The 72,089-nt window shown below is 32.4% G+C and overlaps 1 protein-coding gene across 1 annotated transcript; it reads right to left on the minus strand.

Moving 5' to 3' along the window:
- Window positions 1–29,886: 29,886 nt before the first annotated feature.
- On the minus strand, window positions 29,887–53,052 carry LOC143068266 (uncharacterized). Its single transcript, XM_076242188.1, has 3 exons — window positions 52,645–53,052; window positions 42,359–42,652; window positions 29,887–32,243 (listed from the first exon to the last, which is right to left on the minus strand). The coding sequence occupies exons 1-3, from the start codon at window positions 53,042–53,044 to the stop codon at window positions 29,902–29,904; spliced, it is 3,036 nt and encodes a 1,011-aa protein (XP_076098303.1). The 5' UTR covers window positions 53,045–53,052; the 3' UTR covers window positions 29,887–29,901.
- Window positions 53,053–72,089: the final 19,037 nt, after the last annotated feature.

Raw genomic sequence — 72,089 nt, forward strand, 5'->3', positions numbered from 1 at the left:
TTACCATAGTATATAGTTGGTTAACCGTTATGGAATAACCGATTCACAGATGATATCGGATATGTTTCTTACGTCGTAACTACAATCCCCTTCCCCTTTTATGAATGTGACTTACCGAATAAAGCTAGTTACCGGGTTTGAAAAAACATGAGCAACCCGACGGTGCCACTGTTGGACATGTGGAGCAGTATCTGCTTACCCTTCTGGAGCACCTGAGATCATCCCCAGTTTTTGGTTAGGGTTCGTGTTGCTCAGACTTTCTTTGTTTTCTATGCTGTTTCTTGTGTACTATAATTTATATATTTCATACCATGGTGTTTATTTTCGATTTATGAGTTTGACTGTTCCTCTGGTGTCTTTCGCCCCTCTTGAAGTCTATAACTTAGAGAATGATGAAAAATGATAGTTTTGCAATTTAAAATATGAATACAATATAAGGCTGGTTAGAATGCGAACCATTCAGCTTGCTAAATATCTAATAAGTGCCACCAAATATGCAGACATTTAAGACTGGAGGCAAACCATACACAATTACACAAGCTTACTGAACACCAGCTTGGTTTGACAATACTAGAATGTATGTAAAACTGCAATTCAATAAAACATAGATTGGTATACAAGCAATTAAAGCTTGTATGTATCCATGTAAGGAAAATAAGTTTTCACCGTACACCAGTGTTGTATGCAAGAATACCGTGAACTGAAAATGTCAAATGTGCAAACGTTTATGTTCCAATGTTGTATAGGATTATATGTTGGTATGCCGACAATCAAACCCATGAATTCCATTGTTTTACAAGGGTTTATTCCAAGCGCGTTGGTATACAGGAATACACCCCTGAGTGTTGCAGTTAAGAATGAAGAGCTTTCTTTCAAATTCAAATGAAGTTGAAGGCTATACATAAGTAATTCCTTACATTCATGTAATTCAACCTTTGATAGAGATGCATTTCTTTCACAATCATACACATCTCCTTATTTTTTAAGGGAGGTATGCAAACATAAGTAAATAAGAAATGTTACTATTCAGTGAATGTTTAGCATTCAGGCATACAGACTTGCCAATACAAACATAAATCCAGAGTAAAATTTTAGAATCCATGCAGGCATACAAGTACCTAGCAGAAAAAAAGCCAAAATAAATAACAATTTCGGTCTACATATCCCAGGTTCGTATACAGGCATACATACCTTAACTATGCCAAAATAATTATATTGAAGGTTCTAAATACACCAGATGTGTATGCAGGAATACAGACTGACAAATACTTATATACGCAGAAAGTGAGAGTTTAACATACACCAGTTCGGTATGCTAGCATACAGACCTGACAAATACTAGTATATGCATCGAGTAAGAGTTAAACATACACCAGGTCTGTATGCTAGGATACAGACCTGACAAATAATAGGATGTACATAGAGTGAGAGTTTAGCATTAACCAGGTCGGTATGCTAGCATACCGACCTGGCAAATACTAGTATATGCATAGAGTGAGACTTTAGCATTAACCAGGTCGGTATGCTAGCATACAGACCTGACAAATACTAGTATATGCTTAGAGTGAGAGTTTAGCATTAACCAGGTCGGTATGCTAGCATACAGACCTGACAAATTCTAGTATACACATAAAGTGAGGTTTTAGCATACACCAGGTTGGTATGCAGGCATACAGACCTGACAAATACAAGTAAGAGAAAAAAGACTTAGTTTAGCATACTTTTTATTGAAACATCTGAAATAAAGATGGGTAAATGCTATGTTATGTATATATTTAAAAAATGACATAAAAGTATAACAAAAATGCAGAATGAGTATCTTTTTAAGGTTTATTTACTTGAACTATTTCCTTGGTGTTAAAATAGTTCATTCTAGCATCCTATGAAAAAGGTTTATGATAAAATAATGAAATTTTGGATTCGCATTTACAAAGAAGGACCACAAATCTTGCCAAAAGATGACAAACAAATATTATTTATGCTATACAGTGACTTTTTAACGCGAAATATATCAATCATCCCAAATGGTGTAGCCTTTTCACACAAAAATGAGTTAAGTGGCATATGAGAATTTCTAATTTTAGATAAGAACGTGTTTACTCAAACATTTCTTTAAATATGTGAGCGTTCCTGGTGAAGAATAATTTAAAAAACGTTTCGATCGCATACATTTTATAAAGTGTTATTTTCCTTTTAATAGCACAGCGTGATACTTTTTCTGATGGAGTATTTAGTCTCCGATGGCATCAAAAGCTCAGTAGATGAAGATGTTCTGAAATGATTAAAAACATACCTTGTCTAAATTGTCCGCGTAGAAATTGGTAAATTATTAAGAAACCAAGGTTCCAATTCACTTTGACATCGTTGTCATTAGGATGATTTAGCAATCTATTCCTGGCTAATTTGGTCAAATAGCCCTTAACGCGATTCGTTACTTATGCATGTTTGGCACACCCTTAGCTATCATTTATCTGTTTTTGAGTGTCCCTGGCGTAGGTAGATATAGAAAAGAGTTGTGGTTCTGACTAATACAATTTATGAAGTGTTATTCGTAAAAAATCTTAATGAACGCAAAATATGTTATTTGTACCCAAATCTTCACTACCGACTTTAATGTTGAAACAATTCAACTGTTATACTTGTTTTATAGATTAAATGCAATCCATTTAAAAAAATACAAACTAAGTCTTAATTAGAAAAAGAAAATTTAATGAATCGAATGAACACCAAAATAAGCAAGACCTGGTGTATCGAGAGGGACTTCTGCTATGTATTCTCCTCTATACCTGTTATATTCATGACTTGATACAGGCATGTCCTGAACATGCAGAAACTTAGTTAACAAATGCGTACTGCTAATGACTATACACAAACATATTGTTTCAGTCAACAAATTCGTCACGATGACAAAAAATAATCAACGTTCTTCATGATAAGTTGGACAAGTATGATTGTGCATGGAGCTTAGAGCCGTAAGTCCTTCAAAGCTATTAACAGGAGTATAATTAGAATTTAATTTGGCTTTAAGTACTGTAATAAGAAGAATTGAACAATAAAAAGAACAAACAAAAACTTGAATAACTAAACAAAAAATAAAGTAAATTTAAACAAGTGAAACTGCGAGCTACTGCTCACTGATGATACCCCCGCCGCAAGTGGATAATATTAATAGTGTAAAAATATGCAAGTGTTCGGTAAACAGGAAGTTGTCGAGTGATGAATCTGAAAACGCATCACACGGTATAGCTGACTTATAAAAATCCTGAAACCAAATTTCAGAAATCCTTGTATTGTAGTTCCTGAGAAAAATGTGACGAAAATTTTCAACTTGGCTATCATGTGTAAAATCATACAAGTGTTCGGTAAACAGGAAGTTGTCGAGTGATGAATCTGAAAACGCATCACACGGTATAGCTGACTTATATAAATCCTGAAACCAAATTTCAGAAATCCTTGTATTGTAGTTCCTGAGAAAAATGTGACGAAAATTTTCAACTTGGCTATCATGTGTAAAATCAGACAAGTGTTCGGTAAACAGGAAGTTGTCGAGTGATGAATCTGAAAACACATCACACGGTATGGCTGACATATATAAATGTTGATACCAAATTACAGAAAGGGTGGATGTGTAGTTCCTGAGAAAAATGTGACGAAAGTTTCATGGGACGGACTGACTGACGGACGGACTGATGGACGGACTGATGGACGGACGGACTGACAGACAGAGGTAAAACAGTATACCCCCCTTTTTTTAAAGCGGGGGTATAACAATCAATAATGTTGATATATAGAAAGGCATCACTAATGACGTTCTTTGATTAAACATAAAGTTTGGATTTGAATTTCAATGATTTTTAAGGACAATATAAGAAACAGAATTAACATACCCAGTGGGTGTGTTGCATCGTCTGCCTTCGTTGACTTGGTACAAAAATCCAACGTTAATAAAAATCCAAACTGTCAAATAGAAACCATGCTCTCTTTTACTCATTGTTATTGTCTATGCAAAATATGGAACATTTAAGGAAATATTTCACCAATACTCATTGATACAAGTATTCCCGATTTGTCTATCATTATGTCCTTATTGTCAAGAGTAGATTTCCTCTAACTAATATATACTTTCTATTTTAATATTTGTTTGGCAATGACCATCAATTATATATTATTAATCGAAAAAAGCATCTGGTGTAATAAACTCGTCACCGTGTTATGTTACTCTATTATAAGGTCACACACGGTCCGTAAATCAAAGTTATCAAATAACTCACTTGTTTTTTTTTTCTAAATGAGATGCGTTACTCCATTTTCTACATAAGGAAATGTCTGTACCAAGCCAGACTTATGACAGTTGGGTATTTTTTTGCTTTGAATTTACTCACCAAAAACTTGAAAATGACAAAGAATAATCCCACCTTATCCGCTTCTCTTCCTCCATAATAAGGCAAAATAAAAAAAAATAAACAATCAAAGAACAATTTCAACAATGAATATATATATTGGCAGAACCTTTTGGAATTTTAGACTGACAGCTACATTGATTTTTTCTTCTTCACTTAAACAAAAGAAAAAAGTAAAACATAAAAAAAAATCAAAACGAAGGTCCTCAAATCAAGCAAAAATCAAAAGCTCAAAGACATAAAAAAAAATGGACAACTGTCATATTCCTGACTTGGTAAAGGCATTTTCGAATGTAGAAAATGATGGATTAAGTCGTGTTCTAAAGGTAGCTAAACCTCTCACTTGTATGCAAGTCGTATGAAATTCCATCATATTGACAATGATGTGTGAACAAAACAATAATAGGTAAAAATGTCAAAAATAGGGGTACAGCAGTCAACGTTTTGTTATTGTGATAAAGGAGAAGTAGCTGTCAAATATATGTTCACCGATTTTTATCAAATTCTCATATTAGATTTATAACAAAGTAAAACATTTACCCAATCTATTAAAAGTTTAAATAAACAGTTAAGCGATGTCAACATAAATATAATATATAAATAAATTAAGCAAACTTGTGCTGTTGGATTATTCTAGGTCTATTGAATTTCATATTATAGACGAAAAACAGTTGTTTATCATCGTGTTTGCCGGTATACGACTGATTTTTTGTGGATCGAATCGGTCAATCAAATGGTTTACCTTTGCTTCTCTTTCAATGTTGACATTATTTTCCTTTGAATAACTTTACAAATGCAATTCATATGTTATCCATCTCAAGCTAAGGGGTTCAATTGAGGTTGAGATGAATACGGATTCAATGAAGTCTAATTATTCACTTGCAGGTGAAACATTCTTAATCAATGTTTTTATTAACAGATATAGGAAGATGTGGTGTTAGTGCCAATGAGACAACTCTCCATCCAAATAACAATTTAAAAAGTAAACCATTATAGGTCAATGTACGGCCTTCAACACGGAGCCTTGGCTCAACCGAACAACAATGGGTTTTTTTTTAACTTATTTTGACAAAATTGAACCATACTGGTTGCTAAAAGCGAATTATTATTTCAATATTAGCATTTCATTAATCATGTTAATGATTGAGCAAAGAAAATAATATATCAGATGTTTTATATATCTCGTAGATAGTGTCCCTTTAATCACTATAAAAACAAAAACAAACAGATATGTAAACAAATCAAATCAAATCCAATCAAATCATTTTATTGTATTGGTGCATAATCCATATATTGGATTGTTACCAAGACAAACATGACAATCATAACAAACATACACATTAACAATATTGAAATTTAAACAGCATTCATATTCTATATAAGACATATAGCTATATATATATTTAGATGTTTTGGAGGAGGTGATACTTTTGCAAATTTGAATATACAAGTACATAAATTTATAATGCAATTGTTATAAAAAAAATTCTAATTTGTATTCTTTTTTCAATTTTCTGTATGTTCTTAGTTTGTTTCCATCACGGGGGGGGGGGGGGGGGTAACTTCGATATTTTTTTTGGTAGGGGTGTGCCATTTTTGCCTCAAAAAACGTACCCATTTTAATATAACATTCACTGAAATTCAGTACATATAGTTATATAAATATTTAAGAAAGAATGACCTATGCTTATATACAATATTTAAAATATGACCCATGCTTATATAAGCACTAACTCATCATCACTCATAATTCATAAATATACCAGCTACCCTTAAGTTTTTATATACGAATTGACATCGTTTGGTGCATATCAATAGCATATTTATATATGATATGTAGATCATACCCCAAATCAATATACAGTTATCAAACATAAATGCATTTTAATATAGGATGTCATTAAAAAGGAGGGTCATTTTTATATAAAATCTCGCAAAATTATGACCCATATTTTTGGCACATCCCCGTATACCCAATAATGGGGGGGGGGGGGCAAGGGGGGTCCCCATAACAGCAAAACAGTGAATTGATTTGGTGAAAAACAGATAACAAGGAATTGAAAAGGGATAATAACAGATAACAGTAAATGAAATATGAAAATAAATCTGTCCAGGACCAATCCAGTAGATGACTCGTAGATCTTAGTATATAACTTGTGGTATGGACCTAGAAAATTGTAATTTATGTAAACAAAACGTTTCGGCCGTTGAGGCAGTTCCGCCTTGGTTGATTTTTTTCCGTAACTTGTATAATAAGTTATAGTATGGATGTTGAATTTTTCTGAACGAAATTACTAGTTTCTGTTTTTGATATAGGAATATTTTTAATCTAGGGCATTTGAGGGATCAATTTTTAATGATTTAGGTTTTTTTATTTAATTTTTAAAAATAGTGCAGCCAGTGACACTTTATTATCAGTTTGATTTTTCGATTTTTTTTCTTCTGAAAAGCAATATATATACTTTACAAGTAATAAAAAAAAAACATTGATGCACAATATATTTTTTTTTATTTAATGACCTCATGATAAAACTTACTTATAAAATACACAAATACCCAGATCAGTGGAGACAGGACATGTAACTGAAACATGCATGCCAGTTATGGATATTCTGATAATAGAAATTGACTCAAGTGACAATTCTGATAGTATAATAGAAATTGGACCTAGTGAAAATTTGGATGACACCAAGTGAAACACCAATCATATATCTTATGTGAAATTATAGAATATGTAAAAATTTGGGTACAGCATTGGAGAAGCTGTAGGATTTTAAAAAGGGTATTTACCGAAAAATTAAACTGACGACACATCTGTGTTTGCATCAATGGTATCTGAGCTTCAATTTTCGCCATGTGAAGCAGTTAAAAAGCTTTTAAAAATATGGTGGTCAGGGTTCTCTTTCATGTAAATGAACAGAGATGGAGTAGCACTTATAATATAAATACTAAAAGAAAAAGATGTTGTATAATTCCCAAAGCCATAATTCAAACCCACACCACTTAGTAATGTAAAACAATTCAAAGGAGAAAACTAACTGCCTAATTTATCCACAAAATAGTGAACGAGAAACTTAGCAACACAGTAACAAACTACAACCACTGAATCCAGGCTCTTGACTTGGAAATAGGCACATACAGAATGTGACTGCGTCAACTTTAGCATGCTAGTTGGTGTCTAATCCTCCCCTAATCAGGGACAGTGGTGTAATAGTAAAGATTATTATGTGGTCATTGAATAAAAACATTTATAGGGTGTACCAATGCTTTTTTTATAACAAAATCCATACTATGATTTATTGTACAAGTAATAAGTGAATTATAATTTGTACAAAATGCTACATGTTCCAGACAATGAAATTTATTACAAAGGATAATAATAATATATACTGGAATGGTCATGGGTTCAATTGATTTTATATGTTTATGTGATGTATGTTACTGAAATTCTTCTGCAAATACAGGGCCACCCGATAATACCGGTAGAAAGACCCCAATAGATATACATTGTAAGAAGATGTGGTAAGCGTGTCAATGAGACTATTATCCATTCAAATCACAATTTTCAATTATCTTCAATTTCTACGGAAGATTGGCTGTCAAAGTGCTAACATTCCAATTTTCAATAACAGTTAACAGCAAATAGATTCTCACAATAACAGATAACAAAATAGATAATAGTCATATAACAGCTAACAAAGAATAAGACAATAACAGCTAACAGTAAATATATTTTCAGAATAACAGATAACAAAGAATTAAAATGCCCCATAACAACATAACAGTTAAACCCCTTGCCCCCCCCCCCCCCCAATAATAGGAAGTAACCCCCCGTGGTTTCCATTAGGGTTATTTTGGTCGTTAAAAAGACTGCCTTTCCAGAAATCTGTATACTTTTCAGCTAATTTGTTACCTACAGCAGCATTAATAAGGCATTTTTTGGAGAAAGTATTTTGATTTTCCCATACATGATTGAACACTATTTGTGAAAGAACATTTTTTAATTGACCGCAAAACCATTATTTAAATTCAAACTACATTTATAAGCATTTGAAGCATAACTGTCTTTTTTTGCATTCATCAAATGGCACCAATAGCCAACAGAATCAATAGCAATAGGTAACATACCTACTGCAGCTTTATTTACACCAACAAGATATTTAGCAAATTGTATTTGAAATTTTGATGGTAAAAAAGACAAATATCTACATTCAAGGCTTGATTTATCTTTAACTAACATATTAAGAGCCCATATTTCACTGCAATAAAGTAGAATAGGTTTTATACAACTTTCAAATAGTTTTAAATGAGGATAAATATTAAGTTTATCTGAGAATAAGAGCTTTCTAATGCAAAACATTGCCTTTGAAGCTTTTTTGCACAGATGATTAACAGCATAAGTGAAAATTCCTGAGGGCTTAAATAAAATACCCAAATATTTATATTCATTGGTCAAATCAACTGTGCGTTCATTTAATTAAAGTTATAATTTTTTAGAACTTTACCTGATTTATTAAATATCATAATCTTAGTTTTGTTTAGATTTACAGTTAAATTCCACTTATCGCAGTAAGTGTTGAGCTTTAAATTGTTAATATTGGATAGAAAAGAGGCACTGAAGATGCAATAGTCAACAATGGACACACACATGTGGTTGTAAAAAGTTATTTCCCCTTTAGAATCTCCCAGTGTTCTCCCATTTAGAATTCTTAGCTGGGACTCTGTACATATCTCAATTAGTGGTTTACCATAATTGTTAGTACTTTGTGGAATTTCTGTATTTCTAAGTTTATGAAACAGTCAGCTTCATAGTTGACGGGGAGAAATGTGAATATATATCCAAGCGAAATTGCGAACTCGTATGCAGTATTTGATTAACCATCAAGAAACCAATCTTCTACACATTTTATTTTCTTCAGAAATTTGGACCACGACCTTCAGACATAGGAACTAATACCTGAACATTAACAGGGAGTTAATACCAATATACCACTTTTCGGGTACACATTTTTGCCACGGTATATTTACAGTTGACCTTGTCATTTGAGGTATTAACTTATAAATAATCAAGGATAATCCTCTCATTATCATTATGTGTGAAACTGGATTTGAAATCTGATAAAAATTGTTTTATAATAAACAAATCTCAGTTTATTTTTGTACCTGTAATGCATACGACCGTCACTTTGCATGGAATGAATCAGAATCAATGTGGATCTTTTATCCGTTTCAGGTGGCCATATATCGCAGTAATGTTCAAATTCAAAATGAAGTATTTGGAAATCAATATGACTAACAGAATGACGAATAAACAAACTAAAGAGTCAACAATATATACAGATACATACCGTCTAATTCATTGAAAAGAGTATAATCAAATTACGGGCATAAAAATATTGCATCTTGTAGATAAATATAATAACATTATTCTTATTGCAAATTTCTAGTTATTTAGTTACAAATTTATAGATATAGGAAGATGTGGTATGAGTGCCAATGAGACAACTCTCTATCCAAGTAACAATTTTTTTGATAGAGGGTTGCTGCTCACAAGGAAGCTATTAAACCAAATGGTGAAGTTGAAATCATCCCTTCGTAAATTTTACGGACGCCATCACGAGTTGGTTGACCGTTATGGAATAACCGTTTCACAAATGATATCGGATATGTTCCTTACGTCGTAACTACAATTCCCTTCCCTTTCATGAATGTGACCTACCGAATTAGACTATTTACCGGATTAAAATTTTGTAATAACATAAGCAACACGACGGGTGCCACATGTGGAGCAGGATCTGCTTACCCTTCCGGAGCACCTGAGATCACCCCTAGTTTTTGGTGGGGTTCGTGTTGTTCATTCTTTAGTTTTCTATGTTGTGTCATGTTTACTATTGTTTTTCTGTTTGTCTTTTTCATTTTTAGCCATGGCGTTGTCAGTTTGTTTTAGATTTATGAGTTTGACTGTCCCTTTGGTATCTTTCGTCCCTCTTTTATAAAAGTAATTCATAATAGGTCAAGGTACGGCCTTCAACACAGAGCCTCGGCTTACACCGAACAGCAAGCTATAAAAGATCCCAAAAATTACTAGTGTAAAATCAATTAAACGGGAAAAACCAACGGTCTAATCTATATTCACTGGGGTAAAGCTGATGACCGTAACTGCATTCACGGTCATCCCAAGATGTCGGATGAAAAATTAGGTCAGTTTCTGTATTGTCTGTTAAAGTGTTTCTATATCATTTTCTTTACAAATCATACATTGAAACGATGTGAATTTATAAAAGAATCACTCGGAAATCACTAATTACTTCTGAAATATGTGTATGAAACGGGAAATTCGATTTGAAAAAATCGCCAAGATGACCGTAACAGAATCAGCGATTCATAACAAGGCTGACCGAAACTGCTTTTAAGATGACCGTAATTTGTAAATGATGACCGTAACTTTTAAAGGATGACCCTCAATTCTAAGAAATATCCGTAATTATATAACTATCTTTTTGTATCAAATGATTGCCAAAAGACATGCAAATGAACAGGAAGGGAAAACATGCCACAAAAGCGCGATAAAATGACACCTTACAAGCATAATTAAAAAAAATGGGGTGCACAGCCTTCAACTGCTCGACAAAAGATTTTTGTTTGTTTCTGGGATTCCTTTTAATGACATATAATAAATACATATTTTTAAAAATGCCAAAAAATTGCATGTACACCCATTGATATTATATCGTCTTTCCTTTTGTCGTGCAAATAAAATAACAGAAATATTTTGAAAATATCATTCGAATAAACTAGTGAAGGTGAGCTCCAGCAAAGTAGATCCTTAAAATAGTATTGTACGAAAAGCGTATCACAAGGCGGAACGTTGTCAATTTGTATATATACAGAAATGTTATTCATGCAGTCAGGATTCTACTTCTTCAAAATTTTCTCCCCATTACGCCAGTTCATGCTCACAATCGTAGAAATGGAAGCCATTGTAGGGATGACGCTCTGCCAATTTTGCTCTTGAAAACTGATAAATTTATCCACATAGCACCATTACGATCGATCGTTATATGTCAGTTATATTTTAAAAGACAAATGTATCTACTAGCTAATGAGCATTAGTTAATGATCTTGTCTGCATTGATTCAACTTAAAAATATTGTCTGTTCGGATGTCAGATGGAATTTTTGAAAATTCTTAAGCATTTAAAAAAAATCTAATTAAATATTTCGTGGAAGGGCAGACTAAACATTTTCAGTGGTTGAAGATTATAAACCCTAGTTATCACACACAAGAAAATCATATTTTTTCGAAGATATCCATTTTCACCATCCAAATTAAAAGACTGTCGTCAAGTACTTTTAGAAAAAAATAGCTATTCGAACACACCTACTCTGTTTTTGTGATTCATTAGATAGGTATCTCACTTTACCCATATATTTCATCTTTTCGTACTGTCATTTTTTTACGCTATAAAGTCAACCTGCAGCTTTGATATATAATAATGATAGAATCTGAAGCGAGATGCTATATAAAATACTCTTGCTTTGTACGTTTTAAAAACAAAATATACACCCCAAACATGCCCTAACATAAAAAGGTGCACTCGATTTTTCTCTTTTCGATACAATCGTTACCTGTTTTGGGGCATTTGTTCTTGATCCACTTAATGAAAGGGCAGACATGAAAATTTCTGAACTAAAAGACTGATATGTTCTCCGTCCGTGATAAAAAAAAAAATCGGAGGTTATGCATTTTCTACATCCAACTTTAGATACTACATATAAAAAAGAAGATGTGGTATTATTGCCAATGAGACAACTATCCAGAAAAGACCAAAATGACACAAACATTAACAACTATAGGTAACCGTAAGGCCTTCAACAATGAGCAAAGCCCATACCGCATAGTCAGCTATCAAAGGCCCCGATAAGAACCATGTCGTCGACTTGATATCTTATTGTTTTGCATTACTATGTAATAGATACATTGAAAACTTATGCAAATGGTGTTTTTAAAATAAGAAAATTGTTGTTTTATTTGTTTCTATTAACTTTTTAAAATGTTGTTACTATATCAAACATTACAGTTAACATTTATCGCTTTCTCGATAAACACAGAGCTTCGATTTTTTTGTTCTATTTCAAAAGTGTTTCCGCCTGCATATATCAAGACAAATTAAGATTTTAATCTGCTTCCTCTGGAACCATACACATGGGCTCGATTACCAAATATTCGTATGTATTATTAATGTTTTTAATGCTCCATTTATTGGCATTATGTTTTTCTGGTCTGTTCGTACGTTCGTCCGTTCGTCTGTTTGTTTGTCCGTTTGTCCAGCTTCAAGTTAAATAAAATTGAAACTTAGGACACATTTTCCCTATGGTATGATCTTTTTAATTCTAAAGCCAAATTACAGTTTTATCCCATTTTCATAGTCCACTAAACATAGAAAATGATAGTGTAGATGAGGCATCCGTGTACTAGGGATACATTCATGTTTCTTCAAATTTTCGTCGTATCGCTTAAATCCTAAATATGGCCAATTATATTATAGTTCAAAACAAGAGGCTGTCACAACGACAGCAAACCGGATTTATTAATATTTATCATATATTTAGTACAAAATACAGCTATTTTGTATATCTAATAAAGGTTGTTTTTCCAGTCTGTATCACCTACCCTGTATCGCATACCCCGTATCGCATAGCTAAACCCGTATCGCATACCCCGTATCGCATACCTTTTTTTTTTTTTTTTTTTTTTTTTACATAAAGTTTTTTGTTTTATTTTTGCTGAAGAAAAAATTTCCTCAAAATAGGTCATTTTTTTAATGACGTCATTGTTTGGTATGTAACGTCACGAACGTCAAGTTTTCATATTGTATGTGACGTCACGAACATCAAGTTTGCATATTTTTTGGCACACTAAATGCAACTATAAAAAATACAAAACACTCAAATAAATACAATAATAAACAAAATATTTTTAAAACAGCAGCAGGCAAATGGTAAGGTAACCCAGGTGCTTTGTATAAGCAGTTATTTTAAGGCTTTGAACCAAGACAAAAGCAGAACTGAAGGTAACCCAGTGCTAATCTATCGGGATCAGAAAACAGTTCATATAATATAATACTCTTCTGTTGAAATATATGATAAAGCGTATAATACATGGCAAAATCCGTATCACATGCCGTATCACCCTCGACCAATATCATCCCTCGGGCCTAAAGGCCCTTGGGCTGATATTGATGTCTCGGGATGATACGACATATGATACGGATTTTGCCATGTATTATTCTCTATGTATTTGTGTCCTGGCAATATCACAAGAACCATTACTGATGAATGGTGAAAGTGAAAATCGTCAATATCAAATTTGACCTTCCTTTTGTCATCAGTATCAACATCTTAAAATTTGAAAAGCTTAGATTGAATGGTTCATGAGTAAATACAACAACGTGAATGGAAACGCCATTTCACAATCTTTCAAGAACCATATAACTCCTGAACGGTAAAAGTCAAAATCGTCATTATTGAACTTGACCTCTAATTTGCCATCAGTAACAACATATAAAAATTTCAAAAGCTTTGGTTGAATGGTTCATGAGAAAATGCACGGACACGACTGGAAACACCATTTTTTCAATCTTTCAAGAACCATAACTCCTGAACGGTAAAAGTCAAAATCATTATTGAACTTGACCTCCATTTTGTCATCAGTAACAACATATTAAAATTTGGGAAGCTTAGGTAGAACATTTCATGCGTAAATGCACGGACACGACTGGAAACTCCATTTTTCAATCTTTCAAGAACCATAACTCCTGAACGGTAAAAGTCAAAATCGCCATTATTGAACTTGACCTCCATTTTGTCATCAGTAACAACATATTAACATTTGGGAAGCTTAGGTAGAACAGTGCATGCGTAAATGCACGGACACGACTGGAAACACCATTTTTTAATCTTTCAAGAACCATAACTCCTGAACGGTAAAAGTCAAAATCGCCATTATTGAACTTGACCTTCATTTAGTTGTTAGTAACAACAATTAAAATTTTAAAAGCTTTGGTTGAACGGTTCATGAGTTAATGCACGGACAACATTTGATTGCCGCCCGCCCGCCCGCCGTACATCCCCAAATCAATAACCGACATTTTTGTCACAAAAATCCGGTTAAAAAGAAATTTATGAAACATATTTATATCAGCTAACCGAGCCCTTATTGAGATCGACAAACTCAACAAAAAAGCTTTGAATACAATACGGATATTTCTTAGAATTGATGGTCATCCTATAAAAGTTACGGTCGTCCTATATAAATTACAGTTAGTCTTTACAAATTACGGTCATCCTTAAAAAAAAAAGTTTACAAGTTACGGTCATTTTTTTACCAATCACGGTCATCCTTGTTTTATGTTACGGTCATCTTGAAAATATTTTGATTATGATTTACGGTCATCTTAAAGATTTTTTCAAATCGAATTTCCCGTTTTATGCACATTTCTCGGAAGTAATTAGTGATTTTCGAGTGATTCTTTTATAAATTTACATCGTTTCAATGTATGATTTGTAAAGAAAATGATATAGAAACACTTTAACAGACAATACAGAAACTGACCTAATTTTTCATCCGACATCTTGGGATGACCGTGAATGCAGTTACGGTCATCAGCTTTACCCCAGTGATATTCTTACCAATGAACAATTAAACATGTATAATATACGCTTAAGACACAGGTGCTCCGGAAGGGTAAGCAAATCCTGCTCCACATGTGGCATCCGTCGTGTTGCTCATGTTATAACGGATCCGGATAATAGTTTAATTTCGATTAGTCACATTCGTGAAAATGAATTGTAGTTACGATAAAAGGAAGATCGCGATTAAACGAGAATTTTGGCAGCCATTAAAAAAAAAACATCGTACGAGATTTAACGAGAGTGACGAAACTTTTCAGATGGGTCGTGTAGAGAGAGTTATCGTTCTTTGTCCCAAAACGATGCTTCTACCATAAGTGCCAGCATAGCTGGCATATAAATTTAATTTGGTTGTTTAAGATTACCATTCAGGATAAATAATTAGCATAGGGGCCCAAAGTTTTTCACGTTCAAAAACTTTGTTGTATTTTCTTGCTGTATATAACTCTAAGTTTTAAAAGTTTTTCAATCTATTTTTTAATTCAATTGCATTTGGAAGCTTTTCTTCTAGCTTGCATTTATAGATGTATTTTTTGGCAAAAATTACAAGAAAATTCAAAAATAAGCTTTCTCCTACAAAACCAAGAAAAAAGTTGTTTTTTTGTTAAATTCAATGTTAACATAGAAATTTTTCAGACAAGCACAAAACAAATATAAAAAATTTGATGTCACTTGACAATCATAAAATAAATGTCCAATAGTTTCATCTTCACATCTACAAAAAGAACATAACTTTGTATCTTTGATTTAATCTTATATATTAATGTATTTGTAGGAATAGTCCTATGTAAAAACTTATATTGGAAATTATACAGATATGTATCTCTACAACATTTTTGTGGTATACAAAAGTATTTCTTCCAGTCTTCAATGTTAGAATGCAGCTCATCCTCCCATTTTAAAAATTTTACAACTGGAGGATATGCATATATGAATTTTTACTGCTAGTAATTTTCTCCAAAAAATTATCCTGTGGAGTAAAATTTTCTAGGTCAGTATCAGTGTTTTCCCTAATACACTGTTTTACCTCAATAGGGATATTTGATATTAAACTGTAATAGTGCAAATAATTATTTGTCTGTACTTTTTGTTTAATCTGATCAAATGTGAAAAAAATCTCTCCTATGATTGTCAAAAATGTGACAGAGGTTTTGCACACCAGCAACTCCCCATCTGTTATATAATGGGAAATCTTCTATTTTCGCAAAATTCAAGATATCAAGCGAGAGGCACTCCTTGACATCAGTTTTAACATGTGGTTTAGATGAGTGTAAAGCTTGATAGACATCTTTCCAAAAAGGATTGCTGAGTTGATTTCCAATCTCCAAAAGTTTGAAGTTTTGTAAAGAAAAAGATCTTGCACCTCCAAATTTTTTCAATATCAACTTAAGAATATTTTGCCAGTCCCCATTCAAATTTGCAAAAAATCGCCTTACCCAACCGACTTTAAGATAAAAGTTGAAAGATTGTAAATGAACCATTTTCAAACCTCCCTCCTTTTTATCTGCAATCAGTGTATCACGTTTGATTTTTTCTGTTTTTCCATCCCATATAAAATTAAAGAATAATCTGTTGATTTCATTCAACATGGATTGACATATATTAGGTAAAGATGTAAGCAAAATGAATCAGTTTCGGAAGTGCAAGAGTCTGAATAACAGTAACCTTGCCAAGTAGTGTTAGCTTCCTATGCTGCCAACTTTTCAACAATTTTGAAATATCAATGGTTTTTGCTCTGAAATTCAAACTGGGCATACACTCTAGATCTAAAGAGAAATTTAATCCTAAAACCTTAAAGTTTGAACAGGACCAGCTTAGATTTGTTTCAGGGCATAGATTTTTCTAAATCCAAGTCAGAATATCTCTTACTTCCAATCCAAACAACTTTTGTTTTAGTTGTATTTATCTTTAATCCTGAGACTTTGTGAAAATTTTCAAAACAAGAAAGTGTCTTTTTTAATGAATATTCACTTCCATCCAGTGTAAGAAACGTATCATCTGCATACTGACTAATGAGTGGCAGATTCCCATTTATATTCACCCCTTTTATTTTTGGATTTCCTTTTAGCTGTATGGCAAGTAATTCCACCCCAATAATAAACAAATAGGGAGATAATGTGCCCCCCCCTGGCGACAGCTTCTCTCAAGGTTGAACAATTGGGACATATTACCATTATTAATGACACAGCTCTTAGCATCTGCATAAAGCACATCAAACCATTTACAAAATGAAGGACCAAAATTAAAACTAATCAAAGCCTGCTTTAAAAAAAATCCCATTCTATAGAATCAAAGGCTTTTTCAAAATCTACTAGTAATAACAATCATTTTTTTCTAGATAGTGCATTAAATCATATAGAAGTCTAGTGTTCTATCCTATAAATCTCCCTTTCATAAAGCCCTTTTGTGTGTCACTAATAATGGCGAACAGTACCTTTTTAGCTCTACCAGCAAGAACTGCAGATGCAATTTTCATATCAGTGTTCATCAAGCTGATCGGTCGCCAGTTACCCATGTACCTCTTTCCCTTCCTTAGGAATATACAAGTAATAATACTTGGTATTGAAAATCTGAAAAATGGCCAAATTTATATCCAAATTGCAAAGATCTAAAGACAAATGGACTAATATCTTCCCAAAAAAATTTGAAAAAAATCCACTGTAAATCCATCAGATCCAAGAGACTTGCCATTTTGCATCTGTTTTAAAGCTTCCCTACATTCCCTAAAAGATAAGTTTCCCTCACAAAGAAGTTTTTGTTCTGCACTGAGTTTTATGTCATGATTAAAAAATTGATTGTCATCATTACTGAATGACTTAGATGTATAAAGTGTCCTATAAAACTGCTCCTGTTCAAACAATATTTTAGATTGATCAGAAATTTGATTTCCTTTGTCATCAATGAGTTCAGTCATGGTTTTATTTAAGAAGGCTTTCTTTTCTAACTTACAAACATAGTTAGTGCATCTTTCTCCATTCTCATGCCAATTTACACGAGAACGGAGAATGAGGCCCTAATCTAAATAAATGTCTGTCGTCGCTTCTCTAATTCACACTGTTTTCTGATTGAGTGACGTCACATTAATTTCGCTAGGGTTTAGATTTACACTGTTTTCTAAAGACTGGATTTCTAACTCCAGTCCCTTGAAAACATCTTTTTCTTCCCTTGATTTTTTAATACAGTAGGAGAAAGTAAGACTACGCATCTTCATTTTTAGAACCTCTAAAAATAGCTGATCACTACAAGATAACTGAACATGAAGAAAATCTTCGAAATCACCCCCAGAGAAATACTCAGAAACAGTGTCTCTGATGCAGTTTATCACTAAATCTCCATATGCAGGTTCTCTTAAAAGCTGAGAATTAAATTTCGAGTATCCTCTAAGTTCAGTATTTTTTTTATTTTACTTTTTGTCCCGCTTAACTAGGGATGCTGTAAAAGTAAATATAATGGCAGAGTGATCTGTCCTGTATCCAGGGATAATTTTTGTTGATTCCGTCAATGTAACAAGGTCCTCAGATACAAGATAATAATCAAGGCGGCTCTGTTTAAAAGGAGATTTCTGACGCCATGTAAATTTTATGTCACTAGGATAACAAGTCCTCCAAGGGTCTAACAGTAAGAGTGTGTCCTTAATTTCATCAATCTTTTTCCTGGAGTTGGGGTTTCTGTCATGTATTACATTATAAGTATCTTCATTCTTATCCTGCACTACATTCCAGTCACCCAAGAAGATGAAACTTGTATTCGAAAATCTCATAATTTTCTGTAGGATATCACAGAAAATAATCTGGTTTATCTGTGTTATAACCATATATACATACCAAAGTTAACCTTATATCGTATAGAGTCAGGTCCAATATGATGTATCGTCCATGTTGGTCTATAAGAGACTCATGAACTTCGTAATCATAACCACCCCTGAACATGACACACACTCCAGCACTTCGTCCTCTATCACCATGACTGAGGTAACACTGATGACCCCATTCATCCCCCATAAAGTTTCAATATCTCTTGTACTGTGTGTCTCTTGAAAACACACAATCGAACTATTTTTTTTATTTCGCCAAGTTGAAGACATCAGATCTTTTCTCGGCACTAGAGAAAAGACCCCTAACATTCATTGACAAAAATTTTATAGGATTATCCATTATGTTATATTGACTTGAGATACAATACTTTCTCTATACACGCCATTATTCCGACAGCCCATTACACCGACAGCCCATTGGTCCGACAACCCATTACTCCGACAACCAATAGGCCGACAACGCATTACTCCGACAGCCCAATACTCCGACAATCCATAAGTCCGACGCTTATCAATTGAAGTATCAGGGTAAAATAAAATTTGTCTGTACGTTTATGTAAAAACATATTTTAAGAAATAACTCCGTATATATTACCTAAAACTAAGGTAGTTCGAATACTTTCTATATACTCAATTCGAAATCTGTTTATAGAATAGAGCAGAAAAGAATATTTCCTTTTCCGAATTACAGGGTCTATAAAGAGCATATAAATCAAGACCAACCAGTGATGGTGAGAGCTACTGATGATACCCCAACCCAAATATTTCGGTAAACAGGAAGATGTTGAGTTGTGAATCTGAAAAAGCATCACACAGTATATATAACTGACTTATATAAACCTTGAAACCAAATTTCAGAAATCATTGTATTGTAGTTTCTGAGAAAAATATGACAAACATTTTCAACTTGGCTCTCATGTGATAAGTGTTCGGTAAACAGAAAGTTGTTGAGTGTAATATGAATCTGTAAACGCATCACACGATATAGCCGACTTCAATAAACCCTGAAACCAAATTTCAGAAATGCTTGTTATGTTGTTCATGAAAAAGATGCAATGAAAATATTCATGAGCGACAGAATAATGATTGGGTCAACATTAAGACATGACAATACTAATATTATATAGATATCCTTATATCACCATAAGCCTCAGTTACAATCGGAGCCAAAACAAAATAGGAAAAAAAAAACTAACACATTGATATCAAGCAACAGTCAGTATCAAGACCTGAGTGTACTACATTTTTCAAAAGAACTAACAATAAAATCATCATTTTTTCCCATAATAGTAAAGTCTTCTTCGAAGATTAATCATGTTTATCTAACTTTTTAAAGTTCTGACAAGTGCTAGAAATATGCTGAAAGAGTTCATCCCTCAAATTATTATGAAGTGAGCATTCGATTGACAAATTACGATCATCCTCAACTTTATCAGCTGTACAATACGATTTTTTGAGCATCTGGCATTTTCAATTCCTAATGTAATGGGTGGGCACTGCTTCTTGATTAACATATGATTTACCTTTCTTAAAATCAATGATATCTATTATTTTTCTTCTTGAAACAATCTTTAAATGAAAAATAAGTGTCAAAAATGCCACAAAACACATAATGTACTAAGTTTTTACAATAAGATAATTTGACAGACACAAGTGGGACAAGAATGTCACACATTGTCTTATATTTTTTACTAGTTGTTATTGGCTTTTATACTGTACTCGTTCTATTTGAGCGGTCAAAGTGCGTTGAATGTATATTTCTATATCATATGCAGTCACTGACCCGATATCACTTTTCCTCATGAATATTTAAATAGAAGCTGTCGAAATATTCATGTCCGTCATATTTGTTTTTCGTAATAATTTTTGTTGTAAATCATCAGTCCTGCATCTCCACCAACCATTATAAAAGAGGCATAGTTTTCTAGATTTTAAAATAAGCTCGGGATATAAAATTGGTATCCCTACAAATATATTCAGTGTCATCTCTCAGACTATGTCTGATCGATCGCTATTAGAAGTGACTTGTACTGTCTGTATTTCGTGGATTCACATTCCCGAACATGCTACATGTACCGTATTCATACGGTAATTGGAATTGCTCATCTTTTCTAAGCACATACTTCGTCCTATTTGTCATCTCATATTTTAGGATCTGGGTATGTATTTGTCTCTGTTTTTCTCATTTTGACTGACGCCACAGTCCCTTATTTCTGCGACAAACCTAATATAAATATAACTCAGATGAGTGATATAAGGGGTAGAAAGTGTTGCGACCAAAGAGGGTGGGTATTGTTATCCAACTCTGATATATTTATTTATAAAGTTAATTGTGGTGAAACCTCACCCCCCTGATATGGGAAAGGGGGAACCGAAGAACTAGTGAAAGAAGGTAGATCAAGACACAAAAAAAAACCCATTGCGAACCAGAATAGCACAGACTGACATTGGACACACAAACGATGAAATATAAAGACAAATAAAACACCCAAACACTTAAAACGAAAGAGGGAAGAAGGTAAGGAGTTAGCATATGCAATTAGCATGTGTATGAACTCCAATATAATGAGACAAATATCCCGCATGGTAAGAATAATTGGAATCAAAACGGACAACCACAAATATTAAAGAGAACAGAGTTGGTCTTTTTAGAAAGAAAAAAAAACCCATACACACAAGACAGATGCATTGTCGGAATAATGGGCTGTCGGAGTAATGGGTTGTCGGAATAGTGGGTTGTCGGAGTAATGGGCTGTCGGAATAGTGGGTTGTCGGAGTAAAGGGCTGTCGGAATAATGGTTGTCGGACTAATGGGATGTCACCATTTATACAACCACATTTCATTGTTGATATTTATATAATTATATACATGTATAAACTGAAATCTTTAAATGACTACATAAATTATTGCAGAATTATTTTTTTCAAATGATTTAATGTTTGGGAGTCATTTATTTCTAATAATTAACCCGTACTTAAATAAGGAGATGTGGTTACATGATTGCCAATGAGATAATTATGGCACGCCTGAACCACTTAGACAGATAACACTCAACAATCTGATAACTATCCACCAGAGTCTAAATAATGTGGGTGTTGGCAGTTATAAGTCACTTTTTATCATTATAGACTCAGGTTTTTTTTATAAGGACCTAGTTAGACCTTTTTCTTAGGCAAGGTGTATTATATAACTCTGAAAGCAATACAATGAATCAGTCAGTGTTGTCCCCAGGATTTTTTTTATAGTGCTGTGGTATTAGCGCCCGATTTAAGATTGATTCACCGTAAGTTTCATGTTTGTGACTTGATGTTACATTTATTTATAAATACCATGTTAGTTTTATTATACTTTTGTCCAATGAAATTGTCTCCCTTAACAACTACCTTTACACATTTTGTTTTATCTCTAGGAATCGTTAAATGCCATTCTTTATCCAAGTCATCCACAGTTAACATTGATTTTAAATTAATATTTAAATAAAAGTTATTGAAAAGGGGATGGCAAGTCTCACTATTCTAAATGATTAACACAAGTTCCTATTTAGATAAGAACTTCCCAGGACTGGTGTCAGTTTGATCACAGGCTTTGGTCGTAGAGTATAGATTAGAAATATAAGCAATGACGGGAGTTTTCGCTTTAGGCAGGAACAAAATTTGTTAACACATTTTGTCTTTTGTCCGTTTAACACCTCGTTTTGGAGATGCTTTTCAACCCAAATCTTATATATTGGGACATGGGAATCATTTATAATAGGACACTATTTTTTTTATTTATTTCAAGAAATTTTCATGTCCAATGAAGTAAAAGTAATCGTAAAATACGGGATTGTAATGAACACCTGGACAACAACAGGAATGCTTTTCTTAAAAACAATACAGGTTCAATAGTTTAGTTGTTAACTTGAAAAGTAATGTTATAATCGTAATGTTTCAAAAATGGACGAGACCACGTTGTCCGAGAAAGAGAAAACTTTCCTTAAACACTTTTGGTATGATTAATTGAGCACTGCCTGCTCCTTTCATAAAGTTTCTGCGTCTTTTAATTCTTTTTAAAGTGAATAAATCCAGAAAGAAAGAAAGTCTTTTTGACAGAAAACCTTCTGCAATTATCGTTATTTTATACTTTAATAGCACTGGTCCCCCTGCGATATTTGACCTGTATTATGCCTGCAGCAGTAACTTGGTAAACAAATGCACACGCACCGCGTGGATATAATCGTTTTACTAATTTTCGATTCTTAAAAAAAAACTTCTTAAATCTTGATAAAGACCATTATCTTTCGTATGATTTTAGATGATTCCGATAAATATTTTTGATTGATTTTAAAGTTCAGCTGACAACAAAGGTAAACATTCTTTCAAGGACTTTTTTCTAGGGATACCGATATGTTATCATTGGTATGTAAAAGTCCCAAACCATAACAATACGGATGTATTTATATTCTGATTTTTTACGGATTGTAAAGCTCATATAAATATAAACAAGAGTGCACACACTGAAATGTCTAGTCGTCTTTACTAATCATCAATATTATGTTGATAGTCCTAAATATAAACTTTATTACAAGTGTCACATAAACTTAACATTAACCAAGATAACTAAACATTGACCAATGAACCATGAAAATGAGGCCAAGGTCAGATGAACCATGCAGGCATGTACAGCTAACAATGCTTCCATACAACAAATATAGTTGGCCTATTGCTTATAGTTTAGGAAAAAACAGAACAAAACAGAACCAGATGCTCCGCAGGGCGCAGCTTTATACGACCGCAGAGGTTGAACCCTGAATGGTTGGGGCAAGTATGGACACAACATTCAAGCTGGATTCAGCTCTAAATTTGGATTGTGATTAAATAGTTGACACAGCATAGGTTTCTGACACACAATGAATGTGGTCTAATGAACTTAAATTTCTTTTTGCCTTTGAGCAATTCACTATGCTGTTGAATATTAATCCTCTCAAAAAAATGTTTGAAGAAATTTTCTTTTTATTTATGAAATCTGAAATAAAAATTGAACCCCCCCCCCCCTCAATTTTTTTTTCACATCCCTCTTTCACTTATTCCAAAACTGATCTCAATTCAAATTTCGAATGGAATTGCAACAATAACTACTCATTTAAATACAAAAATGAATAAAAAAGTGCTTGTTATCACTGAATGGTAAAGATTGTTTTAATTTATCAGTTGGTAGTAAAAGTGAATATACATTGTATATTGTATAAAGCAATGATTTAAGTTGATTCAACTACTATTCTGGACAAAGAAAGATAACTCCAATTGAAAATATGAAAATTTCTTGCTATTGCACAATATTGTGCAATTAGATATTTCTTGCTATTGCGCAATACTGTGCAATTGAAAATATTTACTATTGCACAATACTATATGCAATTGAAGATTTCTTGCTATTGCGCAATACTGTGCAATTGAAAATTTCTTGCTATTGCACAACACTGTGCAATTGAAGATTTCTTGCTATTGCTGAATACTGTCCAATTCAAAATTTCTTGCTATTGCACAATACTTGATATAATAATTTTGGATCCTGATTTGGACCAACTTGAAAACTAGGCCCATAATCAAAAATCTAAAGTACATGTTTAGATTCAGCATATCAAAGAAGCCCAAGAATTCAATTTTTGTTAAAATCAAACTTAGTTTAATTTTGGACCCTTTGGACTTTAATGTAGACCAATTTGAAAACGGGACCAAAATTAAGAATCTACATACACAGTTAGATTTGGCATATCAAAGAATCCCAATTATTCAATTTTTGATGAAATCAAACAAAGTTTAATTTTGGACCCCGATTTGGACCAACTTGAAAACTGGGCCAATAATCAAAAATCTAAGTACATTTTTAGATTCAGCATATCAAAGAACCCCAAAAATTCAATTTTTGTAGTTTAATTTTGGACCCTTTGGACTTTAATGTAGACCAATTTGAAAACGGGACCAAAAATTAAGAATCTACATACACAGTTAGATTTGGCATATCAAAGAACCCCAATTATTCAATTTTTGATGAAATCAAACAAAGTTTAATTTTGGACCCCGATTTGGACCAACTTGAAAACTGTGCCAATAATCAATAATCTAAGTACATTTTTAGAGTCAGCATATCAAAGAACCCCAAAAATTCAATTTTTGTTAAAATCAAACTAATTTTAATTTTGGACCCTATGGACCTTAATGTAGACCAATTTTAAAACGGGACCAAAAATTAAGAATCTATATACACAGTTAGATTGGGCATATCAAGGAACCCCAATTATTCAATTTTTGATGAAATCAAACAAAGTTTAATTTTGGACCCTTTGGGCCCCTTCTTCGTAAACTGTTGGGACCAAAACTTCAAAAATCAATCCCAACCTTCCTTTTATGGTCTTAAACCTTGTGTTTAAATTTCATAGATTTCTATATACTTATACTAAAGTTATTGTGCGAAAACCAAGAATAATGCTTATTTGGGCCCTTTTTTGGCCCCTAATTCCTAAACTGTTGAAACCAAAACTCCCAAAATCAATCCCAACCTTCCTTTTGTGGTCATAAACCTTGTGTCAAAATGTCATAGATTTCTATTAACTTAAACTAAAGTTATAGTGCGAAAACCAAGAAAACGCTTATTTGGGCCCTTTTTGGCCCCTAATTCCTAAAATGTTCGGACCAAAACTTCTAAAATCAATCCCAATCTTCCTTTTGTGGTAAAAAAAAACCTTGTGTTAAAATTTCATAGATTTCTATTCACATTTACTAAAGTTAGAGTGCGAAAACGAACAGTATTCGGACGACGACGCCAACATCATACCAATATACGACCAAAAAAGTTTCAATTTTTGCGGTCGTATAAAAACTTAACACCGAGCAATGAACCTTGAAAATTATGTCAAGGTCAAATAAAACCTGCGCGACTGACACATAGATCATAAAATATTTCCATACACCAAATATAGTTGACCTATTAGATATAGTATTAGAAAAAAAGACCAAAACTCAAAAACTTAACTTTAACCACTGAACCATGAAAATGAGGTCAAGGTCAAATGACACCTGTCAGCTGGATATGTACACAATCATTCCATACACAAACCTAAACTGTTGGCACACAAACCCTCAAAATTAATCAAAACCTTCTTCTTGTGGTATTAAACATTGTGGTATAATTTCAGAGCAATTGAAACTCTTATACACAAGTTATTATCCTGAAAGTAGAAAAATGCTCGTTTTGGACCATCATCCCAAAATCAATCACACATCCTTCCTTTTGTGGTATTGAGATCCATGGACTTCAACTCAAATTATTGTCCGGAAACCAAATGTGTCTTTGGACACGCAGACGACGCAGATGACATCATACCATTATACGACGCAAAAATCTGTTTGCGGTCGAATAAAAATGCTTGTTTGGCTCTTTTTTTCACTTTATTCCTGCATGTTAGCAAATTATAACAAAACGATTGTTAGGGAGGTAACATACTCTATTGCAAAAAAAACAACCAAACCCATTTAAATACATCATAAAAGTTTTAAACAGAAAAAGACATCATAGTCATGGCTAAAATTAGAAAACCTTGATCAGCAAAATTTAATAGTAACATTTAAAAATAATTTCTTTATCAGCATTTAACACAAGCTCGAAAAATAAATTTACAGATAATCACTTCAATAGAATACAACACATTTTAAAAACATAACCATTAAGAAATTAGAATTGGTTATAGGATTTGAATTTATGCTCAATGTTTTTCATTTATGCAATTCACTTTGCTGTTACGATTTGACACTCCCCCCTCAAAAACAAAATCTACATCACCCTTTTTCAAAACAACTCCATCAAAAAAAAATTACAACCCCCATTTTTTACCAAAATATTTGTATCACTCCCTCCCTTTTTCAAAACAGCCCCAATCAAAAAAAAAAATATATCCCTTCTCTTTTTTTACTCCCCCCCCACCCTTTTTCCTCAAGTTTGGTCATAATCTCAATTCAAATTTCCATAGGAATTTGCAACCATAGTTACCCATTTGAATAAGTATAAAACTAGAAAATGACATACAAAACCATGACTTAAGTCAATATTCCTTAATCATCATAAATTTAGTTGTAACTTTTTAACCTCAAAATTACAAAATTTCTTTATACATAACTTAAAAGCAATGTAAGAGGTAATCAAACATATTATAATTGGATAACCTCCCTTATACTGCTCGTAAATTGTCTCGATTGTCCTTTAACCAGAAAAAAACGTTGTTTTCCCCCTTTTTTGTCCCTAATTCATAAATGGTTTGCGCCTTGTGTTAGTTTCATTGATTTCTTTTACTTATACTAAATTTATTATCCGGAAATCATCTGTCTTCGGACAACGACGAAGACACCGTGATACCAATATACGACCAAATTTTATTTTAATTCTTGCGGTCGTATAAAAACAACAAGCTACATGTCTACATGTTAGTTATAAATGTTACGATTTTAATTGTAAAGGTTTTTGCAATAAACGCAATTGCAAGTACAGACATGCATGTCTCAAATGTGGTTTTGATCATTCTGCTTCAAGATGTCGTCCTGTATGGACAATCTGTAAAAAACATATACAAGAGGCTGTCAGAGTGACAGCAAACTTGATTTTTCTGCAGAGGTCAAACCCTGAACAGTTGAGAAAGTATGGTCACTGTATTTAAGCTGAAAACAACTCTGAATTTGGATTGTGATTGAATATTTGACACCGAAAAGGTTTGTGACACAAATGTAGCCAAAGAACTGAAATATTTGAAATTGGACATTTATCTTTTATTGTCCAATACCCAAAATACAGGGTTAGAATCAGCAAATCAAATAACCCCCAACTAAAGTTAAATTAAGGACCTTTGTACATCAATTTGGAGCAATTTATGAATGGAGCCCACAATCCAAATTCTCTCATACATGGTAAGTTTCAGCATTTCAAAGAATACCATAAATGCAATTTTTGTTGAATCAAACTAAGTTTAATTTTGCAACCTGATTTTAACCAACTTGAGAACTTTAGCCAAAAAAAAAAAAAACTGTGATATTTAAATACAGGTTTGGATTCAGCATTTGAAAGAGCTCTCTATATATTTAATTTATGTTGAAACGAACCACATTTTAATTCAATCCATAAAATTTTTTGTTCAAAGGGAAATAACTCAAACTTAATAAATAGTTCTCTAAAATTAGATGTGCTGTTTTTCTATTTTCAAATTGTAATCAATAATATAATAACAACAACCAGTGATGACTTAATTCATTAAAATTAAATACGAGTTAATCACTAAATCATTGTTAGAATCAGCATAAAAAAGATCCTCCAAAAATCATTTTTGATGAAATTAAACAAGTTTAAATTGGACCCTTTGGACCTGGATGTGGTGTTATCTAATTACTAATGATAAAAAGGTATAAGTAGATGTAGTATGAGTGTACATGAGACAACTCTCCATCCAAGTCAAAATTTATAAAAATAAACCATTATAGGTCTAAGGAGAAGCCTTGGCTCACACCGAACAGCAAACTATAAAGGGCCCCAAAAATGACTAGTGAAAAACCATTCAAACAAGAACATGAACTGTTTCATCTATATAAAAAAGAAACGAGAAACACTTATGAACCACATCAACAAAGGACAACTGCTGAACTTCAGATTCCAGACTTAGAACAGGTGCAAACAATTGCAGAGGGTTTAAATGTTTCAATAGATTTAGATTCAGCATTTTAAAGGATCCCTATATATATTCAATTTATGTTGAAATCAAACAGTTTAGTTTTGGAGCCCAATTAGGACCAACTTGAAAACTGAGTCCAAAATTAGAAATCTAAATAAATGTTTATCAATAGACAATATAAGCTTAGTTTTTAAAGGAGTTCACTTCATCAAAAAGAAATATAGCATACATATTTTTTTATTTTAGTAGTAAAACAAACAAATCTACCACAAAATTATTCAATCAATTTTACCAAAGAAAAAAAAAATCTTAAATTTTATCTTTAAATACAATGTCTTAAAGAAATCTATAAAACTTATGTAATTCAGAGGCGGATTTGGGGGGGGCCCCTTTTGAGAAAAAAATTTGGTTGCTTATATAGGGAATCACTAAAGCGTGACAAGATCGGGCCCCGTCTGATGAAAATTTCTGGATCCGCCACTGTAATCATATTCAAAACATTTAAAAATGAACAGTATTAAATTTCTTACAATATTTAATATACAGTCAACTATAGCTACTTAAAAAACAGGAACTTTTCAAATAAATCTGTCACTCCAATTATAATTGTGTGACAACACACTTACAATATGGTTTGTGTTCCTAGTAACAGGTGAAAATTATTTAAAACAGTTAGTGTTGTGCTTTATTTATAAAATAAACATTTTCTGTTCAAAGGGAAATAACTCATTCACATTAGAATAGAAGTACCACTTTTAGCTATTATAAAAGGGCAATACCTCAAAAAAGGAGAAAAGCGAAATTCGTGAAAATTGAAATTGATCTTCATTTAGTCACAGGAAACAACATATCTAAATTTGAATCAATTTCGTAAAAGCATTTCAATTTTATTGAACGAACACTTTTTTTCAACTGCCCTCCGGCCCACGTAAAACCCAAAATTTAAATCAATTACCAATTGTTTCTTCGAAAATCTAAAAAATTGTTTTTTGGCCCCTTTAACCACCAAACAGTTAACTTAGTTTATCAATAGTTATAATCTCAAATTTCTTTAACCTGAAGCGGGACAGACAGACTAAGGGACAGATGAACGAACTGACAAACGAACAGACCTGAAGCAGGACAGACAGATGAAGGGACAGACAAACAAACTGACAAACGAACAGACGGACGCACAGACACGAAAATATAAAACATATTTTCACAACTTTCATTAGACATACTAAGACTCATTTAATGGCACAGTGAGACAGTGAGTAAATAAGAATGTATTAAAAGAAAAAGAATAATAATTAACCAAATTCCTTTTATAATAAGCCTAAGGAGTATTTTTTTTTAGAGAGCAATTTGATGATTGACTGATAATCCTCTTTTTTCCCATTATCAACAATATTATTCATAAAATCTTCAAAGCATAAAACATCTTTTCTATCATGCTCTTCTCTCTTTTTATGTTCCTCCTTACTAAGACTGTTTTCTCTTTTAAAAACCCCTCTGTCTTTCTTATTTTCATCTATCACTTCCTTTTTGTCATTTTCATCACCTTCACATTCAAGTTTTTTAGGTGAAACACTACCATCCTTTTTTTTGTGGATCATTTTTTGGTCTTTAATTTTGTCTTTTGAGTTTTTGTTATAGTATTCAATCTGTCCACATTTAGCAAGTCCCTTAAGTCTTTTGCGTAATTTGTCTGTACAGTTAGAAGACTTCAAGTTCAGAACTTTAAAAATATCTATCTTTCCTAAGTATGCTGCAATATCAAGTGGAGTATATTTCTTCACATTTTCTGTATCAAGTACACATTTTCTTTCTGCGATCACAGATACAATCTCGGATGCTTCCTTCCGACTTAAACCCATTAGATAATGGAAGACAGTGTTTCCATATCTATCCAAAGGTGTACTCAATAGTTCAACAAATGCTCCTGAATGTATCCTTTTCTGAAACTCTGACAACAGAATATCAAAAGTCTGATTACTGTTGGCTGCATATCTATCTACTGCAGCTGTAACTAATCCACTTAGAATAAGAAAATCTGTTGTACCAGTTCCGTAAATCCACGGATCTTTACCTTGAGATGTTAATCTTTGAACTAGCCTAATTATTTTAAAAAGTGATACTTGAATTTCTGCTTTGATGCTGTTTTGTTCAATATCAAGTTGCTGCAGATTATCAGTGTATATTCCGAAACTATTACATATGAAAGCAATTTGACTAAAGAACACATTTACAAGCCTATTACCTGATGAACCCAAGTGTGTGTAAGTATATTCTGCTATTTTCACCAGTAAGTCATGATTCTCTGATACATGCTTCATAAACTTTTCATCAAAGATATGATGAAAATCTTTAGTAATCTTTATAACTAATTCATCTTCCAAACCAGTATAATCTTTACCTGATAAACGCCAGTATGTGCAAATATAATCTGCAACTTTTAGCAGCAATTTATCATCCTCAAATGCATGTATCACCAACCTCTCGCAAAGGATGTGATGATATTGTTCATCAATTTTAATAACTAGTTCATTTTCTAAAGCAGTATAATCTTCACTCCGTACAAACTCAGTAATATCTTGTAATGAACCATTTTGAAGTAGGTAATAAACCATAGAATCAGAGGACAGGAACATTGCTTTTGACAGACATGGATGAATAAACTGATACATGCCCTCGTGGAGTTTGAGGTATTTGTTGTTCATTCTATGTAATGCTTTTTCTATTGATATTTTCTGATCTTCATTTGAACCAGGCTTTTCTGGTATGTATTTAAACTGAAATAATGTTTGATATAGTTCAACAAGTTTTCTGCAGAGATTGGGATCATTTAGATCTAGTTGATGATTACTATTTTCCAAAATATAAACTAGAATACTGTATTCAGTTACTATGTCCATAGAATTGGAATTTTTTCTAGCAGTTTTATAAAGTTCTTTCAGTTCTTCAAAAAGATATCTTGGAGGATCGGTGAAATATGTTCGTCCTAAATGTAAATTATTTCTTTCAGAACAAAACGTTGAAGCACACAAGGGAAACCCTTTCCACGGCTCTTCATTCCTAATAACTTCAATGACATCAAGGTCAAGTGTTACTTGTACAGAAAAATCAGTCAAAATGTTTTGATCCCTGAAATTACTCTTTATAGATGCTGATATTTCAATGTTATTCTCTTTCATATATCTTCTTAAAATGTTTTCTTTTTCTTCAGCTGTTAAACAATTGTTCATGTCTATAAATGGTTTATCCTTTAATGGTATTATTTCTTGTACACTACTCACAATCTCTAAATCTAAATTCCTGCATGTCAATATCACTTTGATATTTCTTGCATCTAAAACTGGTAAAAGATGTTCCATAAAGGCATTGAGAGAATCATGAGTATACTGTTGATCATCAATGATTAATAATGCGTTGGCAATATCTGTATATGTTGAGTGATTTTCTGACAAATCGACAATCAAAACCATGTAATCTTTCTCATCATAAATCGATGCTAATTCTAGACATATTTTACTCTTCCCTGTTCCTTCTCTTCCAGTGATGACAACAATGTTATTTTCTTGCATATGTTTATCAATAGTTTCAAAAATGGCAGGACATATAAATGTGTTGTCTTCTCTGTGCTGACAAAGGGCCTTGTAAATCTTGACTGAAAGATATAAAAAGGTGTTATAGGTATATTTGAACATACATTATATATATTGATCTACTTTTTTGCATTAAACTTTATATTAATCTCATGAAAACAATGTCACATAAAAGAGAAATTTATTGTTTTTTTTCTAACTTTCTCTTCAAACATCATTGTTAGCTGCTTAATTATATGCACACAGTTCCGTTATATTAGTCAATGTGCAGATAACACCTACAAGCCTTTTCAATTCATGCATGGACCCCATTTTTCTACAATGCATGGTTGCTTTAGCAATTGCTTATGATATTTTTATCAGTAGCATGTAATAACTAAAGACGGTCAAATGACCTAAAGAGGTATTTTGAGAGGTTTAGCGCTATAAAACCAGGTTCAATCCACCATTTTCTACATTTGAAAATGCCTGTACTAAGTCAGGAATAAGACCGTTGTTGTCCATTCGTTCAATGTGTTTTATCATTTGATTTTGCCATTTGATTAGGGACTTTCCGTTTGTGAATTTTTGAATTTTCCTCGGAGATCAGTATTTTTGTGATTCTAATTTCTTTTGGTTACTTGTATTAAAGTGTAAATGTAAATCAATCAATTGTTTTAATTTCTGATTAGTTAAATCATTTACTAGTTGAAGTCTCTTGTTAACTAACAGTCCACCATTAGAAGCATTGACCCAGTGGTAGTTTATAACATTGATGATATGATACCAACTTTTCTGCTACATATGACATTATATTATCCCCTCCTTCTGAGCCTGGTGTAACAAACATAGGACAGTCTCAAGTTATCACAAAAATATAATTACATCGACGGTCTAATTCTAATATATCAAAGATCAGGAATCATCAATAGCAAACGTTAAAACCCCCATGCATATAGAACCTGACCCTAATCTCTTCATTAGAAAACAAAAAATTGAATTTGGAAAAGATTGATTGACTCTAATTTATTTAACTGAAGCGCCATTGATGCTGGTGTTTTTTTTATTATTATTTAAAACAATAACTCCTAAGGCCAAAAATAAAATATTGTTTGTTTCCTTTCCGATGCTGTAGTCAACGGGCGTTTTAAATCAAGGCATTTATGAATTGAAGCGTCTACATGATTCGAAATCAAGGAAAACAAACAAAATGCTTTACCACACGATTTGTTTGTGTGCAAGGGGGGTCTTTTTTGAAAATAAAAAAAAAACAAGAGGCTGTCACAACGACAGCAAACCGGATTTATTAACATTTATTTGTGTCCTGGCAATATCACAAGAACCATTACTGATGAATGGGGAAAGTGAAAATCGTCAATATCAAATTTGACCTCCATTTTGTCATCAGTATCAACATATTAAAATTTGAAAAGCTTAGATTGAATGGTTCATGAGTAAATGCAACAACGTGAATGGAAACGCCATTTTACGATCTTTCAAGAACCATAACTCCTGAACGGTAAAAGTCAAAATCGTCATTATTGAACTTGACCTCTATTTTGTCATCAGTAACAACATATAAAAATTTCAAAAGCTTTGGTTGAATGGTTCATGAGAAAATGCACGGACACGACGGGAAACACCATTTTTCAATCTTTCAAGAACCATAACTCCTGAACGGTATTAGTCAAAATCGTCATTATTGAACTTGACCTCCATTTTGTCATCAGTAACAGCATATTAAAATTTCGGAAGCTTTGGTAGAACAGTTCATGCATAAATGCACGGACACGACTGGAAACTCCATTTTTCAATCTTTCAAGAACCATAACTCCTGAACGGTAAAAGTCAAAATCGTCATTATTAAACTTGACCTCCATTCTGTCATTAGTAACAACATATTAAAATGTGGGAAGCTTTGGTAGAACAGTTCATGCGTAAATGCACGGACACGACTGGAAACTCCATTTTTCAATCTTTCAAGAACCATAACTCCTGAACGGTTAAAAAGTCAAAATCGCAATTATTGAACTTGACCTTCGTATAGTTGTCAGAAACGACCGACTGCCCGCCGTACATCCCCAAATCAATAACCGACATTTTTGTCACAAAAATCCGGTTAAAAATGAAGCATCTTTCAACCCTCTGATTGCATCTTGATTTGCTTTGTGTCTAACCTCTGTTCCTGATTTAAGGATAAAATCTTAAAGACTTTGAGTAAAAATGGTCTGACTCGTCTCGTGCTTTAAAATCTATCTACTTTGTCTTTGAACAGGTTGGGCACAAGTCAGGAAATGTGGGACACATGTATTCCCTGCTTTCAGGAAACGTCCCTGTTTTCTGGTGTAAAACAAACCCAGTTTAAATGGGGTTTGCTTTTTTAATTTATGGCATGAAAATTACAGAAGGGCACGTTATGACTGCATCAGTAGAATTCGCAAATTCTTATTAAAAGTATTTTAGGAAATACAAAACATGAATATAAAGTGAAGCCTTGTTTCTTCTATAACTCGGAAAAAAAAACCATACAAATCATTGTTTAGGAATCAATTGACCAAGGTGCATGATCCAGTTGTAACTGAACATAACTGAATTATGTTCACTTCTATTGAAAATATTTATTCATTGAATTTTAGTTCCCAAGTGATTAACATGCATGTATCTTTTTGTCATCTCATAATTGATGATCAAGGTATGAATTGGTGAACAAAGGAATTGTTTTGTTGTGAGTAATGCATATAATAATAATAAATACAATATTTATAGAGCGCATTATATAATAACAAAAATTACTCTAAGCGCTTCACATTTAAAAATATATAAAATACAAAAAAATACAAAAAAATACATAAAACATAAATTACAAAGCACTATCTTAAAAGAAGCAAACAAGCATATAAAAAAATTATAATTTTTTTAAAAAGAAACGAAAAATGCATGTACCCTAAAATATATACAAAACTGTCTAAAACTAATGCAGTCAATTAAAAGTATATATAAAATCTACAAGAAATCCTCAAAAGCAGTCCTAAATAAATGAGTCTTGAGTTGCTTTTTAAAAACATCTATTAAGAATTTACACTCCGTAAAGACGATGGAAAATTGTTCCAGAGTGTAGGCGCAGCCTTGTCAAAACGCCTCTCACCGTAGATTTTCGTTCGAACGTCATTTGGAGGATGTAAGAGCATACTATTTTCCGACCTGAAGGATCTACTTGGCTTGTATGGCGTAATTAAATTTTGCATCAAATTAGACTTGAAATAAGCTTGATTTTTTTAACTAAAAAAACACTTGCTATTATTAAGCATTGTTATCACAAGTAGAATGTGTGCTTTTGTAGATTTCATTACATTAAATGAATAGGGAAAAAGGAGGTCTAGCTATATACTGTTTTTTTTAAAGTCATAAGAAACGAGTGACCCGTGAAAAATAATGTTCTTCCAATTCTTGAACCAATGCATACAAACATCATTAACTTAGTCTTCTGTGAACGAATTTATCTTTTTTTTCGTGTAAATTTCGTATAATCGTCAATTATTTTTTTTCAATCGATCAGTGTTGTTAAAATATGGCAGGTAATTAAAGTTTGGCAGTGGCTATTTGACCGGCACCGGCAAAATAGCAAATTTGCTATTTGACCGACACCGGCAAAATAGCAAATTTGCTATTTAGCCGGCTCTGATTAAATTCTATTTCACTGGAATTAAAATTTAAGAATAATAATTAAATATCAAATTTTATTTTAAAAACTTTTGTTACTGTTGCTCATATAAACACTTAAACTTCTTATCTTAAAAAAAATAAGAAACTATGTTGCGTACACATACAAAAAATTTACAAAAATGAAGAAAGAATAGAATAGAAGTAATAAGATATATTAAAAAGTGAAATACAAATATAATAGTCACTTTGTAGCTATACTACATTCCAGAACTAGTATACTCTTTTTATTTACGGAACCAGCATTGTGATTGTGTTGCTGATGCAATGACAGAATGGTCTTTCAGTACCATGAGAAGACTTGAGAAATACAATTATAATTAAGCAATTATCTGGCTAGTCTTTTGAACATAAACCGTGAAAAAAAATCATCTGACACATTTTATTTCAGTAGAGTGGGGTGCTCCTTTTCGCCATATCTTTCCATGTTTTCTTCAGTTTATGTTCAGGTCTTTGTGTGTTTGAAATATACTGATATTTCTATATGAAGATAACTTCAAATGCAAATATTCTTAGCTTTAAAACATGTTTGTTTTGAGAAAAATCATCGGAAAATTTGGAATAAAGTGTGTTTGAATTTTCCTGATGTTTTGTCAACGGGGGACACATATTCGCCGTTTTTACACATTTATTTAAAACCAAATAACTGTAGCTTTAAACAATATTTATCAAATAAGTTTCATTATAAATGAATAGCAGACATTTGGAAAGTGTATAAAACTGAAATTTAGGGCAATCAGTCAAAGAATTACTAAGAAATTCTTCTTTGAAATCTTTTTTTCATTCAGGAAATTGGCTGAAAATCGTTGTCCGTTTTCGGTCCATTCCGGTAAGTGCTGAAAGTTGGTCTCATTTTAAAAAATAATCATATTTGTTATAAAAATATAATTTACCGCCATATATTTCTACCATTTCAACCATCCTTTGAAGTTTTTGCACCTCAAAATTGCAAAACGGCGAAATTGTGTCCACGGCGAATATGAGCGCCCCACTCTATAAGAAAGAAAAGGAAATGGTCCTTGATTTTATAATTATATTTGAGATTTAAAAGTTGAAAAAAGACTAAAACATAGAGAAATTATTTTTTTCCTCAAATTTATTTATCAAATATTTAGTTTCAAAAGTGGATTTTTTACTGCTGAAAATATGATTATTGTGAGGTCATGTTAAGTCCCAGGAAATTGCGAGAATGCAGGATTTTTCCCAATTAACACCATAGCTTCTGGGGACCTTGAGCGGCCCCAAGACCCCTCGCCATATGACTTACCCCAGGCTTTGAGTACACATCATTTTGGCCACATGATGTAGATTCAAAGGAAGCCAGTGTAATGTTTAGTTCCTGTTTGGAGTAGCAAAAATTTTCTTGAGCTAGACTAAAACAACTTCCAAAGGCAAAGAATTGGTTTTATAACAATTGCCAATATTAATTCATGTGTCCAATTAAAATTCATAGCAAACAAGTTAACTATTAATATTGTCTGTCATGTCTGTTTTATAATGTAGTTTTGCATAACAATAGTGTTATCACTGGCAGGATATTTAAACCATAGATTTTACACAGATTTGAAAATCAACTTTTTTATAAATATTTTAGAAAAAAATATTTTTAATAAGGGAGCTACCATTTGATTTTTATGGGGGGGGGGGGGGGGGGGGGGGGGGCTTGGATGAAAAATTTTGTCCTGCATTTTTTTTTAGCTGAAATCACTGTCCTGCCTTTTTATTTTTCACTCTGTTCGGTCCTGCCTTTTTTTTTTTAGTTTATCCTGACTTTTTTTTACCTAAATTGTCGTCCTGACTTTTTTTTTTGGCAAGTGCCTCATCCTGCCTTTTTATTTTACTCAAAACTCTTGTCCTGCCTATTTTTTTCAAATTTCATCCAAGCCCCCCCCATTATAAAGTTATAAATTATTTGTTTAAGAACATCTTTAATATTTTATTTTTGATTGTACTGTATTTTTAATGCTTGATATTGAGATAAAATTATTTTAAATTATTATAAATCTTTTTTTTCTACTAATCACATCAATGAACAGTATTATTCAGTGCCGGCTAAATAGCAAATTTGCTATTTTGCCGGTGCCGGTCAAATAGCAAATTTGCTATTTTTCCGGTGCCGGTCAAATAGCCACTGCCTTAAAGTTTAAGTTTTGAATCCGAAGTTAAACGATAATGTCACCTGTTTGTCAACAATTGACAAAAAATCAACAAAAAAGCATGGAAATTGCGCACGTGTTTAACATGTAAATTCAGATAATAGTTTATTTTAAGGACATCCATGCGTATTGTGATCACTGGATTTTTACGAGATGGGTCACACTGAGGTCACTTTGCATACGGAAAATATGTCGGGGGAATTGCTTAATTCCTTCCAGAAGCAATTAAAATAAAGTAAACTTCTTCTAAATATGAATAAATTAAAGAATTTTCTTCAAAAAAAGTATATGTACATAAGTTTTATAATGAAAACTATCCATTGAGTTATAAAAAAACATATGCATTATTTTTTTTGATTTGAGGTTTCTTAATTATGACTTTAACACCAGAAAACTGGGGTGAATACTGAATTAGAATACAGGGAATACCCTACTTTTCTTGACTTGAGCCTTACCTGTTGAATTTTGCACAAATTCAATATAGAACACCATATCGAGGAATAAAATAAAATAATTTGCCTACCTACCTACCCATACCATAACAACCTCAGTCAGGAGAGGGGAAACAAAGGTATTTTTAATGTTGGCCTAAACACTAAAACTAAAAGTTGTAAACATCTGACTTGACATCTATTTTGTATTGGTAAATTTTAAAAGAGAGGAGAAAGATACCAAAGGGACCATGAAAGTTGAAAATAATAATAAAATGTGAAAATTGATTGAAGCAACCCTTTTTAAGTTATTGCACAATAAAGACATGAAGAAATAAGTCAAGAACCTAACTTTATGAATAACAAACGAATGGCAAAACTTCAACATATCTGCAATCTTCTAGTGAATTTTTAGGGACTTTGTTGTTTTTTATACAAAACTTGTTCACACATTCATAAGCTTTGGCTGAAATGACAACCTCTAAAGTCTTGAAAATTGAGAAAGAAATCATCAAACAATTCCATAATCATGATAATAGCAGGTGCATCACTTAAACATATGTACAATTTTCCCGTGAAGTTTCAGGAATCTAAGTCAAGAAATGTTAAAGGAGTTGCATTAATTACACAAAATGTATACCCTGTTTTAAAAAATTTGCTGTGAAATGACTACGTTATTGAAATTCTCACAGTAAAAATAAAAATTGACCAAAAAATTATCAAATAATTCAATAAAAGCTGGTGCACAATTTAAATTCCCTTAGAATTTCAGGGATCTATGTTAATAACCGTAGAATGAGTTGATTGCCCACATGATCTACTCATTTTTTAACACCGTCCATCTATCTGCCTGACACCACCAATAAGCCTGTGTCGGACTTCCTTGAACATAGCTCAAATCGAAAAAAGACAGATAGCAAACTTCAAAACCCTTTATAGAAAACTTACAAATAAGCAACATGAACCTTATTAAAAATTCACCCGGGTTCAGTGTAACCCAGTGTCTTGCCTACTTTTGCTGTTAATCGCAGGCTCAACATAAATGAGGAAAAAAATAATAAAAAATATTCCCCTTGATACTATCTTTCGATTGTAAAAAGCTTCTGTCTAAGTTTGGTAAAAACCCAGGATAGTTTATGAATCTAATAAATGTTTTAAAAAATTTAACTGCAGACTGTATGTTATGATAACTGGAAGAATAAAAGAACTGTAAGCCCTGTAGGCTGTTAACCAAAAATTAAGGCAAATGTAATTATGAAAACTGTAGCAGTAATGCTTCATTTTTTTTAAAATTTGTAAGAACAAACATTAAACAGAGAATAGAGTGAGTGGTGTACTGAAATTTGGAAGTCTCTAAACTGTTGATTCCAATGGGTTTTGTTAGTAACGGCATATATTTTCCTATATTCTGAACAAACATTAAACATTTGTATATATATTGTAAATTTATGTTTATTTAATTAATTGATTATTAATAAGGCAAATTAATTAATATTTCATCAAGGTTTCAAAAGCAATGCATATATCAATATAAATGACCCTCATCTTCACCCCAAGTCAATGATGTGACTCCATACCAAGATTGGAATAAAATGACATGTGATTATAAAACAGTTCGTTAATCATTCTTGGGCTTTACAATGCTTGAACGATTTATTTGTTTTCTTTAAAATGTCCCATAAATGAAATTAGAAGGTCCAGAAATAAAATAATTTAAGTAAATTCAATTAACCTAGACTCATTTTTTGCATCAATAAAATTTTAAAATAAACAAGTAATACATGTAATAGGATGCCATTACAAAGTCTCCAAAACAAAGCTCCCATAATTCATCATTCCCATGGTTGCCTGAAATTGGGCAAAGTCCAGTACATATTGGTTTCAGGTGCTGTAAAGTGATATGCATATGTGGCCCTGTATGTCATTCAAATCTTTTTGAAATGACAAACAGGAATAAATATGGTTGAGGAGTGGGAATCTCGACCGTTTACAAGTTCTCAAACTGGAGCGAGTGGGGTGACCCCAGGGACTCCCTATATATTTCATTCGATTTGTTATATTGTACTATTCATGATCACGTAAATATATATTGTTTAGGGTTGGGGATCTTGACTGTTTACAAGTTCCCAAAGAGGAAAGGGTATGGTGACCCCAGGGACTCCCCATATATTTCATTTGATATTTTATATTGTCCCATACATAAATATATATGGTTTAGGGTTGGGGATCTGGACCATTTTCAAGTTCTCAAACAGGTGGGGGTGGGGTGTCCCAAGGGACTCCACTCCCTATAGATTTCATTTGATTTGTTATATTGTCCCATACATGAATATATATGGTTGAGGGGTGGGGATCTCAACCGTTTTCAAGTTCTCAAACCGGAAGGGGTATGTCCCCTAGGGACGCCCCCTATATTTCATTTGATTTGTTTTATTGTCTTATAAATGATTACATATGGTTTAGGAATTGGGATCTCAACCATTTCCAAGTTCTCAAACAGGAGGGGGTGGGTTGACCACAGAAACTCGATCCCATGTATTTCATTTGATTTGTTATATTGTCCAATACATGAATTTATATGGTTTAGGGTGGGGATCTCGACCATTTCCAAGTTTTCAAAAAGATGGGGGTGGGTTGACACCGGGGACTCCCCAAATTATTTTCATTTGATTTGTTTTATTGTCCCATACAAGTATATATATGGTTTACGGGTGGGGGATCATGACCGTTTACAAGATAAAAGCACATTTTCAAATTGAAGGGGATTGGGACGATCCCAAGGGACTCATCCTATACTTTATTTGATTTGTTTTATTGTCCTGTTGTTATTACGGAAGACCTTGTTTGTCTATCATGTATGAAGAAAGTGTTCAATTAGTTAAAAATAACATAATAGCCAGCTAGATAATAACAATGGCACATATTTCTGCACTCACTGGGTAGAACACAAATCTAGTGTTCTCGCATAAGGCAGCTTTAATAACTGCCAAAAAAAGTCCATTTATAAGTGAAATACAGAAAAACAGGTACAAATTTTTTTTTTATTCTAGATACATTTGTACTAGCTTTTAATCATAAAAGAGCATCTGTCAGAGTTGGGTACAAATCCTTAATAGTATAAGAAAGTAAATAAAATCTTAAAAACTTCCAGCACAGAGTGAATGTAATGTTCCCTGGCAGAAAAACAAAGTCCATTTATAAGTATAATACGGAAAAACAGAAACTTTTTTTACAAAATTTACTTCTGGATTCTTTCTAGGATAGTTTAAGAAAGTTATTAAAATTTCAAAATCTTTAACCACAGAGTGAATATTTGTGGATGCCGCCGGCATCAGGATCTCACGTTCTCTGGAAAGGTTAGCAAATTCTGTTGCACATGTGGCACCTTCGTTTTGCCCATGGTGATACCAGTTATGTAATAGGTAGAGAACATTACAAGAAAAAGCTAGCAACTAAAATGAAAACTAGATAAGTTTTCAGGTTGCAATCACGTGTTAAATTACTGTTAATATAATTTCCACTCGTTCATATTCATCCAAATGTTTTGAACAAGATTGACAACAATGCAACATACTAAAAAGTAATCTTTTATGTAAAGTTAAGCTATAAATTTGTGCAAAATACGAGATCACTAAGCTAAAGACTTTTCTATTGTTCAAGAAGAAAATGATTATCATAAGAGAAACAGGTTTTGTAACCATGGCAACTGAGTAGAATTGGATATCACTTGATATACTCTCCTTATTTAAAATAAAAAGCAATAATAAACTTGACAAAGTCTTCTTCATTATCATATTGAAAATTTGAGTTGATATCCAATTCTCACTTGTTATCAACCTTTTACATACATGAATACTGTGTTGAACTTGATTACCATACATACATACATACCTTGAGGTATTATTTTCAGTTTAAACAAAGCCTTCTGTCTTTCTCCATTATCATATATCAGCAAGCATGAATATTTTCCAGCATTTCCTAATGTTGTGATCTTTATGGTTAGGGATGGAACTTCAGTGACACCTCCACTGTACTGTTTATTACTAAGGTCCATCTCTGTCCATATGTCACTTTCTTTAAACCATTTGACTGCTACAAGTTTCTGTTGACCATCAGTATGATGTTCCATAGTTATATCATCTCCTTTATAAACAGTGTATAATTTTGGTTCTGATTGTTCAAAGTCTGAAAACAAGAATCATTTTATGGATAAAGCTTTTTTAAATACTGTAAATAACCAGTAGACGTTTCAACGTTTTCTATCTTGATTTATTACCACAGCTGGTCACCAAAGTCTATGTGCATATAAAACTAAGGACACATATGGCTTTTTGACAAAATTGTGTTTTGATGATAGTTATGTGTTTGTAGATCTTACTTTACTGAACATTCTTGCTACTTACAATTATTTCTTTCTATAATGAACATGGCCTAGTAGTTACAGTTGAAAATATTTCATAAAAATTTACAAATTTTATGAAAATTGTTAAAAATTGACTATAAAGAGCAATAACTCCTTGAGGGGTCAATTGACCATTTTGTTTATGTTGACTTAATTTTCAGTCTTACTTTGCTGTACATTATTGCTGTTTACAATTTATCTCTATCTATAATAAAATTCAAGATAATAACCAAAAGCTGCAAAATGTTCTTAACATTACCAATACAGGGGCAGCAACCCAACAACGGTTTGCCTAAATGGTCTGAAAATTTCAGGAAAGATAGATCATGACCTAATGAACAATTTTATTCAATCAGATTTGCTCTAAATACTTAGGTTTCAGAGATATGTGCCAACAACAGCATCTTACCCTATGTACTATTTTTAGCCATGGCAGCCATCTTGGTTTTGCAGGCAGGGTCATTGAACAAATTTTTTAAACCAGATTCCCTTATGATAATTGTGGACAAATCTGGTTAAATTTGTCTTAGTAGTTTCAGGAGAAGATTGAAAAAAATGATCACAAAAATTTACGAAAAATGGTTAAAAATTGACTATAAAGGGCAATAACTCCTAAAGGGGTCAACTGACCATTTCGGTCAAGTTGACTTATTTGTAAATGTTACTTTGCTGAACATTATTGCTGTTTACAGTTTATCTCTATCTATAATAATATTCAAGATAACCAAAAACAGCAATATTTCCTTAAAATTATCAATTCAGGGGCAGCAACCCAACAACGGGTTGTTCGATTTATCTGAAAATTTCAGGGCAGATAGATCTTGACCTGATAAACAATTTCACCCCAAAGTCAGATTTGCTCTAAATGCTTTGGTTTTTGAGTTATAAGCCAAAAACTGCATTTTACCCCTATGTTCTATTTTTAGCCATGGCGACCATCTTGGTTGGTTGGCGGGGTCACCGGACACATTTTTTAAACTAGATACCCCAATGATGATTGTGACCAAGTTTGGTTTAATTTGGCCCAGTAGTTTCAGAGGAGAAGATTTTTGTAAAAGTTAAAGACGACGGACGACGCCGGACGACGGACGCCAAGTGATGGGAAAAGCTCACTTGGCCCTTCGGGCCAGGTGAGCTAAAAAATAAAAAAGTTCTGTTTTGAAAAAAATAGGTGCGGGCGGGTCCGTCGAACAAGGAATCAAATTGGTGTGGCCTAAAGGGCAATAACTTCTTCAGGGGTCAACTGACCTTTTTTGTCATGTTGACTTGTTTGTGGATCTTACTTTGCTGAACATTATTGCTGTTTACAGTTTATCTCTATCTATAATAATATTCAAGATAATAATCAAAAATAGCAAATTTTCCTTAAAAATTTCCAATTCAGGGGCAGCAACCCAACAACCAGTCGTCGGATTCAGCTGAAAATTTCAGAGCAGATAGATCTTGAATTGCAAAAAAAATTAGCCCCATGTCTGAATTGCTCTTAATGCTTTGGTTTCAGAGTTACAAGCCAAAATCTACATTTTACCCCTATGTTCTCTTTTTACCTATGGCAGCCATCTTGGTTGGTTGGCTGGGTCAAGCCACACATTTTTTAAACTAGATACCCCAATGATGATTGTGGCAAAGTTTGGTTGAATTTTGACCAGTAGTTTTAGAGGAGAAGATTTTTGTAAAAGATTAGTAAAAATTACGAAAAATTAGTAAAAAATGACTATTAAGGGCAATAACTCCTTAAAGGGTCAACTGACCATTTTAGTCATATGAACTTATTTGTAGATCTTACTTTGCTGAACATTATTGCTGTTTACAGTTTATCTCTATCTATAATAGTATTCAAGATAATAATCAACAAGAGGCTGTCACAACGACAGCAAACCGGATTTATTAATATTTATTTGTGTCCTGGCAATATCACAAATACCATTACTGATGAATGGTGAAAGTGAAAATCGTCAATATCAAATTTGACCTCCATTTTGTCATCAATATCAACATATTAAAATTTGAAAAGCTTAGATTGAATGGTTCATGAGTAAATGCAACAACGTGAATGGAAACGCCATTTTACAATCTTTCAAGAACCATAACGCCTGAACGGTAAAAGTCAAAATCGTCATTATTGAACTTTACCTCTATTTTGTCATCAGTAACAATATATAAAAATTTCAAAAGCTTTGGTTGAATGGTTCATGAGAAAATGCACGGACACGACTGGAAACACCATTTTTCAATCTTTCAAGAACCATAACTCCTGAATGATGAAAGTCAAAATCGTCATTATTTAACTTGACCTCTATTTTGTCATCAGTTACAATTAAACATATTAAAATTTGGGAAGCTTTGGTAGAACAGTTCATGCGTAAATGCACGGACACAACTGGAAACTCCATTTTTCAATCTTTCAAGAACCATAACTCCTGAACGGTACAGGTCAAAATCGTCATTATTGAACTTGACCTCCATTTTGTCATCAGTAACAACATATTAAAATTTGGGAAGCTTTGGTAGAACAGTTCATGGGTAAATGCACGGACACGACTGAAAACTCCATTTTTCAATCTTTCAAGAACCATAACTCCTGAACGGTAAAAGTCAAAATCGCCATTATTGAACTTGACCTTCATTTAGTTGTCAGTAACAACATATTAAAATTTTAAAAGCTTTGGCTGAACGGTTCATGAGTTAATGCAAGGACAACATTTGATTGCCGCCCGCCCGACCGCCCGACTGCCCGACTGCCCGGCCGCCCGGCCACCGTACATCCCCAAATCAATAACCGACATTTTTGTCACAAAAATCCGGTTAAAAACTGAAAAATTTACTTAAAATTACCAATTTTAGGGCAGCAACCCAACAATGGGTTGCAGGATTCATCTGAAAATTTATGAGGGGATAGATCTTATTTTGATGTACATTTTTAAATCTTGAAAAAATTTCTTAGTTTCAAAGATATAAAGCAACAAGAATGTGTCCCCAGTACACACATGCCCCACTCGCACTATCATTTTCTATCTTCAGTGGACCATGAAATTGGGGTAAACCCTCTAATTTGGCATTAAAATTAAAAAGATCATATCATAGGGAACATGTTTACTAAGTTTGAAGTCGATTGGACTTCAACTTCATCAAAAACTACCTTGACCAAAAACTTTAACCTGAAGCGGGACAGAAGGACGGATGAACGAACGAACGGACTAACGAACAGAAGGACGAACGAACAGGCGGACAGACGAACGGATGCACAGACCAGAAAACATAATGCCCTTCTCCTATCGTAGGTGGGGCATAAAAACTGCATTTTACCACTATGTTCTAATTTAAGCCATGTCGGCCATTTTGTTTGGTAGGTGGGGTCATCGGACACATTTTTTAAACTATATACCACAATTATGATTGTGGCCAAGCTAGTTTAAATTTGTCCCAGTAGTTTCAGAGAAGAAGTTTTTTGTACAAGTTACAAAAAATGACGAAAAAGTTGTTAAAATTGACTATAAAGGGCAATAACTCCTTAAAGCATTCGCCCCCAAGAAGTTTCTGGAAAATCTGGCATTTTCGAAAATTTGCAATCATATGCAAATTATATGCAAATTAGCAGACTCTTGATGCTGTAACTGATGCTCATCTATTAAACTATATATTGAGATTTGAGGGTGGATGGCATGGGTGGGGGGTGGGGTGGGAGGTGGAAGATTTCCTCGTGGGTTTGAACCCACCCCCACTGAAAAATGGTAATTTTCCGTCTATTTTCCGATTTTAAAACGACTTTGAGAGGTGAACATTGACCAGACTGTGTTTCTTTGTCATTCAAGTCTTACCCTATAGATACAGCAGTCCATTCATGCTAACTGGGAGTTTATGGGACTTAAGTGTCTTGCTGGCGAATTATTATTGCTAAGTCAGGTCTGCCTAAAGGTCTGTTTTTACGGATTTTTGACAAAACGGTGACCTAGATTTTACCCACTAGTCTCCTATTGGCCATATTATACCTCTTTGTGTTCCTATACCACCTATGCATGAATTTACGATAATAGTTTATACCTACAATGACTACCAGTTCCGTAGTGGCCATCAAAATGCCCACCCCCACCTGATTTTGGCTACTTTTCACGTTTTTCCGATTTTGAACTCTTAAACAGCTTTCAAAGTGCCATATTTTCATAAACAGACGTCTGAGAAGAGTTTATTGACCATGAACTGCTTGGTTGAAGTCCCTGCTATCCTGACAGTTCAGGTTGGGCAGTTCAAACTAGAGGCTCTCAAGAGCCTGTGTTGCTCACCTTGGTCTATGTGCATATTAAACAATGGACACATATAAATTCATGACAAAATTGTGTTTTGGTGATCATGATGTGTTTGTAGATCTTACTTTACTGGACATTCTTCTTGCTACAATTATCTCTATCTATATTGAACTTGGCCAGTAATTACAGTGGAAAATATATTCTAAAAATTTCCAAAAATATATGAAAATTGTTAAAAAATGACTATAAAGGGCAATAACTCCTTAAGGTGTAAACTGACAATTTCGGTCATGTTGACTTATTTGTAGATCTTACTTTGCTGAACATTATTGCTGTTTACAGTTAATCTCTATCTATAAAAGTATTCAAGATAATAACCAAAAACGGCAAAATTTCCTTAAAATTACCAATTTATGGGCAGCAACCCAACAACAGGTTGTCCGATTCATCTGAAAATTTCAGAGCAGATAGATCTTGACCTGATAAACAATTTTACCCCCATGTCAGATTTGCTCTAAATGCTTTGGTTTTTGAGTTATAAGCCAAAAACTGCATTTTACCCCTACGGTCTATTTTTAGCCGTGGCGGCCATCTTGGTTGGATGGCCGGGTCACCGGACAAATTTTTTCAAACTAGATACCCCAATGATGATTGTGGCCAAGTTTGGATTAATTTGGCCCAGTAGTTTTAGAGAAGAAGATTTTTGTAAAAGATTACTAAGATTTACGAAAAATGGTTAAAAATTGACTATAAAGGGCAATAATTCCAAAAGGGGTCAACTGACCATTTCGGTCAAGTTGACTTATTTGTAAATCTAACTTTGCTGAACATTATTGCTGTGGACAGTTTATCTCTATCTACAATAATATTCAAGATAATAACCAAAAACAGCAAAATTTCCTTAAAATTACCAATTCAGGGGCAGCAACCCAACAATCGGTTGTCCCATTCATCTGAAAATTGTAGAGCAGATAGATCTTGACCTGATAAACAATTTTACCGCTTGTCAGATTTGCTCTAAATGCTTTGGTTTTTGAGTTGTAAGCCAAAAACTGCATTTTACCCCTATGTTCTATTTTTAGCCATGGCGGCCATCTTGGATGGTTGGCCGGGTCATCGGACACATTTTTCAACTAGATACCCTAATGATAATTGTGGTCAAGTTTGGTTAAATTTGGCCCAGTAGTTTCAGAGGAGAAGATTTTTGTAAAAGTTAACGACGCCGGACGACGACAGACGACGGAGGCCGGACGCCAAGTGATTAGAAAAGCTCACTTGGCCCTATGGGCCAGGTGAGCTAAAAAGGTATGGAGGGTCATACGGGCCATCAAAGAATGGTTGTCGCCATCACGCCTACAGGCAGGATTGGGGGTTAAAGGGTTAAGGCGTTGACTGACAATTTTGGTCATGTTGACTTATTTGTAGGTCTTATTTTGCTTAACATTATTGCTGTTTACAGTTTATCTATATCTATAATAGTATTCAAGATAATAACCAAAAACTGCAAAATTTCCTTAAAATTACCAATTCAGGGGCAGCAACCCAACAACAGGTTGTCTGATTCGTCTGAAAATTTCAGGGCAGATAGATCTTGACCTGATAAACAATTTTACCCCATGTCAGATTTGCTCTAAATGCTTTAGTTTTAAAGATATAAGCCAAAATATACATTTTACCCCTGTGTTCTATTTTTAGCCATGGCAGCCATCTTGGTTTGATGGCCAGGTCATCGGACACATTTTTTTAACTAGAAACCCCAAGGATGACTGTGGCCAAGTTTGGTTAAATTTGGCCCAGTAGTTTCAGAGGAGAAGATTTTTGTAAAAGTTTACGGACGACGTACGCAGGAAGACGGACGACGGACGACAGACGCAGAACGACGGACGCCAAGTGATGAGAAAAGCTCACTTGACCTTTCAGGTCAGGTGAGCTAAAAAGATTTTTGACTCACAGTTAAATTGACAAATTTATATATTAAGGGAGTCTTCAAATTTCCCTTTTATTACTTTCAATCCATGTTCTGTTAACATTTATTGGGGGCTGTTGTTTCAGTAATTAAATTTTCACACCTAGCAATGCCAGGTGATAGACAAAAAGACACATGTAACTTTATTTACCTGTAGTTTTATTTACCTTGAATTCTAATTACCTATACAATCATACGTTTTGAATCAAAAATATATGGATGATAAATTTTGAAATCATATGAAAATTTTTATAAATCATAAGAACATGTATGTAATATCCTAATTCATAACAACTAAATTATGAATTAATAGTAAAAGTGTTATAAATGAATAAAACATATCAAATTCATTGATTTTATAAGCTGACATATGAATAAAGACTAAAATTTGAGGATATTTGACTTTATATTAAGTTTTTACTTCAATTAATAGTAAAAACAACCATGAAAATTTCAATCGACCAGTATTTGCCAGTATTGACCACTTAGGGAGTATTGTCAAGGGCGGTAAATACCGCATGCAATAAATACCACTGGTAAATACCGGGGGTGGTATTAACTGCGCAACCTTGCAACAACCAGTTGTACAATTCATCTGAAAATTGCAGGGCAGATAGATCTTGACTTGATAAACATTTTACCCCGGTCAGATTTGCTCTAAATTCTTTGGTTTCAGAGTTATAAGCCAAAATCTACATTTTACCCCCATGTTGGACATCTTGGTTAATTGGCAGGGTCACCGGACGTATTTTTAAACTAGATACCCCCATGATGATTGTGGCCAAGTTTGATTAAATATTAGGCCCAGTAGTTTTGTAAAAGTTAACTACGACGACGGAAGACGATGCCGGACGCCAAGTGATGAGAAAAGCTTACTTGGCCCTTTGGGCCAGGTGAACTAAAAATTTGTAAGGGTTCCATGGAACCCAGTGTCTCGCCTACTTTTGCTGTTAATTGCATACTCAACAAAAATGAGGAAAAACATCAATAAAAATTTCCCTCTCGATACTGTCTTTTGATTGAAAGAAGCTTCCAAGTTTGGTAAAAATCCAGGATAGTTTATGAATCTAATAAATGTTTTATAAACTTTAACTGCAGACTGTATGTAATGTTAACTGGAAGAAAAACTAACTCCATTTATAAGTAAAATACGGAAAAAGGGAAATTTTTTTTACAAAATTTACTTCTGAATAATAATTTGTGATCAGAAACAAGCTTTTGTCCAAGTTTGGTAGAAATCCAGAATAGTTTAAGAACATTATAAAAATTTTAAAAACTTAAACCACAGAGTGAATGTTTTGTTTCTGGCAAAAAAACCAAGTCCATTTATAAGTAAAATACAGAAAAGTGGAAATTTATTTTTACAAAAATTTCTTCTTGATACTATCTTATGATCATAAACAAGCTTCTGTCCAAGTTTGGTACAAATCAAGGATAGTTTATGAAAGTTATTAAAATTTTAAAAACGTTAACCACAGAGTGAATGTAATGTTTCCTTGCAAAAAAACTAAGTCCATTTATAAGTAAAATACTGTAAAATTGGAATTTTATTTTTACAAAATTTACTTCTGGATACTTTCTTATGATCATAAACAAGCTTCTGTCCAAGTTTGGTAGAAATCCAGTATAGTTTAAGAAAGTTATTAAAATTTCAAAAACTTAAACCACAGAGTTAATATTTGTGGACGCAGCTGACGACGGAATGTAGGATCGCTTAGTCTCGCTTTTTCGACTAAAGTCAAAGGCTCGACAAAAAGCAAACATTTTCATGCATAGCTTACCGTCAATAATGTTTTAAAGTTTAAGATTACAAGAAGGTGTCAGAAAAGCAATAAAATTTTACTACTCATCTGTCATCAGTGCAAAGCTGTTGACCAAGTTAAAGGACATTCTATTCAGTATTAAGAATAAATGTGTGACGGAAACTTGAAAGCTCATTAAATGTATTGACAAATTCAAAGCATTGGCAAACAGAAAGTTGGTTTCTACAATAATAACTCAAAATACAAAATATAGGTAAAAATTTTCATTGAGGATTTGACAGACAATCTTGGCTGTGTTCACCTTTTTGTAGATGTTGTCTTGCTGATAATTTTTGCTCTTTACAGGTTATATCTATCGAACAAAGTTCCCAAAAATATACAAAAATGAGTAATAAACAGAGTTTTGACCAAAATAACTTATGATAGATATTTTCCTGCTAACATTTTTGCTTTAAAATTTCTATCTAGACATTAAAGTTTTAAGATAACAAAATGGTACAAATCCTTATTCAACGGCAAAAGGGGTAGGTCTGGTAAGGGCTGATTTTGGTCTCAAATTTCAGGTTCATCTAACAAAATATTCGGACACTTTTAAGTGTCTATTTCAATTGATACAATCAGTTTATGTGAAAGATTTTAACTGATTTTGTCATTAAAAACGCTCCAATTCAAGCTTAAAGCTTAAATAAAAAAAATCGTCACTTTTTAGTTTTTGTTAAAAAAGAAAGTGGCCGCATCCGTGTTCATCCTCAATCTTTATATATGTTATGTATTATTATCAAATACAACTTGCATTTCAATATTATGAATGAACACCAATGCGGCGCGGCCACTTTCATTTACAACGGAAACCGTCTAATGCTAAAATTGTGAAGATTTCAGTAATTTAGCATGACTTAATGATGTTAATACTCAATATGTGTGTATTGTATTGTATTGTCAAAAACAGCCCAATGGGCATATTTGTGTAGTAAAAGCATTCTAATTTCCAATAAATAGCTAAAAGATTACATTTTCACAATTTTGTAAAACTGCTATATTTTGGGGCCAAAAAGGGGTCTTACTGAACCTACTCCTTTGTAGATCTTATTTTGCTGATCATTTTTGCTACTTTATCTATTCCAGTTTTCTAAATAATATGTACAAACATACAAACTAATGATTACCTAAGAATTTGTCATTTAATGATCGAATCAATAAAATATTTCTGTAGGTAGACTGTAAATAAAAATGCATGAGTGATCAATAATATTTTCTTCCCTTTATTTTTTTCATAGAATACTGGACATCCTAGGTAAAGAAAACTTCAGGAAAAAAGCATGTTGAAAGTTTGGGTTAGGTGAATTAAAATACTTTACAGTTAGCATCATGGTAGACTCAACTCTAACAATACCAACAAGTCAATTAAATGTCCCAATTGTATTGTAAATTTTATAATCTGGTTGAACAATAGGTAAAGGTAAACAGAAACACCTATAGTCGAGTCACAGTAATTCATTTTTTTTCAAATTGATAATAGCACGCTTGATTCTTGTGCAAATTTGAAAATTTTATCTATTTTTAAAAATCCTCAATTTTCCCATGACATATCTCATTCTTGATTACTTACACAAAGAGAACAGAAATTTCCTGCTGTGAAATTCGATGATAGAAGTTTTTCTATGCTGTGACATATAGTAAATGATTGATCAGTTTGAAAGAATGACCAAGTCCTCTTAAAATGACCCCAAACTGTGGAAAATATATGTATCATAGCCGTATTGGAAGTATACATTTAGTTAGTAATTATATTTTCAACTAACCATCAGTATGTAATGCAATATCATCTGTGTGGAAGGCGGGAATATGTTGTAATACTGTCATAAATCCTGTCAACCAACCAACTCTTGATATCAAGTTCATACAGCTGCCAAACATATCATTCCTCAGACCAATAACATTTCTTACAATACATCTGTACTTTCCTTGATCTTCAGCATTAAAATTATTTATTGTCAACGATGGCCTTTTCCCAAAAATTATTTCATATTGTTTCTTAGAAGAAGTGATTTGTGTGAATTCACCATTTATTTCTTTCTGCCAGGTAACTGAACGAACAGGAATGTATGAATTAACATTACATTCTATTTTGACATTATCTCCATTCAAAATCATAAATTTATTTTCTTTATTTTTTACAGGCAGTTGGAACTTTAATATCATCAAAATGCTTGTTACATGTGGAACTGTAAAAATAAAAAGGATAAAACAATAAGTATGACAATTTTACAAAATATTTCTTCATACCATACATCATCATGATCATTGCAGATCCCATGTAACTTATCGACAATACCTGCGAAAATTTCATTTGATTATGTTTTGCATTTCCTATACAATATACTAATTACTTTGAAGCTCAGTGAACCCTGAAACTGAAGTCAAAGTCAACTGAACCATGTCACAGAGGGACCCATTTGGAAAGCCAACAGCCGAACAGGGTCAAAATTCTTAATTATTAAATTGTCAATTTGTAACGTGTATCTTTGTAATTTGTATCTTTGTAATTTCAATATTAAATTCGTAAATTGTCAATTTGTAACTTGCAGATGTGTAATTTCAAAATTCAAAATTGTTTCTTTATTGGCAAATCGTCTATTGATGTTTTAAAACTTGTAACATGTCGATTTTTAAATGTCCATTGTGAAATGTTATCACTGTAGTCTGTGTTATGCTAACTATCATTATGACAACAGATGACGCTCAGTTTCTTCTTCAGTGTATAAGCCTCCTGTAAATTGGAGCAACTCCATATGGAGTTTTTACCGAAGTAATTAGTTAAATCAAATATGTACAGCAAATGCATTTAAAAGAAAACAAATAGCTAATTAACAGGATTCACAATGTTAATCAATAACGTTTGTATTATATAAGTTAAAACGTTTGAAATTTGCATTTCATATGAAATCAAAAAAAATTTGCAATGAGTTTGTAGCAATATAAATATTTCCTTCCATTATGTCAAGAAATGACACCTCTCACAATGCATAATTCTAATATCCATTTGACGAAACCATGGTGTTGTATTGCGCCTGGCTCTTCTGTCAAGTAGTGGCCAGGATCCCAGGCTCCCCCTCCTCATAGTTTGCTCCTACATGTATTTTACTCTCTAAAATGATCCCCGTCAGAACCCCAAAAACACCATACTCCATTAAAATGTAACACACACACACAAACACAGAAAACTCAATACTGTTTTCATATAGAGAATACATTAAATAAGTGACTCAATTTAAAAAAATACTGCATTCAATTTGATTTGCAAAGTACAAACATGATATAAATTTTTTTCATCTTCATTACTCAATAGGCAAATAAATAAAGATTTTTCAGCCATTTGCTTCTTGTATTAAAAATATCATTAGATAATTAAGTTCTTTTCCAAAATTTAATATTGAGATTATAATATTAAGGAATAATAAGTGTCAACCCATTTCTCCCTTTTACATTTTTTAGTCCATAATTTGTAGCCCAGAACATTATAAGTATGAATTTCCAGTTCAGACTTATATTTCATGTATTTAGTCTAATTTCAACACAGTCAAATATTAAGAATAAATTTCCTGACATGGCAGTAATATATTTACGATGTTGATAAGGGTGCACCCATTCCAGCGAAATACTGTAATATAGGCAGCCGATGGAATGTAGCATAGCACAAAAGTCGAAGGCTCAACAATAAAACTGAGTCCCTGATATATATGACATACAAAACAAACAATGTATTTATCTATTTGTTTTCTTTTATAAATATGTATGTTCTGTACATAATTATTTTGAATTAAATAGGTATAAACTCCATATGAAAGTGCTTCTACCTATAGGAGGCTTATACACTGTTTAAGAAACCTAGCGCCATCTGTCCTCATAATGATCATTAGCATAATTAACAACGATGACATTTAACAAATTGACATTTAATGAATCGACATGTTACCACTTTTAAAACATAAATTTTAAAAAATGACAATATACCAATAAAGAATTTTGAATTAACAAAGATACAAGTTTCAAATTGACAATTTACGATTTTATTACATAATATTGCATATTCAGTATGTTTTATATCATGTTTGTACTTTACAAAACAAATTGAATGAAGTATTATTTTAAATGAGTCACTTAGTTAACATGGTTAATGTATACTTTATATCAAAACGGTATTAAATATGCAATATTATATATTATTATACTTCACGTTAAAATTCAATATTTTCATTAGCTAGTACGAGGGTGTTAATTTACTCTATCACATGGCTGAGCGGGTGACAATTTTTTTTAATGTTACTATATAAGAAAACTTTGGGGAGTACCAATCTGCTCTATCACTCTCTCTGTTAGGCCAACCTTAAAAATATGTTTGTTTGCTGTTTTCCAACTGTACCTTCAGACTGAAGGGTCGGTAGGTAGGAAAAATATTTTATTTTATCAGCCAAAATACAGTTTAAACAAGCAGTTACACTAAACCAAGTTTCTTGTGAAGAAAAAAAAAGCATTTTAAAACAACAAACACTGGACATGCTGAAAACCAACATCAAATGAACAGGCATTTTCAGATAAAAAACTTTTTAACCAAAACTGAAACTTTAACATAGTGTCTTTATCCAATTTATGACATAAAATATGATATAATTATTAAATACTGGAACACTTATAAACAAGGAATGTCATTATGACTTGAACTGTTTTAAAGAAATATATTCAGACATGTACAATGTATGCTTCTTGACTAGAATGTTTTCATTAGTAAAGTATTTTCATCAGAAAAATGTATATATTATAGATTTATAAGACAATTATTAAAGAGTGTATATTTAATTAAAAAAAATAACCATTGAATCTTAATTCCTCAATTGAAAAAAAGGCAACTTGAAAAAAAAGTATTAAGACATCCGACTGTTTTCATATTTCTAACAATATTTAATTATATGTGAAACGGTTATATTTTTGCCAGGCTTTAATGACCTTTAATGAAAACCAAAGAAATCTAAAGTTTGGGGTGAAATCCATAGCACCCCATTAAAAGTAAATGGTCTGTACTGAAATGTTTTTAATGCATAAAAAAATTGGAAGCATAGACATGTTTTAATTGAATTCACACAGGCCACACAGTTTGGGTATATTTAATATTGCAAGAAAGAGAATAATTGCAATGAGTGGGGCAGCCCCCCTCATCCTAAAGGAGCATACTCACTGCAATCGAAGATAAGATAGATTTAATATAGAGAGAGTATATTTATGTTTCAAGCTAACCATTCATTTTCTCTACATCTTTGTTTAGTTAGGGTTGCTTCTTATTAATTTGGCATGATCTATATCCATTAAGGGAGCTACCATTTGATTTTTAGGGGGGGGGGGGCTAGGATGGAATTTGAAAAAAAATAGGCAGGACAGGAGTTTTGAGTAAAAAAAAAGGCAGGATGAGACACTTTGCAAAAAAAAAAGGCAGGATGACAATTTAGGTAAAAAAAGTCAGGATAAACTAATAAAAAAAAAGGCAGGACCGAATAGAGTGAAAAATAAAAAGGCAGGACAGAGATTACAACTAAAAAAAATGCAGGACATTTTTCATCCTAGCCCCCCCCCCCCCCCCCCCCCCATAAAAATCAAATGGTAGCTCCCTAACATTTCAAATGAGCCCTTCCTCCGTACAGGCGTGTTTACAGATATCCATGAAGATTTAAGTCACAGAGGAGTGGTTTCATCTTTGTCGTCTTCACAACGATTTGTAGAAAATATGCCATACTTCAAGCTGCTGTCGAATTATTTAACCACTAAAATTGGTTCCATAAAGTCAGGCTCCACAGATTCTGAACCCGATTTGTTTGAGACAGAATGGTTATCGTGTCAGTTATGCATCAGGGATATTTTTTGGCTTAAATTACTGGAGAATACAGGCTTTTTCCCCTGGAGAAAAATCCCAATTTGAAAAAAAAAATGGCTTAAAATTATTCCCAAAAAGACAACTTTTTTCCAACCAGTGCAGTCGCAGTAGTAATTGTGCATAAAAACAAACTGAAAAACACTCATTTAAATATTTTTCATGCCTAATATGACTATATGTGCAGATTTGATGGTCTATTTATGTATATTCACTGACAATAAGGGGTCTTATTTCAAATAAGCGTTTAACTCTTGAAAGGGGGTCTGCAAATTGAAGTTCCAGTCAAACTCATGGTATTTTAGATTTCCCAATTTGATAAAAATGACGCATATTTTCCCAATAAAAAAGGGTAGAGGTAGTTTTGAAAAAAGCCAACAATATCACTGTGCATCATCGTCAATGATATCATCACACATCATTACATGTGCCTGAATCTTTATAAACAGTTTACTAATAAACTTTTTTGTTTGTTATTTGACTTAAAATTGACACGAGACGACAGCATAAGGTACTCCTCCGTGACTTCATGGATACCTGTAAACAATTTCCATGTGCATTATCATTAAATGGTCACATGAACGCTTGACGGGAAATGCGTAATTGACCATTACCCTAGACTTTAAATCATTTCCGGAAAGGACCCAAAGTTCCGGATCGCGTCAATAGAGGTATTAAAAAAAATTTCTTCAAATTTAAAGCAATAAAATTTTCACAGTCGGGAGGATTTTCAAGGGTCGGTCAGTAAACTGCAAACAAACAATATTTTAATTTAAGCCTTATGTGTTATTTAATTCATTTTACTGAATGTCCTATCATTATTGTTTTTACAGATTAATTTTATTTTAAAGTATTTTTCTATGATGTCACGTACATAACAACGTGACGAGTATTAGAAAGAGAGAAAAAAAGTTTAGCAAGATGTTTTGTTTTTTTATTTTGACAGTCAAATAATAAAATCTGAACCAAAACGTAGCACTTTAGCATTGTATGTAATTACTTTTTTAAATTCAATTCACTGTCCTTTAATTAATCGATTTTTGATTGGTCTGACAAAAGGGTAACATTTATTAATTGTCACCTGCTCAGCCATGTGATAGAGTAAATTAACACCCTAGTACTAGCAAATTAAAATATGGCGTTTTAACATGAAGTATAATAAAATATAATATGGCTTACTTTAACATGTAGATCAGAGATAACACACAACCATAAGCAGTGTCCTAGAACAGTGCAATTCTTTATAATATGGTGGAAGGGGACAAAAATAAAAGAAAATTGCATACCTCAAATTATGAGGATTTTGGTATAGATGCCAGAATTTTGAAATTACACTGTTACAAAATACAAATTGACAATTGACGAATTAAAAATTTTGAATTACAAAGATACAAGTTGCAAATTGACAATTTACAAATTCAGAATTTTGAAATTACATTGTCACAAATCACAAATTACGAATTATAAGAATTTAGGCCCTGTTGGCTTTCCATAGACACATGCACAACATACTAAACAGATTTATATTGGTTTTTGACCTTTTATAAATAATATCTGATATTTATTTCAAACCCAATACAAAACCCTACACCTGACTTGAAATAAAGATTGAAATATGAGTGACCTCTCAAAAGGATATTCATGTCCTGCAAGACTATTAAAATATCTAATATAAATGTTTTCATTTATATGACGTTGTGTTTTGCCATGACGTAAATTCGCCAAATCATTCGTGAAATTTCCCGAAATTGATATGAATTTAAATTTTATACATTTTCGAGGCTTTCATGCAATTGTTTATTTATTTTCTGTTATTTTTTATATATGCAATAAAATAGAAACAACTCATATTTTGTTTTGTTTTTCAATCTCAATTTCTGAAAATCCCGGGATGATGGGATCCCTGCATGCATGTGTATTGCCCATGAATAAATCACAGTGAAGGTTATGAAAGTAGTTTTGGAAACATGGTTTATCGAAGTGTTAACCAAAGAAAAATATGTAATTGACCAATCGGTTTCAAGTATTTATAGATATGCAAATCATATAAGAATTATTCTACTTTAACATGTAGATCAGAGATAATATCTCCTTATACACAACTATAAGCAGTGTCCTAGAACAGTGCAATTCTTTTTAATATGGTGAAAGGGGATAAAACTAAAAGAGAATTTCATACCTCAAATTATGAGGATGTTGGTAAAGATGCCAGATATAGAATCCTTTATCAAATCACTTCATCTGTCAAGGGTAAAAAAGACCCTTCAATGTTTTCTTCATGGAAAGTGTTATTGACAGATCCTCTTAAAATTTGTCATATTGTTTCTTTTGTATTTATATTATATATTTATGTTCTTCTAGATCTGTTGCACATTTAATGAGGCTGCAAATTTTTCATTTAAAGTTCACACAAAAAAATGTTTGCTCTCATCAAATCAGCAATCAACAAAATTAATAAACTGCTTTGATGAGTGCAGCAGGAATCGCACGCAGAGGTCCAATCCTGAGCAGTTCGGGCAAAAATGGACACAATATTCAAGCTTGATACATTTCTGCATTTGGATTGTAATTAAATATTTGACATATTCTTTAGGTTTCTGAATAAATGTAGTCAAAGAACTTGAAATTGGTGATATTTTTATATTTTGTTCTTGTGTTGTACTGTTATACCACTGTTCCAGGTTAGGGGGAGGGTTGGGATCCTGCTAACATGTTTAACCCCGCCACATTATTTATGTATGTGCCTGTCCTAAGTCAGGAGCCTGTAATCCAGTGTTTGTCGTTTGTTTTTGTGTTACACATTTGTTTTTCGTTCATTTTTTTATATAAATAAAGCCGTTAGTTTTCTCTTTTGAATTTCTTTACATTGTCATATTGGGGCCTTTTATAGCTGACTATGCGGTATGGGCTTTGCTCATTGTTGAAGGTCGTACTGTGACCTATAGTTGTTAATGTCTGTGTCATTTGGTCTCTTGTGGATAGTTGTCTCATTGGCAATCTTCTTTTATATATATATATATATATATATATATATATATATATATATATATATATATATATATATATATATATATAAACGAAAGCAAATTTACAGATCTAACATTGTTGGGTTGATGTTTAGACGAGTTGTATATATATATATATATATATATATATATATGAATTGAATTTATATTCAATTTAAGATGTCTTGCTGTTGTGCAAAAAACAAAGTTTCTTGCAAATTGGTGAAATTGATTTTAAGTTATTATTCAAAAAATGGAAAATCCCTTTTTTAATGAATAAAACCCCAAAACTCGGAAACAGTAAATCCGAAATTTATAAAAAAAAAACGAAAGGAAGCTAACGTAAATATTAGGGAGGTCAAAAGATCTGAAATTCAATACTCGGAATCTCAGTCAAGATACTTGAGTACTCGGATGAATCTTAAACGTCTATTGAAAAGTTTAGATTTTAAGTGGGATGCAGTGTTTTTGTTATTACCTTTCATAAACATATAAGACAAACGTACTACAAACATTGCTTGCTCCTCTGTTTTTTGTATTAATTAAACAATGAATTATTGACCGCCCTTTCTACAAATAGCCCATCATAATAACATTATTGTTTGGGTACGTGTTCATGAACCAAATTCCAATAAAATCAAAAGTACTTGCATATAAAGTGCGATAAAGTAGACAATATATGCATCATTTGTTCCTGAGGAGTTGGTATTTTTTACGATACGACGTCCTGTCCATTAATTTTTCAACCACAATATTGGACTTCAAATTACTTGTGCTTTTTCGTGTTGCTCAGTCTGACTTGTTTTGTGGTTTTCTTTTTGCAATCGGTTGTTTGATTTTATTCTATTTTAGTCATGACGTTGTCAGTTTATTTTCGACTTTTGGGTTTGAATATTGCTCACGTACTTTCGCTTATCTTTCAATAGTAAATTAGTAAAATTACACAATTATAGTTAAATTTCAAATACAGAGTAATTAAAACTGTACTCCAGTACTCGGCCTTCAGATCGAGTACTCGTTGCTATCCCTAGTAAATATATATGAACAATTCACCAAACATTCATGCATATTGGTTAAAATGTTTTAGAGTTAATGTCCGACATGTCGACAACGGACGTACAGACAGACGGCCAACAGCATACCACAACACATGCTGTAAACGGGCGTATAGAAATTAATTTAACTCTTAATTATTAATGATAAGTCATTGAACCATAAGAAAGCCAATGCCAATGGAAATGGCTATATTAACCTCAGATATACTTAAGGGAAACATATTTGCAATTAATTCTCACACTCATCTGATATTTTTTTATCGTTTATTAACGGCAAGTGTAAAACAGTTTATAATTTGGTTCTGTTGAAAGATTATTATACTTCTTACTCCTAACTTGATGGTGTGCTCTCTCAAAGAAGTTTGAAGTAAACTACACTCTCTTTAAAAGGGATCTAACTGTTATAACTTATATGCAAACACAATACATCTGAAATAGGCTTTTATTTATGGTCTAAATGCATTATGTTTGTCATAGCATTACATGTATATATAAATCGAAACCTTAAACATACCATGTTGTGAGCGAATTTCTATGTCTTTTTCAATATACAAATGTCTATAGACAGAATTGAAACCATACCCTAATAGTAATATGGGTTGATATTATCACTACAGGTAGAAAAGGAAAAACTTCTGAGTTCCTTTTCAGTAATATTCTATTGATACAGCTAATGAAAACACACCAAAGTGATTAAATAGTTGTTCAGTAATTCATTATTGATAAGCTTATTGACACTCACCACTAAAGAAGAGAAATCCAATGAGAACTGTAAAAAAGAAATAAGATATTAATATCATATTAAGGTGCTTGGAACCACTGAAGGAAAAAAAATGCTTCCATCTATCAGTGGGAGTAAAATTAAATATTGCATTGGTTGTAGTTGATTTAACCGCAATTCTAGATAAAGGAATATAACTTCATTTTTAAAGATGACTTTATTTTTAGAACAGATATTATATTCCTCCAGCTTGCAATACTGTACAATTGAAGATTTCTTGCTATTGCTGAATACTGTGCAATTGAAAATTTCTTGCTATTGCACAATACTTAATATAATAATTTTGGATCCTGATTTGGACCAACTTGAAAACTAGGTCCATAATTAACAAGAATGTGTCCCAAGTACACGGATGCCCCACTCGCACTATCATTTTCTATGTTCAGTGGACCGTGAAATTAGGGTCAAAACTTTAATTTGGAATTAAAATTAGAAAGATCATATCATAGAGAACATGTGTACTAAGTTTCAAGTTGATTAGACTTCAACTTCTTCAAAAACTACCTTGACCAAAAACTTTAACCTGAAGCAAAATGGACACACAGACAGACGGATGAACGGAGGCACAAATCAGAAAACGTAATGTCCCTCTACTATCGTAGGTGTGGCATAAAAATCTAAGTAAATGTTTAGATTCAGCATATCAAAGAAGCCCAAGAATTAAATTTTTGTTAAAATCAAACTTAGTTTAATTTTGGACCCTTTGGGCTTTAATGTAGACCAATTTAAAAACAGGACCAAAAATTAAGAATCTACGTACACAGTTAGATTTGGCATATCAAAGAACCCCAATTATTCAATTTTTGATGAAATCAAACAAAGTTTAATTTTGGACCCCGATTTGGGCCAACTTGAAAACTGGGGCAATAATAAAAAATCTAAGTACATTTTTAGATTCAGCATATAAAAGAACCCTAAGGATTCAATTTTTGTTAAAATCAAACTAAGTTTAATTTTGGACCCTTTGAACCTTAATGTAGACCAATTTGAAAACAGGACAAAAAATTAAGAATCTACATACACAGTTAAATTCGGCATATCAAAGAACCCCAATTATTCAATTTTTGATGAAATCAAACAAAGTTTAATTTTGGACCCTTTGGGCCCCTTATTCCTAAACTGTCGGGACCAACACTTCCAAAATCAATCCCAACCTTCCTTTTGTGGTCATAAACCTTGTGTTTAAATTTCATAGATTTCTATTTACTTATACTAAAGTTATTGTGCGAAAACCAAGAAAAATGCTTATTTGGGCCCCTTTTTTGGCCCCTTATTCCTAAACTGTTTGGACCTCAACTCCCAAAATCAATCCCAACCTTCCTTTTGTGGTCATAGCTTTGAGTTTAAATTTCATTGATTTCTATTTACTTATACTAAAGTTATTGTGCGAAAACCAAGAAAAATGCTTATTTGGGCCCTTTTTTGGCCCCTAATTCCTAAACTGTTAGAAACAAAACTCCCAAAATCTGAATCCCAACCTTTCTTTTTTGGTCATCAACATTGTGTCAAAATTTCATAGATTTCTATTAACTTAAACTAAAGTTATAGTGCGAAAAACCAAGAAAGTGCTTATTTGGGGCCTTTTTGGCCCCTTATCCTAAAATGTTGGGACAAAACTTCCAAAATCAATCCAAACCTTCCTTTTGTAGTCATAAACAAAATATATTTCAAGCAACTTTATTCATGCTTATTTCATAGTTTTTATTCTATTTATTCAAAAGAAACCCTATTTTATGATTTATTTTCTTTGTAAAACTGATGAAAATGAGATACAGGAAATGTTTGGAATTCGATGGTTAAACTGTTTGCCACTGGCCAATATGCCAGTACTACGTAACTTGAAAAAAGAGCTGTATTTTAACTATTCGTGGTCACAATCCTTAAAGTAAGACACCATTTCAATTGGTATAGTGTACAGATTCAGAAAAGCTAACAAATTTTAATATATTGCATATAAAGTTTTGCCTCAAGGGTGCTATAATCAGTTACGTATAAAAAAAACTAGGGGTTATTCCCCCGACTAAAAATAACCATGGAGGGAAACCCCTGTTTATTTACTCAATTGGTGAAAAAGTATCATGTTTTTTGTATTTGATAGTAAAAATCAGTTAATTAGCTTTCAATTAAAACAGATTGAATGATTGAAATAATTTTAAAAATTATATTAAATATACATGTTTTGAGGGGAGACAACACTGTAAACAACCTGTTTTTTTGGCTGTGAAAAATGAAAACTTATTTGCAGCCACTGTAGCTCTTTTCGGAGCAGGAGTCACCATACCCTGAAACAAGATTTTTTTGAAAGGCCAGGTAAAAACCTACAAATTTCATACAGTTTTGATCATGAAAAATGTGCATGGATCATGTCTTCATGGCTGTGCACATGACCTGGTTTCAAGTTTTTATGTTAAAATTATACCTTTTTTCCCCAATGTTCATTGGATGGAATGTTTTTAATATATTAAAAGTACACATTATTTTTATTTCATTATAAACTAGAGAATATTCTGATTCCAGTGATATCTAGTTTTATACAAGTATCTTTATTAATCAGTCCACCACTAAGGGTCACTTATGCATGGTCCCTCAAAATGTGACGTCATAGAAAAAAACTGTTGATTGCACCATTAAAGGGACAAATATATATTTTAGTGATGTTTTAGCATAGAAATGTGCACGCAAATGGAGTAAAATAATTCTGAAAAATATTGTACGGCTTGTATACTTTAATTTAAAAGCATCAGTTTGGTATATTTAATGAAAATATTACAGATTTGTACATAGCAACCAGAAATAAGAAAACCAGACTCTGCGCGAATATTGAAGTTTTTTCCATATTTTTGCGACGTCATATTTTATTCAATCTCTCATATATTTGGAACCAAAAGTTGCACATGTAAAGTGTAGATTTTTTCTACTTTGACCTTTACCACTGATCAGTGTGATTAATTTTTATGAATGATTTCCTTGTATATGTTGTACCGATGAATGTAACAACGCACTTGATTTTCACAAAAGCAATCTCTTAATGTATTACTGTAGTGTTGCTCACCTGATATTTTTTATTTACAATTGATGCATGAAATAATGCAACCCTTATGTATACTTTTGCTTTAGTTAAAGATATATTAAGTCAAAAACTGCATTTTTATTTGATTTTAAACATATTCTATTCATTAAGAAATGAAAACGATTGAACAAAAGGCACAGCCAATGAAAGATCTCTCCATATTACATGTACGAGGCATAATTGAATTATATCATCTGTATTTAAAATAATGCATTTTTCCACTATGTTTTTAGCCATGTTTGCCATGTTGGTTGGCAGGCAGGGTCATCAGACACATTTTTAAACTCAATACCATCATGTTGATTGTGGCCAAGTAACTTAAATTTGTCTCAGTTGTTTCAGGAAAAGACTTGAGTAAAAGATTACAAAAATTTACGAAAAATGGTTAAATTTGACTTTAAAGGGCAATAACTCATTATGGGGTCAATTGACCATTTTGGTCAGGTAGATCTTACTTTGCTAAACATTATTGCTGTTTACAGTTTATTTCTATCTATAATGATATTCAAGATAATAACCAGCCAGATGCTCTGCAGGGTGCAGCTTTATACAACCGCAGAGGTTGAACCCTGAACAGTTGGGGCAAGTATGGACACAACATTCAAGCTGGATTCAGCTCTAAATTTGGATTGTGATTAAAAAGTTGACACAGCATAGGTTTCTGACACAGAATGAATGTGGTCTAATGAACTTAAAAAATTGTTTTTGCCTTTGAGCAATTCACCATGCTGTTGAATATTAATCCTCTCAAAAAAATGTTTGAAGAAATTTTCTTTTTATTTATGAATACTGTGCAATTGAAGATTTCTTGCTATTGCGCAATACTGTGCAATTGAAAATTTCTTGCTAATGCACAATACTTAATATAATAATGTTGGACCCAGATTTGGACCAACTTGAAAGCTGGGCCCATAATAAAAAATCTAAGTACATGTTCAGATTCAGCATATCAAATAACCCCAAGAATTCAATTTTTGTTAAAATCAAGCTAAGTTTAATTTTGGACCCTTTGGACCCAATTTTGAAAACAGGACCAAAAATTAAGAATCTGAATACACGGTTAGATTTGGCATATCAAAGAACCCCAATAATTCATTTTTTGATGAAATCAACCAAAGTTTAATTTTGGACCCTTTTGGCCCCTAATTCGTTGGGACCAAAACTCCCGAAATCAATCCCAACCTTCCTTTTGTGGTCATAGACCTTATGTTAAAATTTCATAGATTTCTGTTTACTTATACTAATATTATTGTGCGAAAACCAAGAAAAATGCTTATTTGGGCCCTTGTTTGCCCCTAATTCCTAAACTGTTTGGACCAAAACACCCAACATCAATCCCAACCTTCATTTTATGGTCATAAACCTTGTGTTTAAATTTCATAGATTTCTATTTACTTTTACTAAAGTTAGAGTGTGAAAATCTACATTTTATCCCTATGTTCCATTTTGAGCAATGACAGCCATCTTGGTTGGTTGGCCGGGTTACTGGACACATTTTTTTTAACTTAGATACCCCAATGATGAGTGTGGCCAAGTTTGGTTAAATTTGGCTAAGTAGTTTCAGAGGAGAAGATTTTTGTAAAAGTTAACGACGACGGACAGAGACAGGCGCCAAGTGATGAGAAAAGCCAGGTGAGATAAAAACATGTTTAACACTGCCACATTTTTGTGTCTGTTCCAAGTGAGAAGCCTCTGGCCTTTGTAAGTAAGTAAGACCCATCAAAACAACATTTGATACAAAAATTTAACAATACTTTTAGATATTTGGATGATATATTGGCTCTCAATAATGACGACTTCAGTATGTATACTAAAGAAATTTATCCTGTTGAACTTACTTTAAATAAAGCTAATACTAACAATGAACACTGCCCTTTCCTCGATCTTGTTATCTATATCATTAACGGGAAGCTTAATACAAAAAAAATGATAAAAGAGATTATTTTTCATTTCCTATCGTTCATTATCCATTTTTAGATGGTGACTTTCCCTTGTCACCATCTTATGGTGTTTATATATCTCAACTTGTACAATTCACTCGTGTATGTAACAACGTATTAGCTTTTAGCAAGAGAAATTTATGTATTACTGAAAAATTATTACACCAGGGTTATCAATATCACAAACTAGTCAAAACATAAAATTTACTAAATTTTATCATCGGTATAAGAAAATAATTCGTAAATATAATAAAACATGCAGACATCTTATACGTTCAGGTATTTCACATCCAATCTTTTACGGTAATATACTTTACAAAGCACAAAAATGTCAGTATTCACCTCAAAAGCTTACAAAACCTTTAAACAGACTTATTAAGAAGGGATATAGTTACAATACTGTTGTCAGGTCATTAAAGATTTCATATTTTGGCTTTAATATTGATTCACTTATAGGGTCTTTGCATCGGAACTAAACACATTTATTTGAAAAACAGTTGATGGCATGACACAGGTTATGTTCTTCTCATATATTTTATGATAGTACGATACTAAACCCCTAGCGGGAGGGATTGTACTTGATATTAATATGATGAAGAGATAATCTTTCAATCAGTTTATTTGAGGTCTGGAGCTGGCATGTCAGTTAACTGCTAGTAGTCTGTTGTTATTTATGTATTATTGTCATTTTATTTCTTTTCTTTTGTTACATCTTCTGACATCAGACTCTGACTTCTCTTGAACTGAATTTTAATGTGCGTATTATTATTCGTTTACTTTTCTACATTGGCTAGAGATATAGGGGAGGGTTGAGATCTCATAAACATGTTTAACCCTGCCGCAATTTTGCGCCTGTCCCAAGTCAGGAGCCTCTGGCCTTTGTTAGTCTTGTATGATTTTTTATTTTATTTTCTTGCGTATAATTTGGAGTTTAGTATAACATCCATTATAACTGAACTAGTATGTACATATTTGTTTAGGGGCCAGCTAAAGGACTCCTCCGGGTGTGACAGTTTCTCTCTGCATTGAAGACCCATTGGTGGCCTTCAGCTGTTGTCTGCTCTATAGTCTGGTGGTGTTTCTTTACAGTACTTGCAACCTTAGACGTTACTATTTCAGCGATCAATCAGCGGTCATCGATCAGTCACCGATCAGTCAAGTTCGCGTCAAACTCACGTCAGCAATCCGTCAGACTTATAGTAAAAGTAATTGACTGATCGGACTGATCGGACGGATAGTACCGATCGACCTTGATGACGGATTGAACTTTAATATGTCACATGATAAACTAATACAAATTAAGGAATCTTAGTTTCGTTTGATTTAATTAAAATGGCGACTCGTGAAAATCGAACGTTCAATGATACATTCTGTTTATCAATTATTTAGCAAAGTTTTATAATTAGTTAATACTTCAGTTTCTTTATGTATATCTCTTTCATATTCATTTGATAAAATTTACTGTTTGCAATAGCATGAATTGTTCTATATAATAAGAATGTTCTTATCCCGGGCATAAAAACAATGCCGTATTTGGCGAAACCTTTTCAACTTTTGATCTTCAGTGTTGTACAACTTTGTACTTTTTTCACTTTCGATCTTTTATATCTGGGCGTCACTTGTAAGTCTTGTGTGGACAAGGCGCGTTTTTGGCGTATTGAATTTTAAACCTGCTGCTTTTTGTTATCTATTAATCATGTTTTTCTTTGTCTAATATGTTCTATTAATTTGTATTGTAGTCCTGTAATATTATGTTGTCATTTCAATGTTATATTTAACTTTGCCATTAAAGTGCGAGGTTTGGCATGCCACAAAACCAGGTTCAACCCACCACTTTTATTCCCCTTTAAAAGTGTCCTGTACCAAGTCAGGAAGATGGCCATTGTTATATTATTGTTCGTTTCTGTGTGTGTTGCATTTTAACGTTGAGTCGTTTGTGTTTTCTCTTATTTTTGAGAAATTGAGATAAGACGTGGCACGGTACTTGTCTATCCCAAATTCATGTATTTGGTTTTCATGTTATATTTGTTATTCTCGTGGTGTTTTGTCTGATGCTTGGTCCGTTTCTGTGTGTGTTACGTTTCGGTGTTATGTCGTTGTTCTCTTATATTTAATGCGTTTCCCTCGGTTTTAGTTTGTTACCCCGATTTTGTTTTTTGTCCATGGATTTATGAGTTTTGAACAGCGGTATACTACTGTTGCCTTTATTTATGAATTGAAATGAAAAGAAATGTACAGATAAAATCTAAATTAAAATATCATCATTAAAGAATGGTCTTTTTTGTTTTATTTAGGTTATATATTTTAAAAACCGGCGAGTTCTAAAACGGTGTCCACATCGCGATTTTTATTTTATTATTTTCCAAACATACTCGGGAAAAACAAAATGAAAGAATCAGTTATTGAAAAATGTGGTCTATTTTTTTCAATATTTTAAATTTGATTCTGATTCTGATTAGAAGACTTGTCTCAAGATGGTAAAATAACTGATTTCAAATAAAATAGTATCATTTTTCATAAAAAAAGAAGAATAAATTGGTTATTTTAAACAATGCGAATAAAATTTTAGTATGATTTCTCTGACATTCCTTTAATTTTATGAAAAAAAAACTATTCTAAACTATAAAACGTACAAAAATTCAATGGCGGTCAATAATTTTCAGTATAATGAAGAAATATTTGCATTTTAGGCAACGCGTACAACAATTTAATATCTTTTTCCTGAAAGTAAGATTATTTTATGAAGAACAGCCAATCATGATGTCCAAAAAGTATTAAAATCATATGACGGTTAATAATTTGTATCAAAATAAATCAATAACTGCATTCTTATTTCACAAAAATAAAAGTTTAAGTATTTTAATTCTCATTATATCTCAATTCTGACAAGAAGACTTGTCTCAAGAATGCAAGATGGTAGAAATAACTGATTTCAAATAAAAAAAGTATCATAATTGATAAAAAGAAGATTAATTTTGGTTATTTTTAACAATGCCAATAAAATTTCAGTATGATTTCTCTGCCATTTTTTTAATTTTATGAAAAAAAAACTATTCTAATCTATAAAAAGTACAAAAATCCAATGGCGGTCAATAATTTTTAGTAAATAAAACAATATTTGCATTTTTAGGCAACGCGTACAAAAATTTAATATCTGTTTCCTTCAAGTAAGATTATTCTATGAAGAACAGCCAATCATGATGTACAAAAAGTACTGAAATCATATGACGGTTAATAATTTGTATCAAAAAAAATCAATAACTATATTCTTATTCCACAAAAATAAAAGTTTAAGTATTTTAATTGTCATAATATCTCAGTTCTGATTAGAAGACTTGTCTCAAGATGGTAAAAATAACTGATTTCAAATAAAATAGTATCATTTTTGATAAAAAGAAGAATAATTTTGATTATTTTAAACAATGAGAGCAAAACTTTAGTATAATTTTTCTGATATTCTTTTAATTTTATGAAAAAAAACTATTCTAAACAATAAAAAGTACAAAAATCCAATGGCGGTCAATAATTTTCAGTAAAATGAAGAAATATTTGCATTTTAGGCAACCATACAAAAATCTTATATCTTTTTCCTTAAAGTAAGATTATTCAATGAAGAACAGCCAATCATGATGTACAAAAAGTACTGAAATCATATGACGGTTAATAATTTGTATCAAAATAAATCAATAACTGCATTCTTATTCCACAAAAATAAAGGTTTAAGTGTTTTAATTCTCACTATATCTCAATTCTGATCAGAAGGCTTGTCTGAAGATGGTAAAAATAACTGATTGCAAATAAAATAGTATAATATTTGATGAAAAGAAGATTAATTTTGGTTATTTTAAAAAATGCGAACAAAATTTTAGTATGATTTTTCTGATATTCTTTTAATTTTATGAAAAAACCAGGTGCTCCGCAGGGCCCAGCTTTATACGACCGCAGAGGTCGAACCCTGAACAGTTGGGGCAAGTATGGACAAAACATTCAAGCGTGATACAGCTCTGAATTTGGATTGTGATCAAATTTTTGACATTACATGGTTTTTTTTTACACAAAACAATGTCAAGATTTTACAAATCAATTAAAGATTTCTTCTTCAAACTTTTTAAATCTAAAATTAAATAGTTGACACAGCATAGGTTTCTGACACAGAATGAATGTGGTCTAATGAACTTAAAGTTTTTTTTTGCCTTTGAGCAATTCACTATGCTGTTGAATATTAATCCTCTCAAAAAAATGTTTGAAGAAATTTTCTTTTTATTTATGAAATCTGAAATGAGAAAAATTTAACCCCCCCCCCTTTTTTTACATCCCCGTTTCCCTTTTTCCAAAACTGATATCAATTCAAATTTCTAATGGAGTTTGCAACAATAACTACTCTTTTAAATACATCATAAAATATTAAAATGTAAAATAAAGTGCTTGTTATCACTGAATGGTAAAGATTGGTTGGTAGTAAAAGTGAATATACATTGTTTATTGTATAAAACAATAAAAAAAACTTCATCAGCAACATTTTATATTGGCAAATTTCCAATGAAGTTATTTACATAAAGTTATTGGCAAATAAAAATAGAAAATGACATCATAGTCATGTCTGGCAAATGTCCAACATACATTATCTAAAAACATTTTAGATAAGATAAGGAAAAAAAGCTTCATCAGCAACATTTTATATTGGCAAATTTCCAATGAAGTTATTTACATAAAGTTATTGGCAAATAAAAATAGAAAATGACATCATAGTCATGTCTGGCAAATTTCCAACATATATTATCAACTACTATTCTATACAAAGAAAGATAACTCCAATTGAAAATTAATTGCTATTGCACAATATTGTGCAATTAGATATTTCTTGCTATTGTGCAATACTGTGCAATTGAAAATTTCTTGCTATTGCACAATACTTGATATGGAATCCTGATTTGGACCAACTTGAAAACTGGGCCCATAATCAAAAATCAAAGTAAATATTTAGATAAAGCATATCAAATAAGCCCAAGAATTTAATTTTTGTTAAAATCAAACTTAGTTTAATTTTGGACCCTTTGGACCTTAATGTAGACCAATTTGAAAACTGGACCAAAAATTAAGAATCTACATACACAGTTAGATTTGGCATATCAAAGAACCCATTTATTCAATTTTTGATGAAATCAAACAAAGTTTAATTTTGGACCCCCATTTGGACCAACTTGAAAACTAGGCCAATAATTAAAAATCTAAGTATATTTTTAAATTCAGCTTATCAAAGAACCCCAAGGATTCAATTTTTGTTAAAATCAAACTAAGTTTAATTTTGGACCCTTTGGACCTTAATGTAGACCAATTTGAAAACGGGATCAAAAATTAAAAATCTACATACATAGTTAGATTCGGCATATCAAAGAACCCCAATTATTCAATTTTTGAAGAAATCACACAAAGTTCAATTTTGGACCCTTTGGGCCCCTCATTCCTAAACTGTTAG

This window comes from Mytilus galloprovincialis, chromosome 3, assembly GCF_965363235.1.
Source record: "Mytilus galloprovincialis chromosome 3, xbMytGall1.hap1.1, whole genome shotgun sequence".
NCBI lineage: Eukaryota > Metazoa > Mollusca > Bivalvia > Mytilida > Mytilidae > Mytilus > Mytilus galloprovincialis.

Coding starts and splice junctions, on each gene's coding strand:
- LOC143068266 (XM_076242188.1), bottom strand. CDS start 53,044: ATGATATTAAAGTTCCAACTGCCTGTAAAAAATAAAGAAAATAAATTT. Junction 42,653..52,644: donor TATTGCATTACATACTGATG/GTTAGTTGAAAA, acceptor TCTTGTTTTCAG/ACTTTGAACAATCAGAACCA. Junction 32,244..42,358: donor ACTGAAAATAATACCTCAAG/GTATGTATGTAT, acceptor TATATCTTTCAG/TCAAGATTTACAAGGCCCTT.